This window comes from Helianthus annuus, chromosome 13 (genome assembly GCF_002127325.2).
Source record: "Helianthus annuus cultivar XRQ/B chromosome 13, HanXRQr2.0-SUNRISE, whole genome shotgun sequence".
NCBI classification, from domain to species: Eukaryota; Viridiplantae; Streptophyta; class Magnoliopsida; order Asterales; family Asteraceae; genus Helianthus; species Helianthus annuus.
Window position 1 is genome coordinate 120,246,829 of NC_035445.2, and position 72,089 is coordinate 120,318,917.

The 72,089-nt window shown below is 35.5% G+C and overlaps 2 protein-coding genes and 2 long non-coding RNA genes across 17 annotated transcripts; 2 read left to right on the plus strand and 2 right to left on the minus strand.

Moving 5' to 3' along the window:
- Window positions 1–3,502: 3,502 nt before the first annotated feature.
- Window positions 3,503–5,170, plus strand: LOC110899208 (zinc finger protein CONSTANS-LIKE 4). The gene is made up of 2 exons (XM_022146080.2): window positions 3,503–4,363; window positions 4,723–5,170. Exons 1-2 carry the CDS (start codon window positions 3,557–3,559, stop codon window positions 5,017–5,019), a joined length of 1,104 nt encoding a protein of 367 aa, XP_022001772.1. The 5' UTR covers window positions 3,503–3,556; the 3' UTR covers window positions 5,020–5,170.
- Window positions 5,171–6,047: 877 nt separating this feature from the next.
- LOC110899209 lies at window positions 6,048–18,261 on the plus strand. 8 transcript variants are annotated; one of them, XR_002569996.2, is made up of 11 exons: window positions 6,048–6,234; window positions 6,568–6,810; window positions 6,986–7,502; window positions 7,583–7,642; window positions 7,753–7,799; window positions 7,888–7,914; window positions 7,993–8,119; window positions 8,438–8,493; window positions 8,698–8,746; window positions 17,367–17,431; window positions 17,566–18,261. It is a non-coding gene; the product is annotated as an uncharacterized LOC110899209 (long non-coding RNA). The 8 variants fall into 8 exon arrangements; XR_002569997.2 differs by lacking the exon at window positions 8,438–8,493 and having other exon boundaries at window positions 6,049–6,234; window positions 6,986–7,074; window positions 7,190–7,502; XR_002569995.2 differs by lacking the exon at window positions 8,438–8,493 and having other exon boundaries at window positions 7,993–8,187.
- A 2,637-nt stretch (window positions 18,262–20,898) lies between these two features.
- LOC110899210 lies at window positions 20,899–24,972 on the minus strand. Of its 3 annotated transcripts, XR_004875786.1 has the most exons (5): window positions 24,747–24,972; window positions 24,412–24,566; window positions 22,445–24,160; window positions 21,240–21,318; window positions 20,899–21,140 (listed from the first exon to the last, which is right to left on the minus strand). It is a non-coding gene; the product is annotated as an uncharacterized LOC110899210 (long non-coding RNA). The 3 variants fall into 3 exon arrangements; XR_002570002.2 differs by lacking the exon at window positions 22,445–24,160 and having other exon boundaries at window positions 24,412–24,587; window positions 24,747–24,970; XR_002570001.2 differs by lacking the exon at window positions 22,445–24,160 and having other exon boundaries at window positions 24,747–24,969.
- Window positions 24,973–49,223: 24,251 nt separating this feature from the next.
- Window positions 49,224–56,786, minus strand: LOC110899211. Of its 5 annotated transcripts, none has more exons than XM_022146084.2 (9): window positions 56,608–56,786; window positions 56,394–56,521; window positions 54,799–55,269; window positions 52,246–53,909; window positions 51,179–51,448; window positions 50,551–50,631; window positions 50,337–50,448; window positions 50,162–50,228; window positions 49,224–49,581 (listed from the first exon to the last, which is right to left on the minus strand). In XM_022146084.2, the coding sequence occupies exons 2-9, from the start codon at window positions 56,509–56,511 to the stop codon at window positions 49,485–49,487; spliced, it is 2,880 nt and encodes a 959-aa protein (XP_022001776.1). In that variant the 5' UTR covers window positions 56,512–56,521; window positions 56,608–56,786; the 3' UTR covers window positions 49,224–49,484. The 5 variants fall into 5 exon arrangements, with proteins under 5 accessions (XP_022001776.1, XP_022001774.1, XP_035837329.1 ...); XM_022146082.2 differs by having other exon boundaries at window positions 54,796–55,269; window positions 56,608–56,766; XM_035981436.1 differs by lacking the exon at window positions 56,608–56,786 and having other exon boundaries at window positions 54,796–55,262.
- Between the last annotated feature and the right edge of the window lie 15,303 nt (window positions 56,787–72,089).

Consider the following 72,089-nt stretch of genomic DNA (forward strand, 5'->3'; position numbering starts at 1 on the left):
AAAAAAAACCTTCTGAATTGATATAAAAAAGGATCTGCATGTCAGCCAACCCATTTTGACCGGTTATTAGACATGTTGAGGATATTGAAATGAAATTTGATGAGCTGGTTGTGTGTACAAAATAAATATTGTATAATGTTAAATATATTCTCTACTATAACAAAAGGAAGATTGGGGGAATAGTGCCACACAACAAAAGGAAGATTGGGGGAATAGTGCCACACAGCTGTGTGGCACTTCCCTGTTGGACCAACGGCTTTATTGTTTTATATTCGCTTTAAAATTACGATTTCGTCCTTAATTTAAAATAAAAATATATTTTCGCCCCCACTTCAAAATAAAATTACGTTTTTGTCCCTCGCTCAAAATTACGATTTTGCCCTCGGTTTAAAAATTTTATATTCGCTTTAAAATTACGATTTCGTCCTTAGGTTAAAATAAAATTATATTTTCGCCCCCACTTCAAAAGAAATTACGTTTTTGTCCCTCGCTCAAAATTACGATTTTGCCCTCGGTTCAAAATTATTATTTTCCCCATATTACAACTACAATTTTGGCCCCGGTTAAAAATAAATTTTTGCTTTTGCCCAAACTAAAAATGACGACTTTGCATTTTCGCCCTTTTCAAAAAATATGATTTCGCATTAAGTTTAAATTTATGTTTTTGACTGATTCAAAATAAAACTATGCTTTCGCCCCCCAATTCAAATTACGATTTTGCCATCATTTCAAAATTTTGATTTTGCCCGAGTTTAAATTAAAAATATAGTTTTGTCCCCAGCTTAAAATTACGATTTTATCTTTAGTGCATAGTTATATTACGATTTTGTCTCCGATTCAAATTTATAGCATTACCATCACTTTAACTTTTGGCAAATTACGATTTTACCCAAGTCAACAAATACAACTTTGCCCTCACTTCAAATTACAGTATTGCTATCGTTTTAGTTTTTTTTTAGCAAAACTATAAAAGTGTTTTTTAATTGGTTGACTGGATTAAATTTTTTTCCATGTCAAGGAGCTGCCTAACATTCGCTCATTAATCCTGACAAACTATAGTTTTGACCTGAGCTCAGAACTACGGTCTTCTCATCGTTTTATTTTTTTTTTCCTAACAAAACTATAATACTGTTTTTTTAATTGGTTGAGAATTATTCGGCTATCGCCCCGCAACGCGGGCGGGGCATCAACTAGTTTACCAACAAAGTACGTAGTGCTGATCATGTACCTCACATTGAGTTTTGTTCAAGGACTTGAGAGCCATGGCGAGTGCATTAAATGTCATTTTCATTTTCATTCTATGTATGATAAAGAATTGGAGCAATATACTATTGTAACATTTTTATGTGTGTCAGTAATTATTTTGACTAGTTTGGACTAAAGAAGGGTATTTTGGAGAATCTTAAATTGAGAATTTAGTGGTAGATCTAATGTTGGGATTTATTTAGAAGATGTTTTGATGTTGTAAACATTAGTTTGTGTTGCGTTGATACTTTTGTAGTTCGCTATACTTGAATGGGTTGTTTAATATTAGTAAACTTTTATCGTGAGCGTATGTATTTGTTTATAATTGGAATTTTATTGGGAAATATTAATGAAAATTATGTAATTTTGCAAAAACATATTTGGTTTTGTTTTGTTTTGGTTTTTTTTTTTTTTTTTTTTTTTTTTTTTTTTGTGTTGTGTAGATTTGTTATTATTTGGTGCAGTGGTGATTAAATGGTGGGGAATGCATATTGCCAGTGTTCGAGATTTGTGGTTCTATCTTTGATGGTGTGTTTAAAGATTTAACGGTGCTTTATAACATTGATTTTTTGATGGTATGTTTAGAGATTTAATGGTGTTGTTATTGAACAGCACCAACAAATCACATTATTTGGTGCTATATTTGTTGGTGCTCTCTTAAAAAGCATAAAACCCAGCACCAAAAAAGTGATTTTGTACTAGTGACTCTTAGTGGTTATTTGCACACTTTAGGGTTTATATACGTTGCGTACAATACTGTATGCAATGTATAGAAGTACATTGATTTCAAGCACAAAATCTTAGGGTTATATATGTCACGTATAGAGCTATACACAGCGTATATAACCCAACAGAATTTAGATTTGTGAATTTGGTGTTTTGATGTTATAGATTCTCATCCGGTTCGAACATTAAATCCTTTCAAATTTTATACTGTTAAAATATTTTGAAAAACTACGGTACGGTTCGAATATATTATACTGTTTCAATACCATATCGTTTAAATTAAAATATTATACCAAGTCTCGTCCGGTTCGAATATTATACCATTAATTATTTTGAAAGACTTGGGTACGGTTCGAATATATTATACCATTTCAATACTATGCCGTTTAAAATATTATACCATTAACAGAGTTTGATAAATCCGGGTGCGGTTCGAATATATTATACCGTTTAAAATATTAGATTGTTAATTATTTTGAAAAACTCGGGTACGATTCAAATATATTATATCGTTTCAATACTATATCGTTTAAAAATAATACACCATTAATGGAGTTTGATAAACTCGGATGTGGTTCGAATATTAAATAAATTAAATTAAATAAATTAACACAAAAGGAAAGATGGAATCTAATTTGTTGATACTGCCCACCACCCTTTTCCTTTGTCTTCCTCATGAACGTGATGCACTTCATGAAGGGGGCCTTTTCATGTCCCATGAAGTGGTGTTTCACTCCCGTTTACATATCACCTCATTAAAAGTGTTACTCTTAAGACACCATGATAGAAAAGTACATCATGTGATTTTTTACGTTTTTAAAAATAATCAAAATTTGAAAGTTAGGATCCATTATTTTTTCTTCTAGGCGTATAAAATATATATCTGTCTTATAGACATTGGATATAAAGTAGTTAAACGAGTCGTATTCATGTTTAAAATTTTTGTTGTTCGCGTTATCAGATACCTGTTAAAACTACTAAGACACGATTTGGCAGCCCTAATAACACATAGCCTAACATTTGAACATTAGCTCCCAATTTACGACGCTACCCCAAACACGACACTATATAAAAATGTTAAAATTTTGTGTTACAACTAGCGTGTTAAATAAACAATTCGTGTTTAGACTAATTAAAAAGTTGACTTGCTAACTCGTTTATGACATCATTAAACCATGGTTTACAATCCATCAATCATAATAACATGTTTAGAACTTGATTACTACCCACCATTCTATCAGTGAGCAAAGTGGATACAATTAGATAATTAAATTAAACTGGTCATATCTACACAAATTTAGCAACTAGTCCACCAACTCAAAACCCTTAATCTACCAACCCTTTCACGTTTTACACGATTTAAAAGCAACCCTGATTGCAACCTTTTGTCCAAATTGTAACATTGCCCATCCCTCAATTATAGCCAAAAGGCCCCTCCACCCATTTTGGCTAAGACCATGCCACGTGTCAATCATTCATTGGCTCTACACCCTTTTCGGATAACTATGTAGGATACCAAAACATGTCCTAACTCCTAACACAAACCAAAAACCAAAAACCCAAAACACAAACCTGAAACCTTCATATGGGCAAAGAGAACTGGACCATGACTCCAACCCTATGTGACTCCTGTAAAACGACGTCGGCCAGTTTATTCTGCAAAGCAGACTCCGCCTACCTATGCATCCCATGCGACGGCAAGGTGCATGCCGCGAACAAACTCGCGACGCGCCACCCGCGCGTGTGGATGTGTGAGGTCTGTGAGCAAGCTCCAGCGAGCATCACGTGCAAGGCCGACGCCGCAGCCCTATGCGTCACATGCGACCGCGATATTCACTCCGCTAACCCCCTGGCTCGCCGCCACGAGCGGGTTCCGGTGGTTCCGTTTTACGATCCGGCCACCGAGGTGGCCAAGGTCGGCGGCAGAGGTGAAATGATCGATCATAATTACTTACTGGATTTTGACATTAACGTCTCGGTTGAAGCGGAGGCTGCGTCTTGGATACTACCAGATCCGAATCCGAATCCTAATCGGAAATTTAATAAAAATGCTGATGTGTCAGATAATGATGATCTGAAAGTTACTGAATTGGAATCTGAGTACTTGTTTAACAACGAGATCGATCCGTACATCGATATGGATCTGAAAACACCGGATCAGATTCAAAAACCTAAACAGATCGGTCATAGATATGATTCTCCAACCGACGGAGTCGTTCCGGTCCAGAACGATATCAGTAATCATCATTATCAAATGCAACAACAAGAGAACACACGCTCAAATGAATACGCTAGTTCAGATGTGGTAGAAGGATTACCTGCTTACGACATCGATTACACCGGATCTAAACCGTTCATGTACAATTTCACATCGCAATCGATCAGCCAAAGTGTAAGTTTATATAAAATCATTGCGAATCGGTAACTAATTGTGAAAATTATTTTCCTCGGGAAGGGTTCAGCAGGTGGTAAGCAGTAACACCGCGCATGTTAAGGGGCAGAATTTTGTGTTTAGCAGGGTAGGGTTTGCTAGCGCAACTTGTTGCTCGTCTACCTACCATTAGTCTGTAATCGTCTCTGTTTTAAATGAATACAGGTGTTTAATCGTTCTTTATGTTTTGATAGCATAATAAAGAAGTTTAGTTTATTGTCGGTTTGGTCTGTTAGCTAGTTAGTCTGTAGCCTGGCTTATAACGTGTATTTCGTGTATAAAAAATTGTTTCAACATCTTCAAATTTCACCTTATTTCAGGTATCATCATCATCACTAGAGGTTGAAGTAGGCGTAGTCCCGGGCCACACCGAAACATCTTCGGATGTTTATCCGACGCCTTTGATTGGACTGGATCGAGAAGCTAGGGTTTTGAGGTACAGAGAGAAGAGGAAGAACAGAAAGTTTGAGAAGACGATTCGATATGCTTCGAGGAAGGCGTATGCAGAGACAAGGCCAAGGATCAAAGGAAGGTTTGCGAAGCGAACGGGATTTAATGTGGAATCCGGTGATGTGTTTGTGTCGCCGGAGTGTTCGTACGGCGTCGTTCCGTCGTAGTGATAATGTGGTTTTTGCATGTGTATATATGTTATTGAATATTAGGTGTGACTCAACGGTCGATTTTGGGTTCGTTGTGTTATATATTTGAGTACTGATCTTAATTTATTTTGAATTTGTAAAGTTTTTTTACTTTTAGTCTTTATGTGAATTGTTCGGTGTCTACAACTAGTGCGATAGAATTTTGATTCTTTCAATCCTAACCTACATTTTTACTTAGAAATGTTAAGGTTAATATCTAATTTACTAATTCATTTATAATTTTAATGATTATACTAGATCTAATAATGTTTCTATTCACCTAGGTTTTTAGGACCTGCTCGTTGTGGCAAGATCGTTAAATCGAACAAAAATTATATGTTAAAGTGTTAAGTTATTCAGACGTGTTGTAGAGTTTAACATAAAACGTAAACGTAGAAAAGAATAATTAAACTAAACAATAACAAAATCAAGTGAAAATGGAAATAAAAAACCAAAAGACGTTTAATGCCAGAATTACTGGTATGATAAATATGATGGTTGTAATATAATTAGGGGAGTGGGGGTGGTTACAAGTGATGGAATTCCATCACTCACAAACATCTAATAATGTTTTGTCATGTCAGCAACCACTATTCTATCACTCATAAGCATTTTTTAGTGGCGGTGGTCATCACTAGTGATGGAATTCCAACGTACAAGTATTAATACACAACGTACAAGTCATACACATACAATCAATTTTTTTACAACGCGTGATATGTTCAACGCGTTCTTTTTTTCACGAGTGATGGGAGTGTTGGTGGCGGTGTTCCAAAAAAAAAACGATTGATAGAATTCTATCACGCTCCACCCCCACTCCCCTTATATATATTTACATCTATTATATATAATAAACATAAAGATTTGGGCTGATGTGGCATGTTCTTAGGGCTTCTCAGGATGATTTTGGCGGGAAAATGAGATGGATTCTTTTATTGTTCGCGGATCCCGTTTTTACCTACCCGACCCATTGATTTTGGACCCTATCTATCAAAATTCTAATTCCTTTGTTCCTTTTGATTCAACAACACTCCTCTGTCACCATTTTCGAAACCCTAGCGCCGCATACCCATATTCTTCAAAAATCCTTTCTTCCCTGCATCATCTCTTCATCTTCTTCGATTTATCTGGCGATTCTCTATCTTCGCTGCATCATCTCTTCATCTTCTTCGGTTTATCACTTCTGTTATGAAGGTACGATTATTTGCTAAATTTTTAAAATAGAATTTGATTATGGATCTTCTTCTTTACACCGTTGTTACTCAAACCCTAAAATCCACTATCTTTCGCTGCTTCTTCTCCATTCTGTTCAATCATGTGAATCGATTGGATTCTTTTTTTTATCTTTTGGCTTTCTTTGCGAATTTTATTAAAAATGATGATTTGAACATATCAAACTCATTTTTGAAACGAAAAACAACCTTGATTAGATGGGTTTATTAAAAATAATATTTTTTCAGTGACCTATGTTCATCTGTGTCAGATTGGGTTCGTAAACTTGAAAACTCTATGGGTTTTTCTTTTCAGGTGTGTTTGAGATTGAATCTTAATTGAAAAGGGTATAAATATTTTACATTTGGTTGGTTGTTGAAAACAAGGAGCTAACGGAAAAGATCAAGATCAAATACCAAGGGAACAAGGGAAATTATGTTATTTATTAGAAAACATAAAAATATAAAGGCTTGTGGGAAGACCGATTACCAGTGGAGCTTTTCTCTGCTGATGGTGTAGATTATCACAAAACTTGCTTCAAGTGCAGCCATTGCAAAGGTACCCATAAGTTATGATAATGGTTCTCCTTTGTGATATATATCATTTGGTTTATAAATAATGTATTGGGGTTAATTTTTATGAAGTATAAGATAATTTTTATGAAGTATAAGATATTTTTTGTGAAATCAGTTCTGGTTAATCCATTGATATTCCAATTTTTGTCATACACTAGCAAGCCATGCTGTAACTATTGGGACATGTGGCAGCCCAACATGGTGATCAGTCTAACCCAAAATACTGGCACTCTCGGAGCTGCACAGGGTCAGTTTTTACGAAACATGTGATGTTTTTTTTATTTGGTTATTTACCGATTTACTGTGAATGTATGAGAAAATGGTTAAAACGTATATACTTGGTTTGATGTTTTGTTATCGAGGTGGTAAAAATGGTAGCGCGAGTACTAATGCAAGCACTCCAATCCAAGCATGGGTACAAGGATCTATTGCGGTGTATTTTCAATGAAAGCAAGCAATCCTGTGATTATGGTTCAAGCATATCGTCTTCTTGTAGCTGAAATGTATGTTCGGGGTTGGGACTATCCTTTGCATTTGGGAGTCACCGAAGCTGGTGAGGGTGAAGATGGACGTATGAAATCCGCAATCGGTATCGGGATTATAGAGGTGGATTATAGAGGTGTACTCCACCGCGACGGTTCTGTTCTCATGTCTGTTTCTCTGGATCAACTCGAGGTTTATTAAATTCTCAATTATGTAGACTTTATAATACCATTTACGTATCCATTATAAACTTTTGCATTTTCTTTTTCCAGACACCTGAACTCTTCTATAGATCACTAGCTGCAAAACTTGTGCTTGGTATGCCATTCAAGGTCAGTTCATTCTTTGTCACATGATTTATAAGAACTCGTGAATGTTCATTAACATATGTATTTGTTAACTCATTATATATGGTATTTTATTTCGGATCTTACAACTGTAGATTCTATCTTATTGAGAGAGCTTCCACCAACAGTCGATAAAGATGCTGTAAGAAACCTTTCCATTAAAATATAATATATACAATTTCATAGATTATATTATTCGGTGTTAATCTATTTTTATTATTCATGATCAGTGCCTAGCTCTTAAAAGGTTGATTGATGTAAGTATGGGAGTAATTTACAATGCAGACAATTCGGGTTCACTGTCAATGTTCTTACGCATTTGTTATCTGGATTAGGAGTTGGACCAATGAGCTTATAGCTCAGTGGTACCCACTACCAATGAAGTTCATTGCCCACATGTGAAGCTGTAGTGGCGCGGGTTCAACCCTTGTGGTGCCCAGATCATGTGGATGGTGTGCAGAGGTAATTTGCCGGCATCATAACCCTTGTGGGGTGGGATGATGGGTATCCTATGGGGTAACAGGGACAAGGTTCCTTCCTTAACCCTTTTTTTGGATTAGGAGTTGGGTTCTTTTGCAGTTTGCATTAGGTTCCTTGCTGATGTGGTATGTAATATATTAATGTACAACAAATTTTACATGTTAGTTTGTACATATTTTGTAAGTAAATACCAGTTTTAACATAATTAGCTCATATATTGCAGATAACAAAATGCAGTGTGTAGGTGTGTTGTAGTTGGTTGATATGAATTTAGATCAACACGGGTCCTTTTTGCTACAGGTCAAAATGGGTCGGCTGGATTGGTCTAATTTTTCCCCCAAAATGGTTGTTGTTGGGTCAGTACTGGTTGGATTGGGTTGATCTTTTTGTTTTCTATTTTTTCTAATATAAAATGTAGGAGCTTATGTTTATTGAAATTTAAAGATACACTTTGTGTGACATTAGAAACGTTTGCTTTTTTAACTATTTGTTTTATTTTATTTCAGTTTTACCCGTTTGGTGTGTTGTAACTGTTCATAACGGGTCCTTTTTTAATGCAGGTAAAGACGGGTCGCATGGGTTGATCAAAAGTCATGTTGTCTATAACTGGTACTGTGACAACCTGAACCTTCAAGGTTAGAAACGTGATTCTAATTCCGCAAAATCTCTTCCGTTCACGCTCCTGTTCTAGTAAACTGTTATCTAACTTCTCTTTTTCATAAACTTGTCGAAGGCAAATGTAAGTGTATTGTTGGGTTCGTTTTAGTGGTTGGATTTGGTGATAAGGGTCGCACATGAATCTTGGGCCGTTATTTATGTTTTTGGGCCGCGAGGGTATTGGGCCATAATCACACACGCGCGGCTTGTATGTGGGTCACGATCAGCCTATAATTGCACATCGGACCAAACCATTGAGCCTAATCTCTATTTTATAAGTATGCATATATAATTAGAATAGAAAGCCCAAACCTTTGTTATTTTGATTACCCAGTTGACTTGACAGTCCAATCTCTTGGACCTAGGCCCAGATCAGTCTTAAGAAACAAACAATCGCCCCAAGCAAAACCTATATCTATTAATATACGTATGGTTGTTATCATATAAAAAAAAAAACTCTCAAGCATAACCCTACCCCCTGTGTTTGGCGACGGCAGTAGACCCCCCCCCCCCTCACGAAACACTATTCCGGTCAACTTTATTATTGGGTTAGTAATCTCTTTTGCAAGTTATTTGATATATGCAAACTATAAATTGAACCATGTGCATACGGATTCTTATTTGATGATCTTGTTTCTGTGTAGTCTTAATTAGCGAATTATATGTATGTTGATGTGGTGTTGTTGCATGATTAAAGCGATGCTAGGAGGTTCGTTATGATAATGGTCTAGCCGATGTGAATGTATTGGGAATCACCAGATCGTGTTTTAAATTACACTTGATTAGATTGGTTTGCATGATAATAGATTATGTGTTGGATAGTTATGTTAATCAACTGATAGATCCGAGCAAGATCTAGGGCGGCTGGATATTAACTAATTGTCCCATGATCATGACTGAATATTATCCAAGTATTAGAGGAATGGCCATGTGCATTGATTGAATATTTCCCTATCGGTTCAATAGAGGTTAAACACCTATGAATCACTTTGATATTATAAATGAAGGCCCATGTGTTAACTGAAAAGGTAATAATTAGAATGGCAGGCCACTAACTCAAATTGGCCCAATGATGATTTTGTGTGCATATGATAACTGATTGCATTTATTGTGAGGATGTTCTTTATCATGACAAATTATGATGTTAGATGTCAGACCTTCATGTGATCTTATCGGCCCAATGGAATAATAATATGAGTATAGTTGTCGGCCACTGATAACATATTTTCTTATGCAATTGAGTGTGGAGGTTATAGTTGTTTGAAAGAAGCTATGAACTACTGATGTGCATATAAATATTTTAGAAAGAAACTGCGGATTACTAGGGGGTTAATAACCAAGAGAATAAGGGGAGATATTTGGGCTAAAAGGGGTAGCACAATAATACGTGATCTGATATTGGGCTCGTTTGGCAGATGGGCCGCGCAGGTAAAACAGCCAGTGCGGGCTGGGCCTCAGCAGGCCGCACACACAAGCAATCGCTTGGGGTGGTGGTTGGGTACACTTGGGCTCGCACGGTTGGGTTTTTAAAGGGGCGGGACTTAACATTTACTCAATCTAATTAATATGATGGGCTGGTGTGTTTTGTAACTTGGGCCGTGATCATTGAGTTAGAGAGTTGGGCTTTGATGAATGCTAGAGTAGTACATGTGTAGGTATATTATGTTAGGTTGTTAATTGTATTGTTGGTAATTAGAATACGAGTGTAGCTATATGTCTTACTGGCATGGTATTTGTGAAATGTGAATGAACAATATGTGATCGACGTGTTATGCGTAACCCCGAATGTGTATTGTGATATAAGATGTGATAAACGTCAGGACATGCCATGTTAAGTTGATAGTTGGGAACATGAATCTGGGTTGGGAACCATTATGTGCACTGAATGACTAGGATGTATATTGAGATCTTATGCATAATATGCAAGGTGTTTATCATGCGAGTTAAGTGTACGTGAACTAATTGTTATACGTAACTATCATAGGGCTTGATTGACCAACTTTGTTGAACAAGTAATTAATCTTACCGAGCAAACCAAAGGTGAGTTCATCTTTATTGAGCATGCGTCCCGGTGGTTGGGACAGTCAGTGGGTATTCCTGGGAGGGACAAGTCTTTTGGGTTAAAACGGGAATGTTGGATAATATACTCTTCCTATCACCTTTCAAGTCCCTCCGTGTTGTTTGGTTACCAGGAAGGTAACATGGTATTAGTTAGTAGCGCTACTTAGGTTTGGCAACCTCACCCCGTATCTGGGAGAACGGGTGTTGAACTAATGACCTAGTCATGACCAATGCTTTGATAGGAGCATTGGAGAAAGGGCAAAATAATCAGAAGCCGTCTTGTATTGGGGTATTATCAACATTGTTTTCATCATTACTTCTGGAATTAACTTCAATGGATTAACTACATATTTGGTAAACAACGTTTTCGTAAAACTATGAACTCACCAGCGTTGTCTGATACACTCGTTGCATGCTCGCAGGTCGTTAGGTATCTTGGACTTGGGGAACTTGCTGTCTGGAGTAGCTGGAGTGGTCATGGGTCGACAGGAAGGCTTTATGCGATTGATTTCATGAAACTATACTTTGGTTTTGAAACAGTTTAACTTGGTTTATTATTTGCTTCCGCTGAACTTATTGATTTTCGTTTAAAACTTGTTGAAGATGTTTTTATTAATAATGGGGATTTTATTTATAACTTGTATGGGTTCAATGTAATTGGTGGCTCGTTATTGGTATGTCACACGCCTAACAGGGACACTCCCTATGTGGTAATTTGGGGGTGTGACAGTTTGGTATCAGAGCCATTGGTTATAGTGAACTTGGTTTTAAAACGTTTTCATAAAACCAGACTATAACCGAACAGTACCGACATCGACCATGACACTCAGCTCCAGACTGCAAGGTTCGTTTCTCATTTACTATTGCATAGTATATCTAGCGTACACTTATGTGTAACATTACACGTGACTGCACACTTGGCACAACAGTATGAGCCCTTATGTTATCGACCCCTGTTATGTGATCTATTAGTGTGACATTACCCTTCGACTATTGTGATTCTTGATCCTGTAAAACCTTTCGCTTGCTATTTGAATGTGGGGAACCTTTTAGCGCAAGTTAAGAGGCGCTGAGATAAGCATGCAAACCGCCTTATTATCATGGGTGCACACATAATAATAACGCGTGGTGCATGCAAATCCCAGTGAGGCTTAATGAGCGTGAGAAGGGTTCTGCCCTATTGTGTGTAAACTTGGTAGTTTGTAGATTTCAATGTGATACTCGACTGTTACCTCATTCCGACCCATAAGATTGTTCCCTTCTCCTATATAGAACCATGAGGGACAACGGAAGACGGGGGTATAAGTTAATCAACTCCCGGATAAACATGATGACATAAACAATAATCTTACTCCTTGTATCGCTAGAATTGCTATTGCATAACAGTTTTCCTCTCTAAGCTAGTCTATCCCCTAGCCCTTGCCTTGGCCGACGCTTACCGTTTAAGGTGACAGTTAGTTACTGTTCTTGATATAGATAAACCTATCATTCCACTATCATGGTCACACTACATTCTCGATTGTCTACGCATAAACTCCTATAACATTGTGCTCTAGTTTAAAAATAACCTGATAAACTCTTCTTTTGATACGTAGTGATCACTTCTTGTACTCTGAGGATGGTTGTGTATTATTTTGTGACCATATCATTTCGAAAATATTTTCGTGTCCTTGTAATGAAACCTTTTGGTGACGTACTTGATGTTCCTAATGCACACGCCTTAGTTCAACCCTTCAAAGTTGGCTTCATACATGTTCGACCAGGTACACACTCAATTTCGTACATAGATTTTAGTGAACCATTCTTATTCGCATACGACAGGCTTGACAACTGTGGAGAACGCTTCGATTAAACCGGATCACTATGAATTCGACCAACCGTTACTCTTCAACATAATTCTTCTTGCGCCAACACCCTCAAAGTAACGCTCCCATCGATCAGTACATCACTTTATTTCCATTTATACTTCTTGTTTGCGACCAGCTACATTCTCATCATCGGATTTGCTACTTTACTCATGATTCTAAAACAATTAGATGGAACAGATTGATGATAACCGCGTTTTGGTATATTCTTCGCATCTTATCTTGTTGTGCTAAAATGAATACCATAGTTCTTGCATAACCCTGTTATACGCTAATCCTCGCTTGGCTAAATCACTCTCTACGAACGTCACTCGAGGAATGAATCATACTTAAGATCATCAAGTGCAAGAACATAAAATAAAATTATTACTTACGTAAGGTATGCCAAGGTCAAAATTCCTTCTTGTGTGAAAGCACCATACTCATGTATAGCTTCATCGACCTCTTTGTTCCATGCTTATCTCTCTTTGATCGAAGGCCGGTCATCTACTACAACCAACTGCGACCAAAGTATCACGATCAATGTCAACTGAAAATCTCGTTTCCCTTTGAACGAACGAGTCAAGATGATACCAGTCTGAAATAGGGATTAATGCCTAACTTGAGTTTTCATTCAATCGATTGATTGAATTGCTTGAATCACCTGTTCCAAGAAATTATGTTTTCTTTCTCGAATTCTTACATACGATGGCATCACCTTTGATCTTCGATAGGGGTGACTGCACCCGTTCTGATCGCCGGTAGCGATACCATATATAAACATATATCTCTTACACTCACTTTATCACATTCACATATTTTGCTTCGAGAAAATCTTGGTGGTGCACCCGACACACGTGATTTGAGGGTTGAGCATTTTAGCCTGTAACAAACTACCTTAACACATTTCCAGTTCGGTTTATCTCGTCGACCCTTCGTTTATGATGTACGACATTCGCCTCAATTCTGGTAAGCTCTAGATATACATTAGACACACTTGCTTCGTGAAGTGTTGGCTACTTAATATACAACATCCATGATAACTAAACACTGCCTTTTTGCAAGTCCCCAAATTCGAAGGCGTATAGCTCACCTAAGTTATAGTTAGTGCAACAACCCCCCCCGGTCGCACATGTTAAATGCATCAGGCAATGCCATACAGATGTATGACACACTCGTATTTCAACTTTTGTGAGCATCTCTTGAGCTTAGCATAACTTGTCACAACATTCTTCATTATCAAGCTCCTATTAACTCAACTTGTGTTTCTACTTAAGAGCAAGACATTTTTAGTTTAACACAATTAACACAAACTCTATTACCTCAAACACTCATTCATGCATAACACTCACATAACGGTAATTCGGGGAATTACGAAATTACACATGGGTTGTACTCGAACGTTGATGAACAATTTGAACACTATTCCTGAACAAATAAAGAAATATAACTTATGTGAACTTATATGTTATCTGACTTTATATGCTATATGACTTATATATTATTTAGTGAACTTTCGTGAAACCGTATCTAACTACGTGTTTAGTGAATTATCGACAAACTCATAATTGGAGCCTAGAGTATAATATAGCCTAAATTTCGAGGACGAAATTTCTGTAACATGGGGAGGATGTGACACCCGAGCAAAATCCGTAATAATCCTAATTTCCTCACTTCACTCCTCAGTTCTTACGTGCTAAATTTCGGGACGAAATTTCTTTCAAGTTGGGGATGATGTGACAACCTGAACCTTCAAGGTTAGAAACGTGATTCTAATTCCGCAAAATCTCTTCCGTTCACGCTCCTGTTCTAGTAAACTGTTATCTAACTTCTCTTTTTCATAAACTTGTCGAAGGCAAATGTAAGTGTATTGTTGGGTTCGTTTTAGTGGTTGGATTTGGTGATAAGGGTCGCACATGAATCTTGGGCCGTTATTTATGTTTTTGGGCCGCGAGGGTATTGGGCCATAATCACACACGCGCGGCTTGTATGTGGGTCACGATCAGCCTATAATTGCACATCGGACCAAACCATTGAGCCTAATCTCTATTTTATAAGTATGCATATATAATTAGAATAGAAAGCCCAAACCTTTGTTATTTTGATTACCCAGTTGACTTGACAGTCCAATCTCTTGGACCTAGGCCCAGATCAGTCTTAAGAAACAAACAATCGCCCCAAGCAAAACCTATATCTATTAATATACGTATGGTTGTTATCATATAAAAAAAAAAACTCTCAAGCATAACCCTACCCCCTGTGTTTGGCGACGGCAGTAGACCCCCCCCCCCTCACGAAACACTATTCCGGTCAACTTTATTATTGGGTTAGTAATCTCTTTTGCAAGTTATTTGATATATGCAAACTATAAATTGAACCATGTGCATACGGATTCTTATTTGATGATCTTGTTTCTGTGTAGTCTTAATTAGCGAATTATATGTATGTTGATGTGGTGTTGTTGCATGATTAAAGCGATGCTAGGAGGTTCGTTATGATAATGGTCTAGCCGATGTGAATGTATTGGGAATCACCAGATCGTGTTTTAAATTACACTTGATTAGATTGGTTTGCATGATAATAGATTATGTGTTGGATAGTTATGTTAATCAACTGATAGATCCGAGCAAGATCTAGGGCGGCTGGATATTAACTAATTGTCCCATGATCATGACTGAATATTATCCAAGTATTAGAGGAATGGCCATGTGCATTGATTGAATATTTCCCTATCGGTTCAATAGAGGTTAAACACCTATGAATCACTTTGATATTATAAATGAAGGCCCATGTGTTAACTGAAAAGGTAATAATTAGAATGGCAGGCCACTAACTCAAATTGGCCCAATGATGATTTTGTGTGCATATGATAACTGATTGCATTTATTGTGAGGATGTTCTTTATCATGACAAATTATGATGTTAGATGTCAGACCTTCATGTGATCTTATCGGCCCAATGGAATAATAATATGAGTATAGTTGTCGGCCACTGATAACATATTTTCTTATGCAATTGAGTGTGGAGGTTATAGTTGTTTGAAAGAAGCTATGAACTACTGATGTGCATATAAATATTTTAGAAAGAAACTGCGGATTACTAGGGGGTTAATAACCAAGAGAATAAGGGGAGATATTTGGGCTAAAAGGGGTAGCACAATAATACGTGATCTGATATTGGGCTCGTTTGGCAGATGGGCCGCGCAGGTAAAACAGCCAGTGCGGGCTGGGCCTCAGCAGGCCGCACACACAAGCAATCGCTTGGGGTGGTGGTTGGGTACACTTGGGCTCGCACGGTTGGGTTTTTAAAGGGGCGGGACTTAACATTTACTCAATCTAATTAATATGATGGGCTGGTGTGTTTTGTAACTTGGGCCGTGATCATTGAGTTAGAGAGTTGGGCTTTGATGAATGCTAGAGTAGTACATGTGTAGGTATATTATGTTAGGTTGTTAATTGTATTGTTGGTAATTAGAATACGAGTGTAGCTATATGTCTTACTGGCATGGTATTTGTGAAATGTGAATGAACAATATGTGATCGACGTGTTATGCGTAACCCCGAATGTGTATTGTGATATAAGATGTGATAAACGTCAGGACATGCCATGTTAAGTTGATAGTTGGGAACATGAATCTGGGTTGGGAACCATTATGTGCACTGAATGACTAGGATGTATATTGAGATCTTATGCATAATATGCAAGGTGTTTATCATGCGAGTTAAGTGTACGTGAACTAATTGTTATACGTAACTATCATAGGGCTTGATTGACCAACTTTGTTGAACAAGTAATTAATCTTACCGAGCAAACCAAAGGTGAGTTCATCTTTATTGAGCATGCGTCCCGGTGGTTGGGACAGTCAGTGGGTATTCCTGGGAGGGACAAGTCTTTTGGGTTAAAACGGGAATGTTGGATAATATACTCTTCCTATCACCTTTCAAGTCCCTCCGTGTTGTTTGGTTACCAGGAAGGTAACATGGTATTAGTTAGTAGCGCTACTTAGGTTTGGCAACCTCACCCCGTATCTGGGAGAACGGGTGTTGAACTAATGACCTAGTCATGACCAATGCTTTGATAGGAGCATTGGAGAAAGGGCAAAATAATCAGAAGCCGTCTTGTATTGGGGTATTATCAACATTGTTTTCATCATTACTTCTGGAATTAACTTCAATGGATTAACTACATATTTGGTAAACAACGTTTTCGTAAAACTATGAACTCACCAGCGTTGTCTGATACACTCGTTGCATGCTCGCAGGTCGTTAGGTATCTTGGACTTGGGGAACTTGCTGTCTGGAGTAGCTGGAGTGGTCATGGGTCGACAGGAAGGCTTTATGCGATTGATTTCATGAAACTATACTTTGGTTTTGAAACAGTTTAACTTGGTTTATTATTTGCTTCCGCTGAACTTATTGATTTTCGTTTAAAACTTGTTGAAGATGTTTTTATTAATAATGGGGATTTTATTTATAACTTGTATGGGTTCAATGTAATTGGTGGCTCGTTATTGGTATGTCACACGCCTAACAGGGACACTCCCTATGTGGTAATTTGGGGGTGTGACAGGTACGTCCATATTGGGTCTGGTTATGTGTTAAAATGAATTTTGAATTCTTCATGACCAAGTTCAAATGATTTATAGTATTTTTTTGTTGTTACACAAGTTACTACAACCAAAAGGCCAAGGGAAGCTTATGTGTGTGGCAGAAGATCCCTTTGTAGATCAGTGGTAAGTACCGATGTTGATGTAGCAAGCTTATTTTCATAGAACTATATGATGTAATAGATTAAATTTCTTCTTTATGTAAAGTCAATGCTCGAGCCTATTTGATCTAAAATTTCATATCTTTTCTTTTCTCATAGATCGAAAAGGGGTTGCATATAACCTACTGTAGCTTAGCATTTTTTCAACAAAAGGATCTCACAAGAAGTTAATGGAGATGCTCTTGGGGAGGTAAAGAGCTAGAGATAAAGGTGTATTGATTACAAGATAGGTGTGTATTTATATATATGAGTAATGAGTTCCAGAGGAAGGCCATTATTTGATCTCAATGAGCTTGCTACTGAGGAGGATGAGGAGAGTGATGGTGTGTTCTATTTCCATCCTCAAAGGGCTATTCCGTCCACTACGCATACTTCGAATTTGTTTAACCCGTCAAATAGTCTGCGTAGGATAATAAACAACCATGTCTTTTCTCATGCGCCTTCGCTTTCGGGCTTTCAGCATTTTATTCGTTCAAAAAGAGTACAGGCATCTGAAACGGATGAGGACCAGAAGAAGGGAATTGGTATATGGTCTGTGTTTGAAAAAGAAGGTGAATGGTCTGATGCAGATGGCAGTGGTATGCCTGAAAAGTCAACTTCTGTCTCTGATGATGATAAGTCAGGTGAAACCAATGGAAGGTATCATCTTAGAATTAGTTTTTGAAGTGTTTGATTGTTTAAATTCTATTTTATTTTATTTTCTTTATATATCTTCATATAGCTAAACATATTTGAGCATGATAAATGTGTGAAAAAGCTTTAAGGAGGAAAATATGTGATACTTTAATCCATGAATCTCTACATGTTTTTTTATATATCTTGATGTTTTCGTTCGTTTATTCACTTATTATGAGTATCGTATTGTTGTGTTAGTGTTTAAATATTTGTACTTTAACTAATTTTTCATTTTTTTATTAATCATTAAATATTTAATACAAAGTAAATTATAAACACAAACCATAAGCAGCCCAATAAGTTTATAATCGTGCCTATAACTTCACAACTCGTGATTAACTTTGTGAAAAGTTTATAACTCTTCTTATAGCGAAGACATTAATTTGTCATGTTTTTTGTATGATCTTAAGTGTGTATTAATTATTAATAATAATTAACCTAAATAATTTTCTCCAGCCCGGGAAGCATTTCCCGGGTGATAACCTAGTTTACAATACATACAAACATAACTTTGAAATGTCGACGGGAATAGTTGTGTTAGTTGGTTGACCAAAAGTGGTGGCCCCAACTTTTCTTTTCTTTTTTTTTTTTTTTTTTTTTTGCATAAAATAGTTATTTATATGTCCTGCTAAATTACAATTTTATCCCCTGTTTAAAATTACGACCTTGCCCCCGGTTGAAAATTAAATTTATGCTTTGGCCCCAGCTTAAATTTACGATTTTGCCTTGGTTAAAAAAAAATATAGTTTCCCCCACCGCTACAATCCTGCCAAATTACAATTTGGTTCCCAGTTTAAAATTAAAATCTCGCCACCAGTTCAAAATAAAATTTTTGTTTTGCCCCCAGCTAAAAATTACGATTTTGCCCTCAATAAAAATATTACGATTTTGCCCCCACTTCAAAATAAAAAAATGGTTTTCCCCTCAATTCAAAATATTATTTTACCTCCATTTTAAAATTACAATTTTACCTAAGCTAAAAGTTGCAATGCTGCCATAGTTTTTTTTGGGGCGAAACTATAGTAGTGTTTTATTTTACTTGGTTTACTCAATTTAGTTTTTACTCGCTAATTGGTCCTGAGAAATTATTGTTTTGCCCTTTATATCGTGTTATAAGTAGCATGTATAACTAACCGAAATAAATGCGTACATGTTATTAAACTAAGAAATATTTGGTTTAGTGCCCCGCAACGCGGGCGGCGCATAACTCTAATATATATATATAGGGAGCCGCTAGAATGAAAACCACCCCGAGTTGTAAGAACCGCGAGAACTACACCCACGGAGCGCCGTTCGCCATGATTTTTTTTTTTACAAGTAGATGTGTATATTATAAACACAGCCGTAAAAAATCATGGCGAACGGCGCTCCGTGGGGTGTAGTTTTTTACACCACAAGTTTGGTGGAAAAAAAAAAGAAAAAAGAAAAAAAATTAAAAAACACCAAACTTGTGGTGTAAAAAACTACACCCCACGGAGCACCGTTCGCCATGATTTTTTACGGCTGTGTTTATAATACACACATCTACTTGTAAAAAAAAATCATGGCGAACGGCGCTCCGTGGGGTGTAGTTCTCGCGGTTCTTACAACTCGGGGTGGTTCTCATTCTAGCAGCCCCATATATATATATATATAGGGTAGAAGTTGGCTACAAAGTCTAGTTTTTCTACAAAGTATAGGAAGCAATCTCCTTGTGACATGTGGCATCTAGTGTAATTTTACTAAAGGGTATTAAGGTAATTGTATAATTGCAACTATTTATGGAAGATTTTATATCGTAATAAATAAAGGCTCTTTTTATGGAAACTTATGTCTATTAATTATTCAAAATTGACAGTTACATCATTCTTATCCACAATTAGTTTATCTGAAGTTCGAAACATAAAACAAATTCATCATTTCTTGACATTGTGTTTTATCAGTTTACGTTTTCTTCACACCGTGTTATATCAATTTTCACAATTAAACACACCCATCATATATTTCGAAACATAAAACACATTCATTATTTCTTCACGTTGTGTTTTATCAACTGATTTCTTCACATTGTGTTATACCAGTTTTCACAATTAAACACACCCCTTAGTCATAAAACACAATAGTTTCTAAAATGCACAATATAAAACACACCAGTGAAATACACAATATAAAACACGAAGACACTATATAAGACACACTAGTGTCTGAATTATTTGAATCTTAATTTTTTAGATATGTAGCTATATGGTACTCATATTAAAGATAAAAAACGTTCATTATTATGGTATAATTTTTTAAAAAAAAAACAAATTATGTATAAAAAAGTTATTGATATTTTAAAAAGATGGGGGGAAGTTACATGTGAGTTGTATGTGATTCCTAAATTTAAGGCATGTGAAATTTACTTTTATACCCTTAATTCAATAAATTAATCAATTTAATTAAAATAAATACTACAATTTTGCTATTCATTTAATCTTATCCATCAATTACCTAATCTAATGGTCATAATCACTTCTTACACTTTTTAGACAAAGCACACTTTGTAGAGGAACCCCACCCTATATATATATATATATATATATATATATATATATATATATATATATATATATATATATATATATATATATATATATATATATATATATATATATATAGTGGAGGGTTCAAATGAGAAGAAATTCTTTGTAAGAAGAAAAAAGAAGAAATTTCAACCAATAGAAATGCTTCATTAGACCTCATTTAATATTTGTACTTAATGTAACTATAAGGGTATATTAGTAAACTTACATATATCATTAACTAGGTTATCACCCGGGAACTTCCCGGGTAGGAAATTTTGATTTACATTAATTATAAGTTTATAAATAAAATAAATACAAACAGAGTGATATATTACTGTTAACGGTAAATAACTGATAACATGATTTTTTTCGATGATTAGTCTCCAACCTTAGCAACTTTTCTTTGCTCAATTTGACTGGTCCATGCACCCATTGTTTCCAAGTTACTGCTAACTGCAATAAACATCCACAAGCCTTAGAGACCAAAAAATACACCACCATACATAACCAAATTTATGCATCTACTGTTATGTCGAAAAAAGATTAGGATACCAAATCAACAAAGGCGAAAAGACTTTTGCATCAACTGGGCAAAACCTTATGAGACTTTTTGCATTCAATTGCTGCAAACCTGAACCAATATAACAATTTAAATATAGGAAACCAAGGGTTTGAAGAATACCTATATATGAATTAAGTTTTTTCTTTGGGAAGAATTGTATCACTATAAAGGGCACCATCATATATATAATTCTACGAACAAATTCTCCCAGATACATGTCATAAATCATTTTCTAAGAGTCTTTAACAAATTCTCCCAGATACATGCTTAGATAAAATAAGAGAATCAACTGTTCTGCTGTCAACAAATAAGATACATTACTTTGATTCAAAATTAACGAATTTGAAATAACCCCTATCTTATGATCCCCTTCAAAACCCAGCCTGCAACGTGGTTCTTGACCACTTTGTGTCAGATCTTGGCGTAGGTCTTTTTTAGGTCCAGGCCTATTAACTGATTTCGCATTAGTTTCTTTAGGGTGGAGGGTATAGTCAATCACCCTAGGGTGTTTGAGTGAATCCTACCCAATAATATATGCCATGTTAACTCGCTATTCCACTCCTCATTTTGCACTCAATCACAAGGTATGGTCAAACACCCCTCAATTAAAAAAAATGATTGGTTGAGCCTCTCTCTCTCCTCTCTTCTCTCCTCTCATCACTCTCCCCCCTCAATCGGTGAACACTCACCGAAATTCACCTTATCTCTCCTCCTCACCGAACACCCCCAAACCGAGGGTATAGTCACCGAATCGGTGACTCAAGTCACCGCACAACTCCCCGAGGGTTATACCCTCCACCCTTATGTTTATTAATAAAAAGAGGACAACAAAGTTGTGTAAGGGTCAACTATAAATCAAATTATAGAAATCTATCAGTTAATATACACTTTTTTAATCAGCAGTATGACCTTCTTGTATCTAAGGAAGTAAAATAAAGCATGGTGGAATTTTTTTTTATTTTTTTTATTTTATTTTTTATTATTTTTTTATTTTAAAAAAAATTATATTTTTAGTCTATCATGCCCAAATCCATCTTGACAAAAACCCATCTTGACCTAAACCCATCCTAACTCATTTCTTAATAAACTCATCCTAACCTATACCCATCCTAACCCATTACCCAAACCTGCCCAATCCACCCATTTTGCCACCCCTAGTTTTGATACACCTTAGTAGGAGCGACAAAAAAGATACCTGGTCGTGGCTATAGCATAATAAAAGTATCTGCTGTTGCTTTTGGTTATAGCATTATTGTACATCCATTCATCAGTGGCAGTGGCGGAGCTGAATGTGCTTTCACCATATTTCTATAGCTAGGCACTTCCACATCCACATAAGGATATAGATCATGAATGTGCTTTTATGGAAAAGGGTAGTGAGTCAATTACTGTTAGCAATAAATGAACTTGTTACATACCGTATGCAGGAAATGAAATTATTATACTCCTCAAAAACAATTGTCATATTTTATTAGGAAATTGACTGTCAAGCTGTAAAAATTATTGTGCAGCTATAGTACATTTTCTAGAAAGACACTATATACAATCATATGTTAAGACTTGTTGATAAATTTGGATCTTGAGTTTTATTAATTGATCTATATATCCAAATTTGAGGAGTCCTTGAAATTACTCATAATCATGTGCTAGTTTTATATGCTATATGTTCCATTCTTTATTGTTACATCATTAATTATGTTATGCTATGTAAATTTTTGTCTGAAGACTTTATAATGTGCAGAATGGGCGGGACACAGTTTGGCCACATGATCCTCGCACAGGAAAGGGATGGCAATGGGTCGGGTTCGGGTCGGGTATTGGTAATCTCATACCCATACCCGTTTGAAATGGGTGAAATAAAAAAGAATTTAAAGAGGAACACATCAAACCGTTTGAAAGTCCCCAATTAGCCTTTTGAGTAAAGTACACGAATAGTCCCTAGTCCCTGTGGTTGATCAAAACTTTGGAGTTGGGTCCTTAGATTTCCAAAAGTACACGGATGGTCCCTGCGGTTTGCAGGCAGATATTGTTGATCATAGAAAACGTGCAACTGTTTTTAGTTTGATAACAGGCCTAGTTTCTGCATCACATGTCGTCGGAAATCTCCTAGCACGTTTTCTTCCAGAAGAGTACATTTTCAAAGTACACTTATATTAATACTATCTATAGCATAATTAATAATACACAGTTTTTAGTTTTCTTACAATTTTTCTTATTATAATTCCTTCTGATTCAGGTTTCAATAGCTTTGTTAATCTTCTGTCCAGTTTATATGGCGTTCTTTCTCGTTGAAACGGTTAAATCAACTCCAAAGCTGGATCAACATTCATCTTATTTGAATAAAGCACTCACGGTTGTACAAGAACGTTATAAAACAATGAAATATGCTGTAACTATCGTGTTAAACACGTATGTGGATTTCAAGATTCACCATTGTGGTAGTTACTCTTTTGCTGTTCTTTCGAGCTGATTCTAACATGAGCGTTTTTTGTTTTAGTCCGACTTTGAGGAGCATTTCAGTTATTTCTTTCTTTTATGAATTGGGAATGTCGGGAATCAGCACTGTGTTACTGGTATGTTCTATTTTTATATATGTGAATTTATTTTTCTTCTTGTTAAGTTACATTTATCTTATATTGAATATATCAGTGATATTAGGTGTGTGTATTTGACCTGTTTACTTTTAAATTGGTCAACTTTGGATGTCAACGAAAGTCAACGCAGACCGTTTTTGGATTATGAACTTGTTCAACGTATCTTTACAATCAATTTCTTTTTCTGGCAAATTTTTTTACAACAAATTAAAAGCAACATCCCTAAAATCAAAAGCAGCCCTAGAGTTAAAAAGAATCAAAAGCTTACATATAGTGCCAATCCTACAAATGAAATCCTTCAATGGTAGTTGCAAGATCTTCAATATTAGAATGGTTGTGTTATAACAAATCAAGTTTGAGTTCACACATATTTCAATCAATTCAATCTAAAGAATACAATCAAAATTTCTTTTTTTGAATTTATCATCTTCCCAATTGAAAGCCTAGCAGTCGCCCGCCCGCATATAAATTCAAAATTCTTTTTTACATATTACAAATTACAATCTAGACTAAAACTATAGGGCTTTTCTCGGAATAAATAAAACGATTGAATCGATATAATACTTACCTTGAACTGGAGTTCGATCGACTCCGGCGAAGCTTGACCGGAATGCTTGCGACTGCGGCGGTAAAAATAACTGATGGGCTATTCGGTTGTTACTACATTAGGGTTTATGGCAGGATAAATGATGAACACATAAACATAGAACACAAACATCATACCTGCAAATTTTATGACCGAATCTAAAAGAAATAAGAAGAACGATGATGTTAATAAGATTCGAATCAACGTTTTCTAAAACCAATAATCATCACAAAATCACTTTTTAAAATGTTTCAGATGAACATCATAGAATCATCAAAGGAATTTCAAGTTACAATAGGATGGAGAAGAAAACATACCTTATGCTTAGTTTCTTTAGATTGAGATTTAGGGTTTTGAGAGTGAAAATCTAGTAAATGATATATCGATGACAAACTGGTAAATGATAGAACATAATCCTACCTGTAATGAAGATGTGAAATCGGTGTTTGATGTCAATTTTTTTTGAAGAAAATGTGTCTGCGACGCTAGGGTTTTGAAAGGAACGATAGAGAAAAGGAGTTCTCTCAGTGTTGTTGAATTAAAGGAACAAAGCAATATATACCCGGGTCAAAATTCGGATCCCGTATAACCCATTAATAAAAAAAACCCATCCAATTTCCCACCAAAACCACATCTAAGAAGCCCTAATATTGTGACATGTGTCCTATATTTTTTTCGTTTATTATATATAATAGATTGGTAGTTTTATCTTTAATAATTAACTATATTAAATTTGTAACTTATTTTTAAGATATATATTTTTCACAAAAAATAAAAATAAAATTTCATTTATAGTGTAGGATAAATACGAGGCGTGTAGGATAAATTACGAGTTGTGTAGGATAAATTTCAATATGTGTAGGATAAATTTCGAAATGTGTAGGATAACTTTTGATGTGTGTAAGCAAAAATATTTAGTGTGGAGGATTATAGTCTTAATGACTAATTAATTAGTCAAACATAATAATAAATGAGATGAGAAAAAAACTATTTAATATTTTACAATTATACCCTTTTATTCTTTTTCTTCTCAATAAAATCTTATTCTCAAATGAACCTTCCCATATGTATATATAGGGGACCGCTAGAATGAGAACCACCCCAAGTTGTAAGAACCGCGAGAACCACACCATCCAGGTCGCCGTTTACCACGATTTTTTTTTACAACTAGATGTGTGTATTATAAACACAGCCGTAAAAAAAATTTAAAACGCCCCCCCCCCCCCCGAGGGGGTAGTTTTTTACACCACAAGTTTGGTGTTTTTATTTTTTTTTTTCTTTTTTTTTTTACACCAAACTTGTGGTGTAAAAAACTACCCCCTCCGGTGGGAGAGGGGCGTTTTAAATTTTTTTTACGGCTGTGTTTATAATACACACATCTAGTTGTAAAAAAAAATCGTGGTAAACGGCGACCCGGATGGTGTGGTTCTCGCGGTTCTTACAACTCGGGGTGGTTCTCATTTTAGCGCAATTCTATATTATATTATATTATATTATATTATATTATATTATATTATATTATATTATATTATATTATATTATATTATATTATATTATATTATATTATATTATATTATATTATATTATATTATATTATATTATATTATATTATATTATATTATATTATATTATATTATATTATATTATATTATATTATATTATATTATATTATATTTATATTATTTATATTAAATAGAAGCTAATGAATAGTAATTTTAATATTATAATAATATATAGTTTTTCTAATACTTTTATTATTTTAATTTAATATTATAATAGTTATTTTATTTACTTTTTAACTTTAATCATTTTTTTAATATCACGGGTTGGGATAAGCTTTGTGTCAACAGGTATCGAGCAAGTATTGGTATCGAAAATACTGATACGGTCCTATTTGATACCGGTACATGAAGGTAAAAACGACACTAATACAGAAAACACTAAAAGTTGATGCCGAATTGATATTGGAAATCTTTTGGTTCGGGAAATTCAGTGCTGCTACCCAGTAGCATTTGCTCATCCTTGATCAAGGGTACCGTACGAACAACAACGGTATCGTACAACTTTTTTTGTTGATTTTCTTCAACCTTTAATTTTTTTCTTTTTTTTAGTTTCAGGGGTAGGGATGAGCTCGGTGTCAACCGATACAGAATTGGTACTGATACCGAAAATACTGGTTACGGTACCGGTATATGAAGGTAAAAACGGTAGTGAACCGGTACCAGGAACGCCAAAAGTCGGTATCGAATTGGTATTTAAGATCTTTTGGTTTGGCAAATTTGGTACCGGTACCCAGAACCATTTGCTCATCTCTGACCACGGGTTTCATACGAACAACATCGTTACCATACAATTTTTTTTGTTGATTTTCTTTCGGTTATCTTTTAGTGTTTTTTTCTACATTTTCTTTTTATTCTTGTCAGCGGTTTCGTTCGCAACGCGCTCGTAGTGATTTCAAAACACCTGTAAACACAGACTAAATAAAAAAAAGGGTAAATTACTTTTTGAGTCCCTGTGTTTTAGTGGTTTTAACCACTTGAGTCCAAAATCAAAATATTTAACGTCCTGAGTCCCTATAGCCACTTTTCTTAACCATTTGAGTCCAAATTTCTAACTCTGTTAGAATTTTTTGGTTAAGTATTATTAAATGACCAAAATACTCTTATAATTAAAAAAATATTAAACTATTATTTGATTTCTCTCTTTATCTTTTTCCCCTCTCTCTAAACATTTTGCACCTTCTCTCTCTAGACACCTGCATCCCCACCACCATCAACACCATCACACCACCAACTGCATAGCATGCCCAACATTCCCTCTTTTACACATCTGACTCACCAAAAAGTTATACGAAGCCGCATCCAGAACCCCACCCGAATCGACTATCCTTTCCATAACCTTAGTTGCTTTTCAGAGGCGTTTCGATTTACATAAATCGTATAACAATTGTGTAGCTTGGTACACATCAGGTTTATGACCTTTTCCAAACATGTATTCTAAGTACAAAAAAGCATCATTTATTCTATAATCTTTGGTTTTCGAGTCTGTTTTACCTGATATCCAATTAGGTAGTGTGAACACAGATTCTTTTGAAGCTAATGTTGCTGTTTGTGTTGATGCTAAGGATGCTAAGTTTAATAAAAACCCTAGAAAACCTGATTTTGGCGGGAAAGTGGTGAAATTAGGAGAGAATTTGAGGGGTTTTGGAGTAGTTTGCTATTGGGGGTGTTGAATTTAGTAGAATTGCCATGAATGGTGTTGGATGTAAATGGAAATTGTGGATTTTGGTGCATAAATGATGTGGTTTTGAAGTGAACTGTGAGTTTGAAGATGAAGATGAATATTAATATGAGATGAAGATGAACGTACGAGATGAAGTTAGGGTTTGACGAAGTAGAAGGTGGATGCTGTGTACATGATGAGGGTCCTGTGAAACATCTTATCGTTGGGAGGGTGAGAATCAAACTGACTTTAGAAAAAGATATAAACAAAAACCCCTGAATAATATAAAGGCTGTGGTGGTGACGGTGGTGGTGGTGGTGGTGGTGGTGGTGGTGGTGGTGGTGTTGTTGTGATCGTGTTGATGGTGGCTGGGGATGCAGGTGTATAGAGAGAGAAGGTGCAAAATGCTTAGAGTGAGAAAATGTTTAGAGTGAGAAAGAGATAAGGGGGAAAAGATATATAAGGCCATGAGGTATGAGGTTTGGGTTGGGGCGTGGGTTGGCTGAAAACGCACAAGTCATCACCTCGGGGGGCTTGGGTTGGGCGTGGGTTTTGGGCGTGGCCCCCATTGGCGTGGGTTTGAAGCCGGGCGTGGGGCGGGCTAGTAAGTGACATCGCAGGCTCTTAATGGCCAAACCAAACTCATGCCCCCAACCCAAGCCTCACCATACCCCATAGTCTAAGAGAGATAGAGAAATCTAATAATAATTTATTTTTTAACTATAAGGGTATTTTGGTCATTTAACAATACTTAACCAAAAAATTCTAACAGAGTTAGAAATTTGGACTCAAATGGTTAAGAAAAGTGGCTATAGGGACTCAGGGCGTTAAACATTTTGATTTTGGACTTAAGTAGTTAAAACCACTAAAACACAGAGACTCAAAAAGTAATTTACCCTTTCTTATTCACCGCAACGCGACGAACTTCTTTAAACCTAGTTATTTCAATTTATAAATTTATATAATCTTCAAAATGTCGGTACACATTCCTTTTAACCCTTAACTTTCTCAAATTTCATTTACCTTCCTCGTTTAGGAAATAGGTATTGTTTGTTTTTTTAGAGGTAAAATGTATGTAGTCTACGTACAGACATTTAGCAGAAGAGGTGGACCAAACCTCTATAGTCTGTCAGAAGAAGACTGTTTGCCTTTTAACTCCCGCAAGCTACTAACACCAAAATTTAGCAAACAAAAATTTTTAACCTCTAATAACAAACACCAAAATTAAGCAAACTAACACCACAATTCTGAAAATTAACACCAAAAATCTGAAAACTAACACCAAAAAATAAGAAAAATAACACCACAATTCTAAAAATTAACACCAAAATTCAGCAAACTATCACCAGATTTATGAAATTTAACATCAAAAAACTGAAAATTAACATAAAACATACCTTATTTTTTTGACGAAAAGTTGATGTCGGCTGTGCAAGATGATGCCAGTTGTGAAAGAGGATGGCGGCTGCTTGCTCTTGATTCAGGTGGCGGTGAAGAGGGAGGAGGGGAGGGGAGTGGAGTGGCGCGGTGAAGAGGAGACGCGGAGAATTCGGGTGGCAGCTCTAAAGAAGGTAGACGGGGTGAGGTGGCGGTGATGGAGAACGTCGGTGGGAGGGTGGACGGTGGGAGGTGGTAGCGATGCGGAGAACGACGGTATGAGGGTGGCGCAGGTGGGAGATTGTCGCCGGTGGGAGGGTGGGGGCTGGGAGGAGGAGAAGGCGTGGAGAAGAAGATGCTAAAGTTTGTGTGGGAGGAGCACCAGTGTTTTGATATTAGGGCACGAAAAGAGTTTAGAAGAGGACAACCCATATCTCCACCAAAAAGAGGACGCGCAGAGGTTTTTTAGAGATATTTCTTCGAGAAAACAAACAGTCTTCAAACCCAAACGTCTACTTGTGGTATGCGTGACACAGACATAAGAGGCCAGGAAGCTCTTCAATGAAAAATCAAACAAATCTCTTAATCTTTTATAAACTTTGTAAATTGTCATTTGAACTCTTTCGAGAGTATATATAATCTAATTTTTTTAATACCTTCGGTCATTAACTTAAACAAAAATTGTTGTGTGTTTATTTTTATGTACGTGTTAATATAAATTCGAGTTAGTCTACATTTTGACGTAAATTTTATTTGGAACGAGTCGGGTCAAATATAATATGATATCAATTTTTCATGCTTACTTTAATTTCTGTTTCGACATGAATTTGTTTTCATTTATAATACTTTTTCATGCTTAATTTCTATGTACGTTTCAACGTAAATTTTGTTTGAAAACGAGTGGAGTTAAATATAATACATTTTTATTCATTGATTAAATTCTATTTGGTCTATGTTTTAATGTAAAATGGTCGATTGTAATCTTCACATAATCACGTCACATGGTTGGTACAATATTTGAGTTTGTCTACGAATCGATATAAATTTGGTATACTTTTTCGTATAAGTTCGAGTTTGTCTGTGTTTCCACGTAAATATAGTGTACGCTTTCATGCTTTATTTTGTACATTTTCTACGTAAGATTCGGGTCATATATAATACGTTTTAACTTGATATAATTCAAGTTAGTCGGGTCGCATATAATACGTTATGATTGTACTCTACAATTACAAATTCGATTTACTTTAGGTTTTGATCCAATCGCAATGCTTATATATGTTACACTGAGTTAAATCGGTTACATTGAAACACGCGTTTTCCTACGGTTAACGCACCACATAATGTTTGGACTAATCAATTTGACGTTTGCAATGTCCAGCGCTGCAATGCGCATGGTTCTTATTACTGGTATATATATATTAACTAGGTTATCACTCTGGATTGCTTCCCGGGCTCAAGAAAGTTACTTATATGAAAAACTATTTATCGTTAATTCATACTGCTAGGATCTGAGTTTGATATTTGCAAACTAATATTGATTATCACAATACAATTCAAAAATAGAGAGACATTATCATAAACTATTTTTCTATTGATAATAGTCAAAAGTTTTACAGAAATGATTTTACAATCCCCCCATAGCCGATCACTCACTAGAACTATTCTTACGAAAGAGAATGTGCGTGAAGTGATGAATAGATCACTAACATGTGTGATCTATTTATACTAAGTACGAAAGCTCTGTTCAGTGATTGGCGACGCAACCCTGATAGTGACATCTAACATTCCTAACAGAAAAGATTCTCAAATGTTTGCAAATATCTGAGCAAATCCTAAGATCTGGTCTAGGCTATTCTAATCAGTGATGAGATAAGTATTGTTACATTGAGAAACCACTATCTAAGCTATCCTCTGTTGCAATTGTCCAAACATCTGTTTAGCCTAACATATGTTTGGTCTTCTTCATCAGACCTTTGCCTTGATCAGGGCTTTGGTATTCAACAAATGCTAGCCTTCAACAGATGTTGGTACTCTTGAACAACAGTTCCAAGTCTTCAACAGATGTTAGCTATGCTCTTATACAGATGTTTTGTTTAGGTGCTCAAGATTCACTATCTTTATGGAGAGAATTGCTTCATCAACTATTTATTTCTTGATCTAAGAATCAGGTCTTGGCTTTTGGATATCATATGCTCTTTTGTAGGTCCAACACATACTTATAATCTGACAAAAAGTTTGACATTAATGCCTTCGCTATAAACAGAAGAAAACTACCTAGCCCAAACTTGTGCCACCCCTGCCCTCTCTAGGAAAAATCTGTAGGATCGTTTGCTGACCCAAACGAGTCGTTCAGAGGTTGTCTCTTGCGTTTCAGATGCGGAATAATAAGAAATGCAAGTAGATATAGCTTGTTCTTCCTTCTAACTGCTTGTTTTATTGATTTGAAACGTTTTACAGCTCAATCTTCACATCGGCAGAGCTTCGGCGTGGAACTCGACAATCACTACTAAGAACCGCTCATGAGGCTACTATTTATAGGGCTTTGGGTCCGCTTATGTGTCACATGACCGTAAAAGCGGACCACACTGGTACACATAAGCGAACCACTATGACAAATAAGCGAACCAGGAACCTCATGACCCTATGAGCGGACCTATCTCATAAAAACTATACAGACTCCTGTTTTCTTGTAAAACGTGCCCTATGCTATACAATACAATGTAAGACCTGATCCTAGACACCTAGATGCAATCAACAGATGTAGTGCACTAACAAAATCTAATCCCAAAAAGGAACTCCAGTTCAAAATAGAAATGCCCGAATTCTTTGATATCTAATCTACCAAAAGGTCGATTCTTTAATATCTTCAAGCACCCTTTAAAGCGAGACATTCACACCTTTAAAAACTTTGTCGTTCTAGCCATCCAAATCCTCCACGCTGTCATAATAAACACTGCATAAACCACCTCTTTTTTCTTATTCTCCATCACCAGACCTAGGCAACGATCCATGATATTTTGAAGAGAACCGCCCCCAGTCTATATCGGAATTTTGACGCACTCACAGACCAATCTCCAAATACACTTAGCGACCACACGTTCTACAAACAAATGATCAAACGACTCCGTAGTATCACTGCACATTTTACACAAACCATCTCTTACAACAAAACCTCTCCCAGCTAAAGCATCTGTTGTAGGAATTCTATCTTGTACCACCAGCCACACAAATCCTTCATCTATCTCCTCTATATCTCTATAAATGTTGACCTTACAGGTCCACCTCTCAGATTAATGTCATCGTCAACTAAACTAATAAGAAGGGCCAAAAATCTGCAATGATTACATAAAACATAAACTCAGAATACAAACAAAATTATAAGAAAATAATAAACAAAGAATAGACATTAAGGTTTTGGTAAAAAAATATACATCAAGGTTATTGCACACATCTCGCCTTAACCGTGATCTACAAATTATAAATATTTAGCAATGAAGATTTAAAAATATAGAACCGGTATTGAAAAATTGACTAAATAACTCACGTTAAAGATTCTCCTAGTTCTTCACTTTCAACCACTCATGTTCACAATATATATTAGAATTTACGAAATATACAACACCTAATTCTTAACTTTTGACCACTCATATTTATAATATATGTATTACAATTAACGAAACATACCAGCACTTCATACATGTCTAGATATTTCATTTATACAACAGTGGATCCAAATAGATGCAAACTTAAACAAAAGTTAAGCCAATAAGTGAATTCGCATTTCTTCACTTCCTTGGGGGCCGTCACACCATCATCATAGTCATACTGAGTAAATCCCACCAATAGCAAAGTTAAGGTAGGGTCTGAGGAGGGTAAGATGTAGACAGCCTTACCTCTACCCTGTAGGAATAGAGAGGCTGCTTCCAGTAAGACCCCCGGCTCGATAGTAGTTTTGCATCAAGACTTGGACATAAGGCACACAACACTTAGCAATCGGGACAAAGACCGATTAGCGCATTGTCTTTCGGCTATCAACACCACCACATGATGCATGAGTATTTCCATCAACTGAGAATTCACAATTTTAGATAATTAATCAATCAGTACATGGTGATCATTTCTATCTAGGTGTAGTAAAAAATTAACCCTAGTAAAAATGATATTGGTGGAAGTCATTTCTATCTAGGTGTAGTAAAAAACATGCATGCCTACTTATGGAAATATCCACCGTTATACATGGCATACTCATTCTTCAACTAATGAGTTGCTTTGGGTGATATTTGTTAGCTAAATGAGTTGATTTGGGTCTACTCAAATAAATAACGCGCCACTTTTATATAACTTGCTAACTTAAAATGAGTTAGTAACTATCCATATCATACATGCTTATTTAAGAACTACGTGATGAAAACCATTTCTAATAGTTAAAAAAGTCCTAAGAACAAAGTCGATTTCAGATATTCAAAGGGGAATGAAAAGATTTTATACATGAGGTGGTCATCATTAGGAATGCATATTTGGGACTTGATATTCGGTATCGGTACCCATATTAAGCGATTTTCAGTACTGGTAATTTTGGTACCGGTACTTTGTACATTTAGAGTTGAGATCATATACAAACAATGTTAATTGTAAGAACCGTAAGAACAGATCTGAATCATTGATAGTTTAAATCTAGGGTTGGTATTGATTACAAATAAATCCTCTAATAACTAATACTATCAAGTTAGGGGTATTTAAGTCATTTAGCCATTTCCTATTAAATACTAATTCCACCAAGTTTTTAAACCAAAATAACTTTTATATACTTCATTATTTTTGAAAAAAAAAATTATACAATAAAATCAAATATTTTTTATCTTTAATATGAGTATCATATTGCTATACTTTTTTTAATTTATAAAATTTACTTTTAAAAAATTAAAAAATGTGTTTTATAATTGTGCTAATTATGTAGTTGGAATGTGCTAGTATGATAACTGTATTGTGTTTTTATTTTTTTCCTTTTGTGTTGTTATTGGGAACCTATCTGGAAATAAACGTGTTTTCTACTAGTTATGTAATGATATGTGCTATATATGAAATTAAAACAAAAACATGAAAGTGTGCTAGTATGTAACACTATGTGTTGTTTATAAAATTAAAAAAAATTCAATTACGCTAGTTATGTAATATTATTTGTTGTTACAAAGTAAAAAAATACAAGAAATTGTGCTGATTACGGTGCTGATTAATATGTTGAATAAAGTGTTATGCTGATTATGGGATGTGTTGACGATGGTGGTGTGGGATGTTACCAGCAGATGTGCTGACAGTGGTGTTATCATGCTAATTAAGGTGCTGATGTTGACGATGTGTCGATTACGCTGTTGACGATGATATTTTATGATGCCGATGATGATGTTGATTACTGTGTTGATTCGATGATGAAGAATAGATTAGGAGATTAGGAGATTAGGATTTAAATTAATCTTGCATGAATTCAGATTAACATTGTCACCTTATATAACATCCCCAGCATTACTTGTTCCCATGTAGGTTTCTATTCATTGTTTTTATCGGACATGAAACATTATCACTTGTATAACATCCCCAGCATTACTATAAACCTCGTTAATCGGATAATCTACCATGTTCATAGAATTGTTTTCATCGGATAATCTACCATGTTCATAGAATTGTTTTCATTGCATCGCGACGAGGCGAATACGATCATGCTAATGCAAAAATGTTCATGCATTTCCTAGACATTGTGGGCTCAATTATAACATAATTAAGCCTAAATGCATGAAATCGTATAATTAACGGTGATTAAGTTGTACGAATACACCTGTTATTATGTCGTTTGTCACATATGGGACGTCTGGTGATTTATTAATCAACATTTACTAATGAGGTACGATCCAAAGAGTTACGCCTTAGACGATAAACAAATTATAGTATTTAAACGTTGAATGCTAACTCATGAAATGCGGGTTAGCGCGAAATATGGAATTAAATATTTGGTGAAGTATTTAATATAAATATTTATTTGTGAAATGATTATTTATTTAAGTATTTATTAATTGTTTATGAAATAATTAACAGATAATGCTACATGGTTATTATATAATAGGTTAAATAATAATATTATATTTATTAGATAAATATAATAGGTTAACTATTTGTATTAGACTATAATTAGGCATGGACCAAATTGAAAAATAGTTAAGTATAAATACAAGAATTTTAGATGAATGAGAGGGAGAGTAAAAATACTGTTAATACTGCCGACCACCCCACGCTCGACTCACCACTGCTAACCTCCTCTAGAACGTTGTCGGCCCGACTCGCTAAAAATACTGTTTGTGAAAAACAACCAAAATATTGCTTGTGAAAAACAACCGAACACTGTTTGTGAAAAACAACTAGTGTTATAAAAACAAATACTTCAAATTTTAAAATTAGGAACCTAATAAGTATTTTTTCAATTTAATTTAAAATGTATATACAAGGGTTTGGCTAAACTTACCCCTCCCCATTGAACTTACCTTCATTTGAGAGTGAAGTAATTGTAGGCCATATAACATGTTTTGAGAGATAGGTACGTTTAGCAACACTCGCATACAAATGTGAAAACATGGACACCAGCTTAACACGTTTGATGTAAAGATTCAAGAAGAAGTGGTTGTTCTTCAACAATCTATTTTGACTAAAGAATATCGGATTTTTTTCGAAAAAGATACACTATGAGAAGCTATTTTGTGCATGTGGGAAATCCAAAGGGCATCATTAACATATACTCTTTAAAAAGGTGTTTTTCTCAAAGCTTGTCACTCTCTTGGATTTGGCGCGTATATTAACTAACATCAAAGTAACCTTGGATTATTTATCTTTAAGAAATTAGATGTAGATTAGGAACCCTTATTGATCCATTTAACATCCTTGACCAATTTTTAATACAGTAATAAAAAATACAATTCAAACTAACACATTAACACCGATGGGAGATACGAGAAGAAGTAAATGGGGAAGTTTGGGTTTTATTTATATATTTTGTGTTTGTTTTTAGTTTGTTCAATTTAAATGACTAAGATGCTCTGGAAATTATCTTTTCAAACTAACATGGTCAATCTTAAAACATATGTGAAAAACAACCAAAACACAGTTTGTGAAAACAACTAGCATTATAAACAATAAATACTTCAAATTTGAAATTAGGAACCTAATACGTTTTGTCAATTTACTTCAAAATGTATATACAAGGTTCGGCTAAACGTATCCCCTCTTTAGTGAACGCACCTTCATGTGAGAGTAAAGTTATTTTTTTACGTGGGCCATATTCATGTTTTGAGAGATGAGTTATGTTTGGAAACACCTATATACAAACTTGAAAACATAGACGCCAACTTAACACATATGATGTAAAGAATCAAGAGGAACCGGTCTTCAACAATCTATTTTGATTATGGTGTATCAGAATCTTCCCCCGAATAAGATGCATGACGAGAAGCTATTGTGCACATGCAAGAAATCCAAAGGGCACCAATGTCATATGTCTTAAAAAATGTTGGTTGTCAAGATTTCAACTCTCTTTGATTTGGCGCGTATATGAACTAACACACCAAAGAAAACTTATAAATCTAGATAATAAAAGAAACATGAGAGAGAAAGTAGAGAAACCCAAATCACGACTATAAAATAACTTTGTAAAAAAAGTGGTCGTAAAACCCATTCGATAACGTTCAACTCGTTTTATACACGTCGGATATGTGTGGATATTGTTCATAGATTGATCACATTCATATATAGATATACTTATGTAATGTTATTCATATAACTTCTTATGGTATATCTAATGATGTTTATATCCACATGGACTCATCCAACAAACACAATGACGTAAAATCATATTACACATCTAGTAATGAGTGGCCTATTGGTTTGGATATGATTCTATAATAAATTTGTAATTGTTGTTGAGAGATAAGAAAACGAAACTATTATTTTCATATGTTCGCAGACGATTATCCTTGGCATAAAATTATTCTAGACTAGTTTTAAATTCTCTTCTTATTACAAATCTCTATACTAGTTATATGATCAAAGAAAGACTAACAAAAGATTAATAGAGCGAAGTCTTTCAGAGGCAACAAATGAGGCAGAGATGTATGAGTCCATAAACAATGAATTCCATTACTCTCCCTTTCCAAACAATAACCTATTAACAGATAATCATTAGATATAAAGGGTGGGAGTTGGCTACAAAGTCTATTTTTCCTACAAAGTGTAAAAAGTTATAAAACACCATAATTTCAACCATAAAACACACTCAAACCCCACAAATAATATAGTTGAGATTACTAAAACACCATATTTGTGGGTTTTGTTTTGTGTTTTAGATGATAAGGCTTTAATTATCGAATGACTAATATTAGAGTGTTTTATGTTTTTATATTCAGAGTTGTACGATGGTGTGTTTGAAGTTTTTAAGGACTGTTCGGGTTTGGATATTGTGTTTTAGTGATCTTCACTATGTTATTTGTGGGTTTTGAGTGTGTTTTATGGCTTAAACTATGATGTTTTATGACTTTGTACACTTTGTAGGAAAAATGGACTTTGTAGCCGAACCTCACCCAGATATAAAAACAATATTTGTTTTCCTAACTACTTCACTTTGAAATGAACCACCAAGTAACTTCTAATTATTTTATCTTTAAAAAAACTAGATGTAGATTTTGAACCTAATGGATCCATTTAACATCACTAACCATGTATAGTATATTAATACAATAATGATGATAACCCTGGAATTCGAAATTACACGAATGAGAGATTCGAGAAGAAGTAAATGGGATATTTGGGTTTTATTTATATATATTTTTTTGTTTTTATTTTGTTAAATCTAAATGACTAAGATGCTATTGAAATTATCTAATGATGTTAGCATGGTCAATCTTTAAACATAGTTTGTGAAAATCAACCAAAAACATTGTTTGTGATAAACAACTAGAACATACCTTCATGTGAGAGTGAAGTCATTTTTTAATTGTGGGTCATATTTCATGTTTTAACAGCTGAGGTAAGTAAAGCAACACTCGTATACAAACTTGAAAACCTGCATGAATGCAAACTTGACTCGTGCGATTTAAAGATTCAAGAAGAAGTGCTTGTTCTTTAACTATCTATTTTGACTACACGAAATAAATGCATAATGAGAAGCTATTGTGCGCGTGCATGAAATCCAAAGGGCACCATTGTTATATATTCTTTTGAAAAGGTTAATTTTCAAGTTGCCACTCTCTTGGATTTGGCGCCTATATGAACTAACACACCAAAAAAACATATAAATCTATATAACAAAAGAAAAAAAGAGAGTGAAACCCCAAATCACCATTATGAAATAACTTTGTATATAATCGGTTGGGGAAAACCATTCGATAGCATTCGACCCATTTTATGCTCCTCGATTATGTGTGGATATTTTGATAGATTGATCACATACATATACAGATATACTTGTGTAAAGTTATTCATATAGCTTATTATAGTATATCTAATGATGTTTACATCCAAATGGACTCATCCAACAAACACAGTGACGTAAAATCCTATACGCATTTAGTAACGAGTGGCCCATTAATTTGGATATGTTTCTATAAAAACCTACGTGATCGTAATAACGATGGTGTGATCCCTCTGTGATCATATCCTCGGATCATCACGTTTACTAGTCGAATTAACGAGTCAAGCATGCTACTTAAAAAGTCAAAAATGCAACAATTTGTACAAATTGCATAAATGAGTTTCTGAGCTTACAACTCACTTGTCTTGACACTTAAACATAATATATAACTTATATAAACATATATTAGCATGCTCAACTCGTCCACTTCAGTTTAGAACCTCATTTTATGTCAAAAGTCAAGCAGTTTGACTTTTGTTTTGACTTTTGATTCTGACCCGTTTGGACAACGTTAGCACTTGATTAAACCCAACATTATGACCATATTATTATAGAGTATAACCCTATGAAGTTATACCTATTGGTCATGTTCTTTGGTAGGTCAAATGACAAGTCTTGTAAATATATGATAAAAAGGACAACTATGCCATTTTCCGTCAAAATGGCTAAGTAAATGGTTTTAAGCCAAACTAAACATTCTGACTTTCAAACAGAATGTATAATGTTATAAAATATATTTTGACACCTCGGACTTGTCTTAGACCCAACCGACCTTCCGAACCCGCTTTACGCGCATAACTAGTTATACGAACCTAGTTCGTATAATTTAGGCGAAACGGATCTAATCACTTCCAAACTACTTCAAAACAGAATTTATGGTTATATAACCTTAATCCAATGAGTCATTGCACTCAAATAGGTATAAACCACATTCTATCCGGTCTACGCTTAATCTAGAGAAACCGAATCTATTCTTAAGTAACGGGTCATGTCTAAGGAACTAACCTGTGACCCGTTTGCATTCTAACAGATAACTAATTCTATTCATTCCGGACTATAGAACCCCCAGATAATCGGACTTGGGTTACTTAAACTTGCGGCTTTTGCTAAATTAAAATTGTTATTGGTTTGAAGCTAGCAAAAGGTAAATACTCTTAACTTATTTTGTTTTTAAACTTGGGGTGTGGCAAATATGCCACTTGGAGGGGGTATTATATAAATGAACCCTGTGATTGCTTATAAATATAAGAACTCGATTTAATCCGGGGTTAATGGTACCGTGTCTGGGCGTCTCGAATCATGAACTATTATGGCCATACTAAATAACGTGCTGGGGTAGGCATACCGACTATAAGACGCGTTATTAAACTTTGGTGTGTACCTTAATCATTATAGCATTGAAAATGACCCGTATTGATTTCTGGTTCCTGATTGTATGACAAATATTGTAAACCTAGTGACAAGATAAAATCCCAAGAAATATTAAATGATTACCTACGGGTTTTCTCTATCTATGAAACTATTTTTTTGAAAAAATATTTTCAAAACGAATCAGTTAATTGTATTTACCAGCGAAAGCTGACGTATTTTTAAAAGATTGAACTGCAGGTACCGAACCTTGATATTAGGCTAGGAATCTAGGTCGGCTATGATAAAGGTTGTGGAATTTGAAACTCCTCAGCTTAAAGCCTATGATGTCTAAAGCTCTTTTGATTAGATCCCGCATGTGAGCTTATACTCGTACATTTATGTAACTTTTATATATATTCAAGCTTTCCGTTGCATATATATATATATAGGAAAAGTGTAAAATACAATACGGCTTAACGTACATCACGTACGACAACGTGCGTGATTATGTGTATAACGTACGTGATTAATGTTTTCATCATGTGTGATTAGTGTTTTCCAACATGCGTGATTTTCAAATGAACGTGCGTAATTATATTTCGTACGTGATGTACGTTAAGCCGTATTGTACGTTAACTGGCCTCTCTCTCTCTCTCTCTCTCTATATATATATAGTGATACTGTTATCCAATCGTCACGCTTAAAGCCTACCCTTCCGGGCCCATCGAAAATCGGGGTGTGACATACATGATACATATACAAATATACTTAGGTGTAAAGTTATTATTACAGTTTGTTGTATTGTTTCTATAATGTTTGATCTGATTACTGAATGGAGCTCATCGGATGATAAAATAGAGCTCGAAGGTAATTTCACTTTGTATTTCAGTTAGGGTTTGGTTTTTAATTTGTGGGTCATAATGTGAATTGAGATTTGGGTGTTCTTTGATTTGATTGAAAATGTTGAGCCCATGTGGCAATTAGGGTTATGGTTGAGGTTGGATTGTATCTTCTATGCCCAGTTGAGTTGAGTTGAGGCCGGCGACATCTATTATATGGGACCAGGGGTGTGGGTGTGATTCATAGTTTCACTTCTACCATCTTTGTGACCGTGGCTTGATAAGTTTTCTAAAGTACTTATGTGCATTTTGGTGATTTCGTGTGCATTAAGGTTAAGGACATTAGAGGACAATATAGATTTGTCTTAGGGGCTTAGTTTTTTTTCTTATAGTTAAAAGTAGCCTTTACATGTACTTTCATTTTGTCTTGTGTGATGTTTTTATCCGTTACTATTCTACTTTTTCACCGATTTTGTTTTTGATTGCTTGTTAATACTATTTTTTAGTACTTGTTGTTTCTGTTGTTTAGATTCTATGAGAAGCACTCTGTGTTTCTGAAATACTTTTCATGCCCATATATGGTTTTAGAGACAAGGGTCTCTCTAGAAGTAGCATCTCTATTCTTTGGGATAGAGGTATGGTTTGCCTACATTCCACCCTCCAAGACCCTACCAATATCTTTGTTATGGCTAAGACTTTACTGGGTATGATTGTTGTAGTAGTAGTTGTGTTTATTGTGATCATTTGTGGTATCTTTGACTCTAGAGATTTAGGCATTAGAAGACTTAGATCTTGATGTGATTTATGGTTTATCTTTTGGGTTTTTTTTTTAGTAGTTGACGATTACTAGTCAAATTGTGCTACACAAAAGTTGGGTTTTCTATGCATTCAAACTTAAAGTTGTTTGACTAATGTTCATGTTCTTGTTCAAAAGGATAGAAATTCAAGTTTATAGTTCATGATTTCCGATTCACTTATGTTAGGATCAAAGCGGTATGTGAAAGCATCAACACATACAAACAACACAAACGATTAATCAGGTAGACATGAAATAAGCAACACAAGAAGTTAACATGGTTCGGTCCTAGTGGGAGACCTACATCCATGGGTTGGGACTAAGGTTTTCTCATTAAGCATAGAACCAAGGATTACAATTACATGACATGAATAAATATATAGGAGAAAAGTAGGACAGCTAACTTATTCGCCAAGAAAACATAAATGGACTCTAATTAATAATTGTTGCAAATTGGCTCCATATGCTTCTACTTTAAACGATTTTTAAATAGGCCCTATAAGGCCTTCACACCTAACAATCTCCCACTTGAATGCCTTGCGCTAAACTCTGTCCCGCCATTTAAGCACAGAGAAACCAAGTCATCCAGTACCCTTCAATAACATAAATCCTCCAAACCTCAAGTTCCAAGAACAAGCTAAGATTTAAAATTGGAGAAGTCAGTGAAGCCTCCAGCTCCCAAGAACAAGCTAAGACTTTAAATACCAATCCACTAACTTTCAGTTACCCTTCTCATCGATTCACTTCAAACGGCGAACTTGGCCATGCTTTCTAGATGGTGGTGGCGATTCAAGACGGATAAAGGGAGGTTGTGGAGGAAGGTCGTTTGGGCAATTCATAGTCATTCGAGTTTGTGGAGTTTCATCCCCATTAAGGTATCCTTACCGGGACCTTGGAAGCAAATACATAACATTTCAACTGAGTATGAGGAATTGGGTTTGAATTTGGCAGCCTTGTTTCGGGCGTCTCCGGGTAAACAAAAGGAAGTTAGTTTTTGGAAAGATAGATGGTATTTTGAGGAGCCTTTATGCAATAAATTCCCTCGTTTATTCATGTCACGGCCCCCGACCCGTACCCCGGTTCGGGCGCCGCGAGGCAGACAACAGTGGTATCGGTGTTTATTATTTGGTAGAAGAAAAATCGTCAGGACCGGCTGTCAGGAAAAATTTTATCAGAGTTTCAAAACAACGAGAATTTTTATTTCATAACTGTGGGATAAACCCCGTATTTACAAAAAGGAATTTCACTGGGGAAATCCTTTATTTACCGAAAACACGTCTTATTTCTTGTTTACTGAGCCACTTATTTAAGCTGAAGTGCTTCACGACACTTTTCCTTTCTTTACAGTAAATCACCTGAAACGCGTTTTAAAAACATTTGGTCAGTGAAAAATACTGGTGAGTTCATTCATTTTATAAAAAGACACATTGTTATAATTTACAGTATTAAGGGTGATTACATTGTTTATATCAACCAATTACCCCAAATCGGTATTTGTCACTCGACCGGGATCTGTGACTATGGTCATATCACACATTGGCTAACCCGTTGTCCAAAGGTGAAGCTTATCAAGTAGTGTATACAAAGCCCCACATATCGGCAATAATTGTAGAATACAAAGACTTAATCATTGTAATTACAACTTTGAAAACAAGTAGGGTTTTGAAAGAAATTTGATAAAAAGAATAATGACTCACATTGTATGTTTAGGTTGATATCTCTTGCCTACTGGTTTAAAGCTTTAGTATACCTAAGTAAATATACAATGCACACGTATTAGTGTATTAACTCAATGCAACAATAACGATAATCACGAGATCAAAACCCACAACGAATGACAAAGTATAGCCGGGTACCGGCAGCACTTAAACATCCATTGGATTGGTTTCAAACGATCGGATATAGTACTGTAGCAGTGATCGAGTTATTACCCTGATATTGTAGCAGAGTTTCGGGAATTTAGGATGTCGGTTTGAAAGAAACGGAGCAAAGAGCAGTGTAACGAACGAAAATTTTGATCGAAAATTTGACCCTGTCCCAGACTGAGGGATTTGACACCTCCCGCACGTCGCGCCGGCTTCCCGGGATTCTTCCGTCTGTCGCAGGAGCAATCCATTTAGGCTAGGGTAGCCTTGTGTCATTTATAGCCTGTTCATTCGTAATTTCATGTTACACGCGTCCAGAACTCTTGTCACGAGTCGCAGGAGATTTAGGGGATCCCCCCATGAGTCTCCGGGGGTCCCTATTACTAGTTTCATCTGTTTTTCAATTCAGGTCACACCATACAAGTTCGGAGTCTCAATTAGGGTTCCTTAACAAGCATTGTTACATCCTCCCCACCTTGTTTTAAATCTCTTCCTCGAGATTTACTTGAACAAGTAAGGATATTTTTGTTTCATTTCTAATTCTAGTTCCCATGTATATTCTGGTCCTCGTTTTGAATCCCATTTTACTTTGACCAGAATTAACCTCTTATGTTTAAGATTCTTAATCTTTCTTTCTTCTATTTGTAGAGGTTTTTCAACAAACTTTAATTTTCCATTTACCTCTATGTCCTGAAGAGGTACTACAAGTGATTCATTAGCTAAACACTTCTTAAGATTACATACATGAAATACATCATGTACACCTGCCAATTCCTCTGGTAGTTGTAGCTGATAGGCGACTGTTCCTATTCGTTGGATAACTTTAAATGATCCGACATATCTTGGGCTTAACTTTCCTTTCTTACCAAATCGGACTACTCCTTTCCTAGGAGAAACTTTCAATAGCACATTGTCTCCAACTTGAAATTCTAACGGCTCACGTCGATGGTCGGCATAACTCTTTTGGCGATCTCGTGCCATTTTCAATCTTTCCTTGATTTGAGTTATTTTGTCAGTGGTTTCTTGTACAATCTTGGGACCTGATAATTGGATTTCTCCTATTTCTACCCAACATACGGGAGTTTGGCACTTTCGTCCATAAAGTGCTTCAAATAGGGCAGCATTAATGCTTGTGTGATAACTGTTGTTATAGGAGAACTTTACTAATGGCAAATGGTCGTCCCAATTTCCACCAAAATCTATAACACATGCCCTCAGCATGTCTTCTACGGTTTAGATTGTCAGAAGGTGGTATCAGAGCCACTGGTTTAAGTAAATTAAGTATTGTAAAAATACTTAAATTTAACCTTCTATCACAGCCCCCGACCCGTACCCTGGTTCGGGCGCCGCGAGGTAGACAGCAGTGGTACCGGTGTTTATTAATTGGCAGCGGAAAAATCATTAGGACCGGGTGTCAGGAAAAATTTATCAGAGTTTCAACACACCGAATTTTTATTTCATAACTGTGGGGTAAACCCCATATTTACAGAAAGGAATTTCACTGGGGAAATCCTTTATTTACAGAAAACACGTTTTATTTCTGGTTTACTGAGCCACTTATATAAGCTGAAGTGCTTCACGGCACTTTTCCTTTCTTTACAGTAAGTCACCTGAAACGCGTTTTAAAAACATTTGGTTAGTGGAAAATACTGGTGAGTTCATTCATTTTATAAAAAGACACATTGTTATAATTTACAGTATTAAGGGTGATTACATTGTTTATATCAACCAATTACCCCAAATCGGTATTTGTCACTCGACCGGATCTCTGACTATGGTCATATCACACATTGGCTAACCCGTTGTCCAATGGTGAAGCTTATCAAGTAGTGTATACAAAACCCCACATACTGGCAGTAATTGTAGAATACAAAGACTTAATCACTGTAATTACAACTTTGAAAACTAGTAGGGTTTTGAAAGAAATTTGATAAAAAGAAAAATGACTTACATTGTAGGTTTAGGTTGATATCTCTTGCCTACTGGTTTAAAGATTTAGTATACCTAAGTAAATATACAATGCACACGTATTAGTGTATCAACTCAATGCAACATTAACGATAATCACGAGATCAAAACCCACAACGAATGACAAAGTATAGCCGGGTACTGGCAGCACTTAAACATCCATTGGATTGGTTTCAATCGATCGGATATCGTACTGTAGCAGTGATCGAGTTATTACCCTGATATTGTAGCAGAGTTTCGGGAATTTAGGATGTTGATTTGAAAGAAACAGAGCAAAGAAGAGTGTAACGAACCTAAATTTTGATTGAAGTGAGCAATCTGACCCTGTCCCAGACTGAGGGATTTATAGCCAGTTTTGACACCTCCCGCGCGTCGCGCCAATTTCCTAAGATCCTTCTGCGTGTCGCGGGAGCGATCCATTTAGGCTAGGGTAGCCTTGTGTCATTTATAGCCTGGCCATTCGTCAATTTCATGTTACACGCGTCCAGAACTCTTTCCGCGGGTCGCGGGATATTTAGGGGATCCCCCCATGAGTCTCCGGGTCCCTGTTAATAGTTTCGTCTGTTTTTTCAATTCGGGGTGTGTCGTACAAGTTTGGGGTCTCAATTCGGGTTCCTTATGCATTTTTAGGAATGGGTAATTGAAATTTTGGTGGATGTTACAATTCAGCTTAGAAAGTAATAAAAATGCTATGATTTCGGAGCGTGTGTCTGAGCCAAATTGGTCGGTCGTCTTATGCATAGCTTGTTCTAGAGAGCCTCATAGCTTTGAGAAGTATTCTAAGTTGGATGCCCTTATTGCAGCAGTTCAATCATATGGGTTCGGGGGTGGGGGTGATTGGTGGGAGTGGGTTTTGGACACAAATGGTGAATTCTCGGTCAGTAGCATCCGGAAAAAAGCTGAAAGTTTACTATTCTCATACCTTGGATTGGAGTTTGAATGGAATAGCTGGACTCCGATTAAAGTAAATTTCTTGGTTTGGAGAATTGTTCAAGATAAAACCTACAACCATGGCCCTTGCAAGAAGGAATATTATTGTCCCAGATGTTCGATGCAAACTGTGTGGAGACGAGATAGAATCGGCGTTGCATTTATTTGGTACGTGCAGAATTACTAATCAGATTTGGGAGTTTATAGTGCATTGGTGTCGGATACGTCCTATATATGTGTTGGATCTCAAAGACTTAGCCGCTATCCACAAGAGAAATAGAGGGTCGAATAGATGGAAGAAGGTGGTCTATATGGTGATACAAACCGCGTTGTGGATTGGGAAACACCGGAATGACGTCGTCTTCTATGACAAGCTGATTAATGTGGCTCGGATAAAGGAGGAAATCAAACTATTTAGGTTCCTGTGGTTAAAGAATCGGGAAAAGGCTTCAACTCTTACTTGGGAGAATTGGTGTGGTTTTAACTTAGTTTGTATGAGGATTTGATTTGTAAGTTATGTTGTTATTTTGGTGTATTGAACTTCCTGGTGCAGAGCTTCTGTTTAAGAGATGGTTAACCAATGGCTTTGAATAAAATTTGGTTGGACTTTCAAAAAAAAGAGAAAAAAAACAATCAACTTTTGTCCATTTAATGATCATTGTAGATCAATCTTGTAATTGTATGCTTACTAGTTTTTGCCCCGTCCGCGTTGCAGGGGACTAAGCTGAATATTTCTCTCTCATAACATGTACGTTTGTGTTTCAGTTACTTGTACATACTACTCATAACACAATCTCAAAAAATAGATCGAGTCAACCAAATAAAACAAAACACTACCATACTTTTGCTAAAAAAAATACTAAAACGATGGAAAAACTATAAGTTTAAACTAGGGGCAACATTGTAATTTTTCAGGACAAATGAGCGTGTGCCAGGTAGTCGGTTGGCACGAATAAAAATTACACCGTGTCAACCAATTAAAACAAAATACTACCATAGTTTTGTCAAAAAAAAAAACACAAACAATGACATGTCTGTATTTTTATACTGAAGGAAAAATCGTAATTTTACAGGTAAAAAAAAAGAAAAACAATGGGAAACTATAAATTTGAGGTGAAGGCAAATTGTATTTTGGCTAGGAGAATAGAAAATAAAAAGAATGACAAAATTGTAAATTTAAAAGGGGCAAAATCGTAATTTGGTTGGAGAATGAGGAAACAGGTGCCTAACTATGTATGTGGCGTACATCGAGTGCTCTATGCGAACGGATATATCCAAATCTGGTGCTTCTCGCAATATGCAATGACTCCATCATCTCCTTCTGCCCATTTCTACCCTTTGACTCCATTATCCCGTCCCGTTCTTCATGTAAAATTGGCCTACAAATATGTTTTTTAATCCTATTTTTAAGTTTTGTTACAACTCAACACGTGTTTATCCCTTTTGCTTTTAACACATTTGGTTACCTAGCCCTGGAGGTAGTGGAATTCCCGAACATGGTCTAACGGGTCGTGCTTAGTAGTTTCCCAACCCCTAAAACTTATAGCTTTGTTATTAATAGGATTGGTTTTGTTATCCAAAAAAGGGTTGCAGCGAAGTTTGTTGCTATTTACGTGTCATTTTGTTGTAATTGGTTGTTTTGATTGGAACTTTATTCCATAATAAGTAATGATATTAAAAGTACAAAAAAAAATGATGAAACTTTATTGGTGTTGCAAATTTGATCATCCGATGGGAAGTGTAAGTTACAGCCCATATGTATCTTCACTTAGAAGAAAAAACCGTTCGGAGTTGGGAAACGTTTTTTTTTTTTTAACGGTGACTTTCTTTTTGAGTGACCCAATGTCACATCGCCTAATCGGCGGCCCTAGCCAAGTCTGCCCAGACTTACGTTGTCTTAACCGGGCCCGCGCTAGGTTGGCCAGACTTGGTTACGGCGTTCCCTCAGAAAACCGTATTGCCTCCACACGAGAAGCCTCGCTGAAGTAACAGCCGGATGAAAACCGGGGTGCGGCTCAGGATCAAACCCCCCTCGGTGGGTTTATCACCATCATTGCCCAATATCCACTCCAATATGACACAAGTGTGAATTGAACTTGAATCTCAATTGGAAAACCCAAATCTCCTACCACTAGGCCACAAGTGGGGGATGAGTTGGGAAATGTCAGTGCGCTTATCATTTGGAAGCTGTCTTAGCTGTGGTTGAAGTTGTTGCAAGATTTGATTTAAGCATGTTTCTGTTTGTTGTCATTGGTTCCTCAATCCTCACAACTGAATCTGGACTTTATAAAGATCCATAAAAAGGCACAATAAGAGCCCAATATACAATCCTAAATCAAGTCATAGTATTGGGCTCCCGAGAGTAGGGTGTTAATTGTTTGGTTTGATATCCTAAAACTAGTCATTGGTTTTGTTTCAAGGTTGGTTTTTGGTAAAAAAAAAAATGTTTGGTTGGGTTGGTTTGGTTTGGTTTAAGATTTATAGTTGAAACCCCTCATGCCACATCAGCACATCTTTACTATTAACTTGCACATTATGGAATAAAACCCCTCTTTAAAACCCTCTTTTAACTATATATATTCGAAAGAAATCTGATTGGTGATATAAAAGTGGGCCCCCCAAATCATCCTTATAACGCTTGTTATGTTGGTGGAGTGCTATAGAGAATGACATGTTCCTGATATTTTCGGGTATAGTTCAGGTACAGTTTCGGGTACGGACATTGATCTCATAATGTAAATCGGTCCTAAGTTTTTTTTTTCTCGAGTCTGGGTACGAGTTTTTTGTGCACCTCTACTCACAATAGTCACATGGTCGCAAATTGCAATCAAGCCACCAGACATCCGTTGTCTGTCTAGAAGGAATACATTACCAACCAACAGACATCCGTTTTCCTCGTTATTAGAAATATTTTGAATGAATTCAAGCAAAATAACTTTGAAATCTACCAGTAACAAGAAAAAAATGAAGTGGCAATTATGTACCTTTTATAACACATAAGATGGTAAAATAAACATTTTTTTTCTCCTGAGCAAACCCACGACATTAACGTGTTCATAGAAAAACTCGAGTTCGCTTAAAACTGTACATCTCAATCAAACCGATAACCTAAAGACCACTCGGTCATTATAACAAGAAACAAGGCTACCCGGTTCTCACATTTACATGCTAGAACTAGAAACAAGAAAAAAAAATCAAATGCAAGTGGTCAGACCGGACCATATGTGCAAAGATACATCAATAAGTATTCTTCAAAGCTACATTTACTTCACTTTACCAACAGGCTTATACTGGTTATCATCTTTTTTCAGCCAGATTGTCGAACGGGTTCTTTTTACATGGTCTAAAAATAGACGATGCCTGCCATCAAAAAATAAAAATATTTAAAAAAAAAAACTATATAAATAGTCATATATCAATGTTGATGTGTAATTCAAATGGCCCGGATCCCATGAATGCACGTGGAGTTTGAAATATTTTGAATAGTTCAATAAGAACGTTGGTGGGTGTACGGACGGTGGTGGTGGTGGTGGTGGTGATGGGCGGTGGTGGGTGGTGGTGGTGATGGACGGTGGTGGGTGGTGTGATGGTGTTTAACCCTCTACAGACCTTGAAGATCTTAGAAGTGGTTGGGCCAAGTCTGCACCAAGAAGAGCTCGAGCAGACTTTTTTCAATGAAATGTCTCCGGAAAAACAAACTGTCTGCAGATGGCAATGTCTGCGCGTGGTCTGCGCGGCGTAGACAGAAGAGCCTGCGCATATCTTTTTTAGAAAAACAAACACAACCTGAGTGTTCATCTCTTTTTTTGTAAGTTTGAGTGAGTGTTATTTGATTGCTCATACCAACAATCCATACATGTTTACAGAAATGATATAACATTTATTCAATAAAATGATATAAAAATACACTTTAGGTAACAATTACGATAAGAAGGCTAACCTTTCATATTCCAACCTCTGAGTAACAATGCCATTGAGTAGCAGCTCTGAACTATATATCGCTATTCCTGCATTAACATACAAGAAAATGCAAGTTCCGACTGACGTTCAATAAAGATTCAACTTATTTACCCCAAAAAGTATTTATTTTATTAAAAATCTAAAATGAAATAAACCTTTTTCAAGAAAAGGCAAAGAGACTGCGTAATCTTCTTCGCATGACAGAATCAACAATCCCTCAGGAACTTTATCATCGTTCAGTAAGCTTCTGCCCAATCGTTCAACCACCTGAAATTAAACCCACGCCACTTGTTTCAGCGTTAAACAAGATAAAAGACAAATAGACAATATAAGTTTATAACAAAATATAATAATACAAATATTACACACCATGCCATGAACTGCTTTGACCAAGCACGATAAGATCTCTTTACCAGGTTTTGTATTCGGTGTAATCAAGACTCTGTGTCCCTGCATGAAAACATAATTATTAATGGAAAATGCGTATTAGCATAATGACATTTAGGGCTGCAAACGAACCAAATGTTCAGCGAACGGTTCGTGAACTGTTCGGCGGGAAGTTTGTTTTGAAAGAACATGGACAGAGGCCGCGTTCGTTCATTTATGCTGGTGAACGTTTAGTAACATGTTCGTTTATGTTTGATTTTGTTCGATACTTCACTAGTGTGTTCAGTTTTTATATTTTATTTAAATACTTCAAAATTTCGACAAATAAAGTCGTTAATAAGTGTCAGTGTATTATATATTTTGTTCATGAACGCTTGTTTGTGTTCGTTTGTTTCCATTTGAGTTCATGAACATTAGTTTGTGTTCATCAACATTCATTTTTGTTTTTTGCATAAAATTTACAAACAAACACAAACGAACACGAACATAAAATCTCGTTTGGTAAGTGTTCAAGAACAGTTCGTGAACACATATATTTGTTAACAAACTAACCATTCGGTTCGTTTGCAGCCCTAATGACATTGCATGAAATCAAATTAACAATACGTACCTTTAGAAGTGGATGTTGGGATGCGCGTGCCAATGAAGACGGAATACTAAAACCAAGTTCTTTTTCTTTCTTAGCGTCTCGCAGTATGAATTTTTTTTCATCAATGTGACAGCAAGCTTGTCCACAGCTTTCAAGCCAGAGATGTGTGACTATGGGTTTCCCGAGAGCGATTGCTTCCAACATGTTCCTCGTACGAGTAAAACTGTCTGCTATGAAGTGTGTTGCGTCTGACATTGAAGATGATTCTGAAGCCCCCAAGCGAGATAAAATCTGTCACAGTTGAAACGGGTCAGGTCAAAATGGGCCATTTTTATACGAGTCAACACGAGCAGGGAAAGTACGGTTGGCCCGAGGTCCAAAAACTTTCGTTTTCCTTTATAAATAATTAGTGGTAAAATACGACTGTTTCAATAATAATCTATTTTTCAACTTCAGACCATTTATAATTGTTGGACGTGTTTCCTTTTAGATAATTTATTTTTATTTTAACCATTAAGATAAAGCGTGACCTGAATTGGCCCATGCGTAAGTACATTAGTCAAACGTCAAAATAGAACAAAACAAGTCATTTTGTTTTATATAATAACATTCTGTTACGGGTCACTCAAAACGTATCATTTTTATAGGTTATACGCGTCGACACGAACGAGGACAAGTTCGGTCCAATTTATAAGCTTTTTTTTACAAAATGAAAGTACAGTTAAATTATGTGCATAAATTATGATTAAAAAGAGTCTACTTACGAGATGAGCTCAGTAGCATACCGGTACCGAAAGTACTCTTCCCGAAAATCGCAAACAATGGGTACTGGTACCGAAAGTGCTCAGTACTGGTGGTATTCGAAGGTAAATCAACCCAAAATACCGGTACCGAAAGTACCAATCCCGAAAAACGCAAAAAGTGGGTACCGAAAATGGCTCGGTATGGTAAATTTGATGCCTGTACTGGTTCTGTTTCGGTACCAGGTACCCGGTACCATTTGCTCATCCCTACTTTAGGTGACTTAAAAGTTAAGACATTTAGACTGGTTCTTCCTGTGGTAAAGGAAAAAAACAAAAACATGAAACCTTTTTTTGCTGCTTGATTATATCTCCATCTAAATGCCGACTGAACAGAGCACGAATCATCGACACGTCTCTCCTCTGTCTCGTTTCCTTGCTTGGAGATGTAAAAGAGGAATTAGTAATAAATAAGTCGCTGACTTCTTTCATAAGAGACGGTCTCCTGCATGACTGCTTTAAATATTCATCTCCCATGCAGATCGGAGATGACTCTTTTAACGGTGTTCCATGGCTTACAGGAGTAGTGCATACCGAAAGATTTTGTTCAACTCTTTCTCGCATTGACCCTTTGCCTTGTTTGGTCAAAGTAGTAGCTTTTGACCTTGTTAATCTAGAGATTGATTGTGTACTGATTTCTTTTCTGGTAGATGATAACCTTCGACTAGTTCTTTTGCCTTTTGGATAGAATCCCGTAAGGATGTTTACCTCCTTGTTTGGCTCGTTATTTTTTACAGATTGCCTCGTTGTACGAGCACACTGTTTTTTTACTGACATCTGGTCAGCAGATGAAACCGGAGCATCTACGCTGTCGAGTTCTCTTCTTTTCCGTGGCATCTTTCCTGTTCTTTTTGCCCCATCAAACGCCACATTGTCAAAATTCTCACGCGTTTTAGCAGCCAACTTGGTGCGCGTCACTCCCTTTGACCGATCACTACTCATCTTTGACTTTGACCGTGTTGTTCTGACTCCGTCATTAGACAAGGGTAGGGGTTGACTTTTATCAGGATCAGTTTCTTGCAACCCAAAGCATAAGTCTTCCATTGCTTCAGCAGCCATTTGAGTGTCGAACCGAACATCGGCCGTTTCTTGAATCGTTCTACGAATATCCGTGCCACTTGGCATTGGCTTATCTGTTGAAACATTATCCAATTCTTTTATAAGATTCTTCCGCAAAGTCAATTCCTTTATGACCGTTCCTAAGCTTTTCTTTGCTTTATGATTTTCTTTATTTTTACCCGACGCCAATTTCGTATCCGATTGTCGCAACTTTCTACTGCTTTTAGACAGAACAGAAGATTTTAGCTTCCGACTTCCGCTAGCAAAGAACACTTCCTTCTTTTTTCTAAAAAATTCGCCTCCTCCTTCATCTTCAACATTATCATCCCAACAAAACGCCTGTCGTTTATCAACCGCATCGATAAGACTAGCACTTTTGGCAAAAGTTTGAGCCCCTTTAGCACTTGAAACCGAAACCGGCTTTGATTTGCCTCCGGTTGACCGTCCAATGCCGAAACCATCATCACATTCGATATTAACTTTCAGAAAGTTATCCACAAAGTTAAGTGCGTTTGCTTGTGACGCATCCCCAGGTTCTTGAGAATCAATATAGCTTAACTGACCCAACTCACTATCCAATACAGGCGAGTTAGCTGCTCCGCCAAGGTCAATTTTGTCATTTACCTCTTTTGTTCCAGTTTCCGCAAGTGTATCCTCATCGAAAAGTTTTCTTGCAGTTGACCTACCAAATTCACACCTATTTTGGTTGACCTTCTCCAGGTCATGAGATTGACTTTCTCCGGAGAGTACTCTTCGATGTTCAATGTCGGGTTCGGAATTCAAAGTGGGATGTGATGGAGTGTTACTTCGTTTAGAAGCCTTGTTGAGTGCTGCCAGGCCTGCAGCCCGCATAGATGCTGCACGAATTGACGTAAAGCTTTTGAAACCGATGCCTGCCATGTAAATAACATAAAAGTTATGTTAAGAAAACATTTGCTTATAAATGGATTGATTTGGACCATGATTTGTCAACATGTCAGACGCGTAAAAGATGAAGATAGCTATAAAGGAAAGGGGTTGAATGCGATGTTAGGGGCCCAAAGCCAAAATGTATTTTGGTGCATCAAACCTCATAAAAGTTTTATATTAAAGAATTTTGGACATGCATAATTATTATACTTTAACATTTATCATCAATAATATGTTTAAAGTGTAATAAATTTATGCATATCCTTACCCTTAAACGTAGCCCCTCCCCCTTAGGGATATGTATAGTAAAACTCTAATTCTGATTTAGGGGTATTAAAAAATCGTTGAAACCGACCAAACGGAAGCAAATCAAACGGTTTGAGATCCAAACACTTCGGTTTTCGCAGTTTTGTGGTTTGATCCGGTCTGAAGCCTAAAACAGTCTGTTACTCTATTTAACTTTCATTATTCATATATTTTTCTTTCATTTTTGGAATATGTAGTTATGTATATCTTATAATCATGAACTATCCTTATCATTTTAAAATTTTAAATTACTAACTAATGACTTTAATAGATTAGTTAAACCACAACACCAGTAAAACCGGCAGGTCTAGACGACCAACCCAACCCATCTGATTTGATTTGTTGTTTCCCAATTCCGTAGCTACCGGTTTAGCCTAGTATTTTGTCCAAATTGGTAACACCCCTAAATTTAAATTACTATTTTATAATAAAGTGATTTAAGTAACAGTCTTAAACTAATTGTTTATAAAAAGTTCAATTTTAACAAAGTGTTTTCAGGTGAACCATTAACACCCCATCCCGAGTCCCGACCCATCAAACTTGCCACCTCTAAATTTTACCAACTACCAGAAGTGTGTTTTTCACTCCTTTCGCAATCCGTATTTGACTTGCAATCCTTCATATCCTCCTTGCACTGATGCAAATCCTTCGCGCGCTCTACGTCTGCCGAATTAACGCATTCTCTCCTACCCGAACCATCATCCGAAGCTTCATCAGAGTCATCCACAATTTCAGTCTTACCACTTCCGTCATGATCACTAACCACAACTTCTTCAGTATCATAACCATCAAACAACTGAGTCTCGTCTCTTTCAACAGAGTCAAACATGTCCATTACGTCATCCCCAATGTCCACCACTTGAGTCTCACCGCAAAGGTTAACCAGTTGCGTCTCACCATCAAGATCCATCACTTGGGTCTCACCATCATGATCCATCACTTGGGTTGCTAAATCATCTCCACACATGACGGTGTCATCAAAAGGAACAGTGTTTTGTATATAATGCAACTGCTCTGTATCACCATTGCCTCTGTTACCTAATTTGTATAAGTATATCAGCAAACAGGAATTATTGAATTATTATATTATGTAAGAGGAGATCATAAGAAAACTACAAAAGATACTTAAAAACTTCGAGAAACCCACTTTTTTAAAAGAACCTTTTAATTAGTTTTTTCCATTCTTTTTATATGTTACTATTTTTTGGCAAAATGTTTCATTATCATCATCATACTCGCTAAATCCCACCAATAGCAAAGCTAAGGTAGGGTCTGAGGAGGGTAAGATGTAGACAGCCTTACCTCTACCCCGTAGGAATAGAGAGGCTGCTTCCAGTGAGACCCCGGCTCAATAGTAGTTTTGCATGAAGCCTTGGACGTAAGGCACATAACACTCAGCAATTAAGACAAAAGGCTGGTTAGTGACAAAATGCTTAAAAAATAAAATAAGATAAAACAATATATGTAGATCACTGAGCTACATATGTAGCTCATGAACTACATATATATATACACCTCATACATGTATATATGTAGCTCATCAATCTACATATTTTTTTAGTTTTTTTGGGTGAGATACTGTACAAATGAAATTAATATACTAAGCATACAAATAACTAGAGAAATTATTATTACTCTACATTTTTTAAGCAGAGTAATTCCATTTACACTACAGAAAAATGAGTAGCAATAGTTAGGGGCTGTTTGGCAACATCTGAATGGTTAAGTGTTGAACCAGTAAGAGATAGCAAGAGGTCTGAACCATTAAGTGCTGAACCAGTAATATGTCTGAACCATTAAGAGCCTGTATAATGCTTAACCGTTCAGAGTCAAATGTCTGAACAATTCAGATTATAGGTCTTAACCATTCCGACTCTTTTTAATGCTTAACCATTCGGTGGCAAATGTCTGAACCATTAAGTGCTGCACCAGTGTAACAGGTCTGAACCATGAGCATCATTAAGAGATAAACAATAAGCCCCTTACTCTAGTTTAAAAACTGTAGTGTAATAATAACTAAATTAGTGTCAGCATGTTTACTCTAGTTATTTGTATGCCTTATTTTTACAGTACTAACCTTATAATTAAGAAAAATAAAAGAATTTGATCAGTTGATAGTAATTTCTAGTGGTTTTCTCATGAACCTAACCCTAAATTCTTACCGAATGATGAAGATGGAGATTCAACAAACTGGCTATCAAACACCTGCGTATCTTCACCGCCAAAATCCCAAGTGCTGCTATCGGATTCGGTTGATTTATCGGCGTCATCATCAGCCATGGTATTTCACCTGTGTAGACAAAATTGTAACTGAAAATCGTTAATTTGACAATTCAATTGCAAAATTAGAGGTACTGGAACAGGTGAAAACATTACAGGAAAGTGTTAGTGGTGTTCACGTGTGATGAAAGAGATGATGAGGTGTGAGAGTGGGATCAGAGTTAGGGTTAGGGTTTTGTTGTTCATTGTTGGAAACAGAGGGACATTTGGGGAAAGTGGTGGAATTGGGATAATCAAATGTGTTGTTTAGATGGAAAATTATTTTATGAATCTATGATAGTCGTTACAAGTTTATGTTAAGGTTATGGTTTGGCAAAATTAGCTGGTGACTGAAAGCAGCTGTAACTGGAACTTTTAATAAAATTAATAAAATAATTAAAGGCTGGTGGCTGGAAGTTGTAGTTTTAGAGTAGCTGGAGCCTTTAATAAAATGTATAAAATAATCAAAATAGGTAGAAATAAAAAAACATAATACTAAACATAATCACACACACACAAATATATATATATATATATATATATATAGAGAGAGAGAGAGAAACGGGATCAGAAGAAAACGCTCAAATGTGTGAGAACGGTGAGAACGCTTCCTGGCCTAACACGTGTCACGCTGCTTAGAAAAGGGCGGAGAGGTTTTTTTTGTCATTTCATCTTCTGCTTTTCCAGTTCCGCTTTTCCCAATATTGTTGGTTTTTAAGATTTTTGGCGTTAACCAAATTCAATATTTAATGGCGTTTAATGGTTTCATCTTATTAACATTTTGGCGTTTATGGCGTTTATTCAAATCTTATGCCATTGCAACCCAGGGGTCAGGAAATCTATTTGAATGACGTTTTTCAAGGCGTTTTAAACAAGTTGGCCCATTGTTCTATTATTTCTTATAAACATTTTGGCGTTTTGGTTATCTTGGCGTTTTACAATTGTTGGAATATATTTCAGCCCCAGTAGAAAAAAAATACAAGCGAAGAAAATAAATTAAAAATTCTAATCGGATCTCTCTTCACAATATTCACTGTCATCAGTCTCTTTGCTCTTTAATAGTACAAGAACTGACACCAAAATATGGCGTTTTATGTAAAACTTAACAAACCCATCGGTTCGATTTTTTTGCTTGTTCGTCTGTTGAAGTTGTTTTTTTGTGGATGTTTGGGGACATAGATCTGTGAAGTGTGGGTGGGTTTTTCGTTTTTTCTTCAGGTTGATCTTCATCTTTATCATCATCCCACTCTTTAGTGTCATTGATCTCTTGTCCTCATCCAAGCCTTCTTCAAGAAAAAAAAAATACAAAATGCCATATGACTGGCATTAGTATTTTTTTTTCTTGAATTTTTGTCCATCTCATGCAGAAAAATCTTTTTGAGTTACTCGCCTTTGCTAACAATTCATTCAGTGAAACTTGACGAATAACAATACTGAATATCCAAGAAAGCATATTAGCCATCTTTGATTTTTTTTGGCGTTTTAAGTGAGTGGTATTTAGTAGTATTGGCGTTTGTTTATTTATTTATTTATTTATTTATTTTGTTTGGTCAAATGAAAGTTGCTGAGATGTATCATTTTATAGGATCTCTTTTTGGCGCCTAAGTTAGGCGGTGCGTTATTATAATAAAGTATTCGTCTTTTCAGTTACTGTTTGTAATTATTGTTTTTAACAGGCTTTTATCTCTGAAGTATGTAACATGTCCCATCTTTCAAGTTTGGCGTTTTAGATTCTAATATAATAAATTTTCCCTATATTCAGTTTTTATGATTTGAAGTTTCTGTTTCTAGTTACATTTTAAAGTTTGTTTTTTATTTTTTATTTTTTTATTTTTTAGGTTTTTTATAATAGTTTTTCAAACTAATTTTGTTATAGTTTTGGAGTTTGGGGGGGGGGGGGCGTTTAACGGGATGATATCGTTTAAAGAAGCATTTTGGCTGTTTTGGCGTTTTTATTATACAACAATCAACTCAAAAGGAAAATAAAAAAAGAATACATAAAAAAAGTTTTTTATAATACTTGTCCAAATTAATTTTATGATGTTTTGATAAACGCCAAAAGTGTAAGACATTTTGCCTTTTTGGTGTTTTATTAAATATGGCGTTGTTAATTAAATGACAATCACTGAAAAAGAAAATTAAACAAAAAAATATTTGATCTTCAAATCTTCACTGTCACCAGTCTGTTTCTTCTTTTGAAGCATCTTCACTGGCTGTTTCGACTTTCATATGGAATCAGCCTCTTTTTCTATAATTTTTGTCCATCTCATGCAGCAAAATGTTATTGAGTTTACACTCTTTCAGCCAAAATGTTATCTTTTTTGGCGTTTTACCGAGAAAAAGAACGCCCCAAAATAAACCATATTAAAACTGTAAATTTGATCATGCTAAAATCAATAAAGTGTTACTGTATGGTGTTGGATAACATTGTTAATCCTCAGTTAAGAAAGATAACTGACAATGTTGTCCACACCATACAGCTACATTTTATTGACAGCAATATATTTGATTTTTGGGTTTTCTGGCGTTTATCAGTCGAATGGTATATATTAAATTTGGCATTTGGGGTTTTTGTTTGTGTTTTTTAATTGAAGGTCTGAGTTGTTGTATATATAGGATTTTTTGGCGGTTTTTTAGGCGGGATTTTACTATAATTAAGTTTGGTGTTTTATATCTAATGGCGTTTTTTAGCAGAATGCTGTGTGATTTTTGTTTTGGCGTTTTATTTTCATGAGATGGCGTTTTGTTTGGAGTAGTCAAAAGACGCTTTTACCCTTATTGAAGCGCGTCCACGTAATAAAATTGATGTTATTTACGAAAATGCCACCGCGCCAATCTAGTCCATAGATTGTTTTGATCGGACGATTGATAAGCGTTCTCACCGTTCTAACACTTTCTACCGTTTTCTCTAAATCCTAACCCTATATATATATATATATATATATATATATATATATATATATATATAGGGTGGGAGTTGGCTACAAAGTCCATTTTTCCTACAAAGTGTACAAAGTCATAAAATACCCCAATTTCAACTATAAAATACACTCAAACTCCACAAATAACATAGTGAAGATTATTAAAACGTCATATTTGTGGGTTTTGTATTGTGTTTTGGATGATAAGGCTTTGATTTTCGAATGACTAACATTAGTGTGTTTTATGATGATCATCATGTTGTGTTTTATATTCATCGTTCTACGATGGTGTGTTTGAAGTTTTTAAAGAATGTTAAGGTTTGGATATTGTGTTTTAGTGATCTTCACTCTGTTATTTGTGGGTTTTGAGTGTGTTTTATGGTTGAAATTGTGGTGTTTTATGACTTTGTACACTTTGTAGGAAAAATGGACTTTGTAGCCGAACCCCACCGTATATATATATATATATATATATATATATATATATATATATATATATATATGTAATTGCGCTAAAATAAGAACCATCTCGAGTTGTAAGAACCGCGAGAACTTTTTGATCCGGACCGAGGTGGACCAAATTTTTTTTTCATAAACGTAGATGCATGTATTATAAACACATTTGTAAAAAAAATTCAAAAAAAAAATGTCCTGTGTGTAGTTTTGAGCACCACAAGTTTGTGTTTACGGTACCCGTAAATTTTCCGGTTAGATTTACGGTACCCGTAAACACAAACTTGTGGTGCTCAAAACTACACACACGACATTTTTTTTTGAATTTTTTTTTTACAAGTGTGTTTATAATACACGCAACTATGTTTTTTAAAAAAAGTTTTGGTCCACCTCGCCCCGCACGGTGTAGTTCTCACGGTTCTTACAACTCGAGGTGGTTCTCATTTTAGCGGTCCCCTATCTCTCTCTCTCTCTCTCTCTCTCTCTCTCTATATATATATATATATATATATATATATATATAGGAGGAGTTGGGTAGAAAGTGGGTTTTTCCTAGAAAGCCTAGGAAGCAATAAGAATGTGACACGTGGCATGGAGAGATTTTAACTAAAAGGGCACTTGTGTAATTTGACATTTTATTTTATTTTTGGAATTTTATCTCTCATTAACTAACAATGGCTATAATTATGGAAACTGTTTCTCCAAGATTTTTTGTATTTCGCAACCTTCTCCTTCTTCGTCTTCGTCATCATCAAACACTTCTCCATCTCCACCATCTCTGAGTTCATCATCACCATTCAAATATTGTTCGTATCATCTCCGTTTTCTTGACGATGTGTTTTAACAGCAAGCAAATTAATACAGTTGTGTTTTAACAGCAAGCAGATTCATACAGTTGTGTTTTAGCATTCAGATTCATACAGTTGTGTTTTAACAGCAAGCAGATTCATACACTTGTGTTTTAGCATTCAGATTCATACAGTTGTGTTTTAACAGCAAGCAGATTCATACAGTTGTGTTTTAACAGCAAGCAGATTCATACAGTTGTGTCTTAGCATTCAGATTCATACCGTTGTGTTTTAACAGCAAGCAGATTCATACAGTTGTGTTTTAGCATTCAGATTCATACAGTTGTGTTTTAACAGCAAGCAGATTCATACAGTTGTGTTTTAACAGCAAGCAGATTCATACAGTTGTGTTTCAGCATTCAGATTCATACCGTTGTGTTTTAACAGCAAGCAGATTCATACAGTTGTGTTTTAGCATTCAGATTCATACAGTTGTGTTTTAACAGCAAGCAGATTCATACAGTTGTGTTTTAGCATTCAGATTCATACAGTTGTGTTTTAACAACAAACAGATTCATACAGTTGTGTTTTAGCATTCAGATTCATACAGTTGTGTTTTAACAACAAGCAGATTCATATGCTGTGTTTTACCATCCATGCTGGTAATGCTGGAGGATTTCTTGACGATGTGTTTTAACAGCAAGCAGATTAGCAAGCAGATTAATACGATGTGTTTTCTTGATGTGTTTCTTCATGAAGGATAGAGAGAGAGAGAGAGAGAGAGAGAGAGAGAAAATCACATGAAATGTGGGGTGGTTATGGAATGACAATTATTTCCATATTTAAAACAAGCTAAATGACATATCTACCCCTGATTAATTAAATAATTCTATTTTTAAGAAACACATATTACCAAAATGCCACCAAGATGATCTCAACCATTAAACACACCCATTGGATGGCCCAGACCGCTTCCTAGACTTTCTAGGAAAAACACACTTTCTGTAGGATCCCCATTCTATATATATATATATATATATATATATATATATATATATATATATATATATATATAAGTTATTTCTAAAATGAATAAAACATGGTCATTTTCAATTAAATAAAACTTAGTTATTGACAAACAGTCATAACATAATATAATACTATTAAATCATTAATGTCGTGCATTCCATATCAAAGTAGCAATTTCGTTGCGAACATGTTTCATCTCATTTGATGTTCCTTCAAATAGACCGCTGGTGCTTGTGTCATGGTTACGAACATCATGGTTTGGCGGGTTCAACCCAATCCGAACCCGAAAATTATAGACGAACACGAACTCGAAAATCGTGTCATACATATGAACCCGAACCCGACCCGAATATTTGCATGTCGACCCAAACCTGGCCCGTTCAACCGGAATTTTTTACTTTTTAATTTTTTACTTTTTATTTTTTTCAGCAATATAATATATTAAAATTAACATCTATTATAAAAAACACAAAATTATATAATAAAATTACATTAAAATCTTATGTCAATTTTCTTTTTTTAGTTATAATTATAGCATAAAATACACACCCAATTTAATTTATGACATAAAAAATATTGTAAAAAATTATAATATAATAGAAATGGGTTAAACAGGTCAACCCGCCAACCCGACCGGGTTGACCCGAACCTGACCTTTTTAGCTAAACGGGTTCGCGGGTTCAACCTGAAACTGACCCGAACCCGTTTAGACTAAACCCAAACCCGCGAATTTCGTGTTAGGTTCGTGTCATATTTTCAGTTCGTGTCAGAAATTCACACCCCTAGCGGCCACTATCTTCTCAATTCTTTGAACCGTCGTAACTTATAAACATCTAAAAGGAAAACCACAAGTAAAGCTCTTTTGTGTTCTCTCCTACATATTCAAACAAGTATGCATGCATAGTCCATCTGAATATAGTGTTAAGAGTCCTTGTCTCATCCTACATTACATACACCACCGGTATCTGCTGTGATGGTGCTAAGTTACATGCTATGGGAAAGATTTACCGCATAAAAAATTTAACACACGGAGACGGGTTGAACAAAGTAACCCTTATTTTTATTCAAAATACTTGACCTAAGTAAACCTCACATAGAATCCAGCCCCAAGAATTGAAATTATGACACTATCAAACAAAATTTGGGTCATTTACATATAAAGTAGAGGTAAAAGCATAAAGGCATTAAGATGCAGCCAACTTGGCTGCGCTTTCACTAAAATACAAAGATTACTAGTGCCAGTAGTTTCAACCTTCTTTTATCAAGACCACCAATCATTTTTTACAGCTTATCCTTTCTGTTATTTAATTGCCCAGCCAATTGCATATGCATGACGGTGACCATCCTATAACCTTATAACATATTCAGATCACAATCATATTATTCGTTTTTGTGGGCGTGGAGTTTATGTGAAAGAAATGAGAGATTTGGGTCCACTAGCAATCAACCAATCACACTAAGACCATACGGTGTGGGAGTGGATTTGTGGCGTTTAGGCCACTCCACGCCGCACACACCACACCGCACACGACGTTCTCACTGGCGTTATTTAGTGGGCGGGTGGAACTCCACCGGCGTGGAAGGGCAAGTGGGTGCTGTAACGCCTTGCTTTTCGTAACTTTCCTAAATTAGAAAACTTATCTTATAAATCCATTTTTAGAAGCTTGTGTCTTTCGTAATCATATTTCGTCTTATCATCGAAAATCCAAGATTTATATCGTAGTGAAATCCATCGTTATATCTCAAATTATATCCTACTATTTCATTTATACATATATGAGTTTGATTCATTATACCGATTCACTATCCATGATTCTTGTAAACGTATAATAAACATACAAATACTTGTCTTTCACGCTCGAGTCATGCGTATTTGATAATAATTCCCGACAAAAATACTTAGGGCATGTTTGGCTAAGCTTTTTGAAACAACTTTTTGACTTGTTGGCTTTTTGAAAAGTCATAAACTCCAAAATGATGTTTGGCAATCGAGGTGTATGTGAGGGGAAAAAGCCAATAAGTCAACAAGTCACACCAAACTGACTTTTCCAAAAAGCCAATAAGTCAATAAGTTGTTTCAAAAAGCTTAGCCAAACATGCCCTTATTCATACTTGTTTTATAAACATTCTTATGCTTTAATTACATAACATACCCTTACTTATGTTCCTTATACATAAAACACCTTGAAAACAACTAAAAGCATCGAATAATGAAAGTATAGGGACTAGAAATGTAAAAATATCAAACAAATGCCCAACCCGGGGCTCTCACCGGCCGCGACTCGCACAAGCATTACCAAGCCTCCCAACACTCATTTTCATTTTTCCAACTCAATTACACTCTCAAAACACTCTAATCTCAGCTGAAAATGCAAGTTTTGGGCAAATTATTCTAAGTGTTGAATGAGCACTTTTCTTCACCTTTCTTCCATCTTTTTCACTTCTTTTTCCTCTACAAAGTGTGGAACACCTCTAGAATTGTTCTCACAAGGTTTTCCATGGAAAACCAAGGTGAAACATTACCAAAATGAGGTCCAACTTTCAGTTTTGAAAGAAAAATTTATTAAACATACATGAACTTATATTTTCTTCAACACATTCCTATGTCCTTATGCCACTAATCAAGACCATGATTATGTGAGCTTAAAAACAAGGTTGTGAATGTAAATCCAGAGGTATAATCCTCGTAAACGTTCTGTTTTGATAGGGTTTTAACCCACAAGTGATGAACAAGTCTAAGACTTGGAGATTGTGTGATTATAAGGTTAGCTTGGGCTATCCTACTTGAAAATCCACACATCACTTGATGTTTTCTTAGTTAGCTTGTAGTTATTTCATTCCTTATTGTATGTATTCATGACCATCCTTGTTGTCCATGACAACTTGTGCATTGGTGAAACACAAGAGGTGCGTAAATGGAAGATTCATCTTCCTACCTCATGCATAATTTATATGATGTTCTTGTTGAATTATTGGACTAGAAACCTATACTCTAAACTATGTAACATATATAATATCCAAAGTAACCAAACCTTTGATGATGACCTAGTGGTCATTTGTCAAATGTTAAGTTACATCTTCTAAGACCTTAATAACTTGTTATGATTCTAATGGGCATTTTGACCCATGAAAACATTCAAACCCTTTTTGGGTTTCATAGTGTCAAAACGAGTATTATGTGTTAGATGATTATTTTCTCGTATTCATACTTTTGTATTTTTAACCCGAATATAAACATCCCTTAAACTCCAAATCGAACCCATTCATCCTTCTAATCTCGACAACCTCGTCACGTTTGGATAATCGGAAAGCATAAGCAATATTTATGAGTATACTTGAACCCCCTTTTCGTTTACCACCTTTTGGGGTGTAACATGTTAAACTATAAACTTACTCTTAAACTTTATTCCTAAATGCACGAACATTCCTTATACATGCATGCCTACTTGATTACTTGATACTTTAAACTTGGGGTTATACGTTTTGTGTTAGACTTATCATTAACTTCGTACGAGCCTATCCTTGACATATATAGCACTATAGGATTAACGCACCGCCTGTAAACTTTGGGTTATGTTAAGAGCTTATTGCGTTTCATCTTTGGGTTGATTAGTCAAACACATGCCGAATTTATTGTTTATCTTGTATTAATAGCTTGCCATGTGGAATTATTTAAAACATATCTTTTTATGCTATGTACGAAAACCTGTATACTCGCCTTTGCTTTTGCATTGAACTTTATTTTAAACATGTTACAGGTTGAGGACGACGATGCTTTGAAATTGAAATAGTGATGATGCTTAGATACATACTTAATATGTAGTATCAAATTTGTACTTTTTTGTTGTATTGTTTTCTTGTATTGAATATGTTGTATTTCAAGTTCTCCATGTATTGTAACATTTTGTTATGAATGAAGTCAATTTATTTTTAACTCTATTGTCACAATTAGCGTTATGTGTGATGAGCAATCTTTCTTCGTCTCACTCTGATGTTTCCGCCATCGGTTGGGGTGTGACAGATTGGTATCAGAGCCATAACTATAGGGAATTAGGAAAATTGCCATGCTTTTGACCTTGTCTATAGTTAAGCATCAAATTCGACCATATTTGCTTCACATGCTACTTTTATGAAACATCTTTATGTACTATTCTTGAAATGCCTTTTATGTGCTCATACTTGTTTTTATTATTCCATAACGTACGCCTTTCCTAAGGCATTTTACTCGATTATACTAAACTCGAAAAAACTCGTAATACATACACGAGACGACTTCACCAAAATAGGCGTGAAACCCACAATTTGGTGAACGACTATCAATCCACCTATTCTTTTACACGAGATATGCCATCAAGTTAGGAGTGAAATCCTCACCTTGATGAAGAATTTCCATTCGAATTCTAGTGGACCCTCGTCAACGTGTCGAAATTAAATTTGACCCGACGAGTACCAACCACACTTAGGGTACGAAATCGTCAGGTTAGGGGTGAAACTCGCATCTTGTCGACTAGTCCCACTCCTTGATTTTTCATAAATCCCGCTAAGTCTCGAAATTTCGATTGATTTGGGACATGTAGTAACCGGAAGGGTGAATACCGTTAACCGTCATGTCGGCGAGAGTATTCCACCTATTAGGCCAAAGCATGCTCCTCAAATTCGAAAGACTTTTCGACCACATTGGTTAGTCAAAGTTCCGTTTCGGAACCATCCAAGTTTGGTCAAACCTATGTTTTCCTATTATCAATCTTATACGATGCAATCTTTTCAAATTCAAATTTATTTTCAAGATTTTTTTTCTTTCTTCACACACATCATGCCAAATCTTTTCATACATCTATACTTCATTTACATGCATGATTTCAAAAACGTCACCCAATTAGATTTACATTTCTCATAACCACAAAATGGAGGCATATCATAGATCATGTTTTACACGTAAATCGTTTATCATTCGTCAAAATCCCTACTTATATCCATTCCAAAATTTATTATTTTATCAAACGTAGTTCTTACCCTACAATCTATTTTCACATAACTTGCATACACGAAATTCTTAATCATACCTTAAAACGTTTTATTACCCGAATTTCAAAACCTTACGAAATGCTACCTATCAACTTAATCGGTCCAATGAATCTCTTGCCCATGAACTTCATACTCAACCTAATCACTAAGACACGCTCACATTTATCATCATACCAAAGACTTTGTTCACAATCGAAAATCAAACTAGCCATCTCACTTGCCTATAAGATCTTATAGTTAATATAAGATCATATTACTAAAGCTCTATTCAAAATCAATAAAACATTTTATTAAAAGCACTTTTCAACGATCACTAAGTTCATTATGCTAAAATTCTTTTTTAAGAATCAACGTTTTCACGAGAACCTCCAAATTTCAAATTTCTTATTTTAATGCAAGACCCTTTAAAATAATGCAAACTTACTATTTTCAAAACCTTTTTCATACACCTCTCAATATGTTATTTAAATTCAAAACACGTGGGCAAGAAAACTTCATAGGAACCAACAATTTTCTACTTACATAAATTCTTTTAAACCAAGAGTAGCATTTCCGATCATTACAAAATACGTCACGTATAACCAATAGGTACTTTGTATTCTTTTACATTCACAAACTAGATTCTACATTCCAAATCAAACTCGAACTATTTTGATTCGATAAACTCAACGTTTTGCTGAAACAACTATACATACATATCATCATACATGTTTTAGTCAATATCTCACGACAATTTCCTTTTATATCATTCATTTTCCTTCTTTTTCGTACTCAAACTTCTCAATCATTTTATATGTTTAAGTTCGTTGTATTCAATGCATGTCATACACGAAATTATCGTCATTTATACCTACTTATATTCATAATTATTCTCATACGTTTTATTTTCACACTTATACTCATATGCATACTCATACGCATACTTATATTCATACATTCATACCTATAAGTGAGGTAACCTGAGGGATTCGCTTACGTGGGTCACGTACATACTTACACATGAACATGTTTATATACTACAATCTTATACGTACACATTCTTATTTTCCAAATTTATGTATACCCTGATTCATACATAACTAGTACAAGCTATGCGGATCATGCGACGATCAATATAATCGCGGGTGAACACGGGATTATAGCGATAGGCGTATGAGAACCATAGAGTGTGCTACTATGTACGGTAAGACACGGAACTTAACATGACACCGAATATGAAACGGACGTAATGTGGTCAAAACATGGTGGATACGCCGCTTGTATTTCCTATATATAAGTGTTTTCACCATGTTACCAAACTTTCGTAAAACGTGCCATGAGAAATTTGGTGTTTTGCAGACCTTTTGGACCCAATTCAAACTTTAACAACTCACAAACATATTATATCCGATTATCCACTACGAGACCTCATTCTTAACACACCGCTTTCGTTTATCCAATGCTTATGTCGTTCCTATACTCGCATTCGTTTATTAGAATCAATCGTTCACTTTTATACCTCCATTATTCCCCGTTATTCTTTGTCTTTTATACAAACCTCGTTTACAATCAAGTCTGTTTAAACATTCGAAACCTAAAATACTTCCTTGCTTTAAAACTATCTTCCATTTTTACTTACGTATAAACACACTTAGTTGGTCGTTACCTTCAAAACTGTTTGTTTAAAAATACTCAACTATCTCGCTTCTCACCAATGAACAACTTTCTACAAAACTGAGACTTATCAATACTCTTTAAAACCAATGAAACCTTTCACGCAAACTACCTTGTGACCATGCTTTTCATCAAAATACAAACCGTTTGTACAAAAATTCTCCTTCTTAATACAACACATTTAATACATCTCAATTTTGAACTATCCTAAACCTGTTAAACTTGCTTTGCTTATACACGCATCTACACGTTTTTACTTATGCTTAATGCCTCAAACCATTTTTAGCCAAGCAAACTCTTTTTACAAACCCATCTTTTCGTTCTTCAAAATTTCATACTTTTCAAAATGTTTCAAAACTCCCAAGTCTCGATTCTTTAGCCAAAATGCTTTCTCTGGGGTCTTCCTCTTGAACAAATTTCGGGACGAAATTTTCTAAAGGAGGGGAGACTGTAACGCCCTGTTTTTCGTAACTTTCCTAAATTAGAAAACTTATCATGTAAATCCATTTTTGGAAGCTTGTGTCTTTCGTAATCGTATATCGTCTTATCATCGAAAATCCAAGATTTAAATCGTAGTGAAATCTATCGATGTATCTCAAATTATATCCTACTATTTCATTTATACATATACGAATTTGATTCATTATACCTTGATTCACTATCCATGATTCTTGTAAACGTATAATAAACATACAAATACTTGTCTTTCACGCTCGAGTTATGCGTATTCGATAATAATTCCCGACAAAAATACTTATTCATACTTGTTTTATAAACATTCTTATGCTTTAATTACATAACATACCCTTACTTATGTTCCTTAGACATAAAACACCTTGAAAACAACTAAAAGCATCGAATAATGAAAGTATAGGGACTAGAAATGTCAAAATATCAAACAAATGCCCAACCCGGGGCTCTCACCGGCCGCGACTCGCACAAGCATTACTCTCGTGTCCCGCGTGAGCGTGAGCGTGCGATCCGCAGGTTTCCTTGGCAGCTTCATCTACTGGTCATTTTTTGTGTTTTATGTTGTGTTTTTTGCATTTAATACCCCAAATCCTAAACTCAACTATAAAACCAAGCCTCCCAACACTCATTTTCATTTTTCCAACTCAATTACACTCTCAAAACACTCTAGTCTCAGCTGAAAATGCAAGTTTTGGGCATATTATTCTAAGTGGTAAATGAGCACTTTTCTTCACCTTTCTTCCATCTTTTTTACTTCTTCTTCCTCTACAAAGTGTGGAACACCTCTAGAATTGTTCTCACAAGGTTTTCCATGGAAAACCAAGGTGAAACATCACCAAAATGAGGTCCAACTTTCTGTTTTGAAAGAAAAATTTATTAAACATACATGAACTTATATTTTCTTCAACACATTCCTATGTCCTTATGCCACTAATCAAGACCATGATTATGTGAGCTTAAAAACAAGGTTGTGACATGTAAATCCAGATGTATAATCCTCATAAACATTCTGTTTTGATAGGGTTTTAACCCACAAGTGATGAACAAGTCTAAGACTTAGAGATTGTGTGATTATAAGGTTAGCTTGGGCTATCCTACTTGAAAATCCACACATCACTTGATGTTTTCTTACTTAGCTTGTAGTTATTTCATTCCTTATTGTATGTATTCATGATCATCCTTGTTGTCCATGACAACTTGTGCATCGGTGAAACACAAGAGGTGCCTAAATGGAAGATTCATCTTCCTACCTCATGCATGATTTATATGATGTTCTTGTTGAATTATTGGACTAGAAACCTATAATATAAACTATGTAACATATATAATATCCAAAGTAACCAAACCTTTGATGATGACCTAGTGGTCATTTGTCAAATGTTAAGTTACATCTTCTAAGACCTTAATAACTTGTTATGATTCTAATGGGTATTTTAACCCATGAAAACATTCAATCCCTTTTTGGGTTTCATAGTGTCAAAACGAGTATTATGTGTTAGATGATTATTTTCTCGTATTCATACTTTTGTATTTTAAACCCGAATATAAACATCCCTTAAACTCCAATTCGAACCCATTCATCCTTCTAATCTCGACAACCTCGTCACGTTTGGATAATCGGAAAGCATACGCAATATTTGTGAGTATACTTGAACCCCCTTTTGGGGTGTAACATGTTAAACTATAAACTTACACTTAAACTTTATTCCTAAATGCACGAACATTCCTTATACATGCATGCCTACTTGATTACTTGATACTTTAAACTTGGGGTTATACGTTTTGTGTTAGACTTATCATTAACCTCGTACGAGCCTATCCTTGACATATATAGCGCTATAGGATTAACGCACCACCTGTAAACTTTGGGTTATGTTAAGAGCTTATTGCGTTTCATCTTTGGGTTGATTAGTCAAACAAATGCCGAATTTATTGTTTATCTTGTAATTAGGGGTGTTCAAAAAAATCCGAATCCGAAACCGAATCCGAATTATCCGAAATTCCGAATCCGAATTATCCGAAAAAATCGGATATCCGAAATTTCGGATATCCGAATTTCGGATATCCGAAAATTCGGATTCGGATTCGGATAGCGATATGCAAAATTTTCGGATATTTCGGATATCCGATATCCGAAATATTAAATAATATTATTTTTAATTATTAAATATATATGCTTGAAAACCCTACTTCTACCCGCGCGCCCCCATTTCTTCAGCATCTTCCACAAGTGTCAACATAACTGTTTCAATCAAGAAACATCTAATTCATCATTATCGGTCAATATGATGATGATTTTTTACTTTGGTTTTCAATATTATACATCATTCATCTCTAGACATCTTCTTTAATCTTTAGAGTTTTTTTCAGATACACTGTCAAAATTGCTCAAGAAATCAAGAATGTATTCATGGTGAATCGTTCAAGACTTTGTCTGTTTTCTAGCTCGATGATGAAGCCGCGATGGTGGCAGTGGTGGCAGGCAAGGCACATTTCATCCTTTCTAAATATTAGAAGCCTCTCGCATCAGATCTATTCATCTTGTTAATGATTGTTATTACATTTGCTGATGTATAGTTTATGTTTATTTGTATATTTAGTTAAGATCCATATACTTTGCTCTGACGATAAAGAGATTTGTGAATTTTGAGTTGAATCTCATCAGACAGATTTGGGCTTTTTGGAACATGTGTTTTCAAGATTTTGGATATCCGTTTTACTATCCGAATCCGTATCCGAAATTTCGGATATCCGAAGTTCGGATATCCGAAATTTCGGATATCCGAAGTTCGGATATCCGAAATTTCGGATACGGATTCGGATAGTGAATTTAACTATCCGAAATTTTCGGATATCCGAATTTCCGGATATCCGGTTTTGAGCACCCCTACTTGTAATAATAGCTTGCCATGTGGAATTGTTTAAAACATATCTTTTTATGCTATGTACGAAAACCTGTATACTCGTCTTTGCTTTTGCATTGAACTTTATTTTAAACATGTTATAGGTTGAGGACGACGATCCTTTGAAATTGAAGTAGTGATGATGCTTAGATACACACTTAGACGTCTTAAGTCTTAATATTTTGGATCAATTTGTACTTGTTTGTTGTATTATTTTCTTGTATTGAATATGTTGTATTTCAAGTTCCATGTATTGTAACATTTTGTTATGAATGAAGTCAATTTATTTTTAACTCTATTGTCACAATTAGCGTTTTGTGTGACGAGCAATCTTTTTTCGTCTCACTCCGATGTTT

Excerpts from the sequence above, each read along its gene's own strand:
- LOC110899211 (XM_022146082.2), bottom strand. The coding sequence starts at position 56,511 with ATGGCTGATGATGACGCCGATAAATCAACCGAATCCGATAGCAGCACT. Across the intron at positions 50,229-50,336 it reads TTTGCCTTTTCTTGAAAAAG|GAATAGCGATATATAGTTCA; the intron begins GTTTATTTCATT and ends ATGTTAATGCAG. Across the intron at positions 49,582-50,161 it reads CAGAGGTTGGAATATGAAAG|GCATCGTCTATTTTTAGACC; the intron begins GTTAGCCTTCTT and ends TTTTGATGGCAG.
- LOC110899208 (XM_022146080.2), top strand. The coding sequence starts at position 3,557 with ATGGGCAAAGAGAACTGGACCATGACTCCAACCCTATGTGACTCCTGT. Across the intron at positions 4,364-4,722 it reads CGCAATCGATCAGCCAAAGT|GTATCATCATCATCACTAGA; the intron begins GTAAGTTTATAT and ends ACCTTATTTCAG.